The 72,089-nt window shown below is 37.3% G+C and overlaps 1 protein-coding gene across 1 annotated transcript; it reads right to left on the bottom strand.

Annotated features, from left to right (window-relative positions):
- Positions 1-39,953: 39,953 nt before the first annotated feature.
- LOC124107396 (E3 ubiquitin-protein ligase RLIM-like) lies at positions 39,954-52,414 on the bottom strand. Its single transcript, XM_046465339.1, has 4 exons — positions 52,183-52,414; positions 40,961-41,995; positions 40,409-40,873; positions 39,954-40,351 (listed from the first exon to the last, which is right to left on the bottom strand). The coding sequence occupies exons 1-4, from the start codon at positions 52,412-52,414 to the stop codon at positions 39,954-39,956; spliced, it is 2,130 nt and encodes a 709-aa protein (XP_046321295.1).
- Positions 52,415-72,089: the final 19,675 nt, after the last annotated feature.

The raw sequence follows: 72,089 nt of genomic DNA, 5'->3' as shown, positions 1-72,089 counted from the left end.
ACAGAATTAAACTAATGAAGTAGGTAAAGTACCTCTGCAATGGAAACTATAGAACACTGAAGAATGAAATTGAAGAAAACCCTAGAAGATGGAAATATCTCCCATGTTCTTTAATAGACAGAATTAATATCAAAATGGCATACTACCCAAAAAGCTACAGATTCAGTGCAATCCCCATCAAAATACCAAAGAAATTCTTCATAGAATTAGGAACAAAACAGTCCTAAAATTCGGAAGAAGAAGAGACCAAGAATACCAAAGAAGCACTAATCAAGAAGTCAAATGCTAGAAACATCACAATATAAGAACTCAAATTACTGGTAACAAAAACAGTATGGTATTGGTACCAAAACAGATATGAAGACCAATGGAGTAGAATAGAAATACAGAGATAAATCCACATAGACACAATCAGCTGACACTCTACAAAGGTTCCAGAAATATACATTGGAAAAAAGATATTCTTTTTAGAAAATGGTGCAAGGATAACTGGGATATCCATATGTACAATAATGAAACTTGATACCTATCTCTCACTCGTCACGAAAGTCAACTCAAAGTAGATCCAAGATCTAATAATTAGACCAGAACTCTGAAACTGCTAAGAAAAACCAAGGCTCAATACTCCAACATATTGTCACAGGAATTGACTTCCTTAACAAGTATCCTAAAGCATAAGAAATAAAACCAGAATCAATAAGTGGGATGGCATCAAATTAAAGATTTTGCACAACAAAGAAAACAAAGAGCATGAGGAGAGAGCCTAAAGAATGGGAGATTTTTGCCACGTGCTTCTAAGTTAGGGAATTAATCCAGAATATATGTGTATTCCATGCTTATACAATTATGTCAAAATGAACATTAATATTATATATAAATAAAATGAACTAATAAAATATATAAAACAAGAATTAGCTAAGGGTTGTCCTCATTTCAGTTATCATTTGCTTTCTGCTCACATGATGTTTCCAGGAGTCTGAAAATTAAGATATCATTGTATTGGATTTGGCATAAAGATGTAGAGTTCATAATTTTCTCATAATAATGAAAACATAAAAGCCAAAACAGAGCAAGGAGAATATGATCATTTTGATGGTTCATCATTTCAAATTTAGAACCTCATAAAATTATTTGTGATATGCTCCTATTCTAATGCAATGGTTCCAATGGTTTGTCCCAGATCAGAAACATTAGAATAACCCAGGAACTTCTAAGAATCACAAATTATCATAGCCATACACTTTAGCCATACACTTGCTGAATCCAAATCTTCTCTTCTGAGAGAGAAGTCTAGCAATCTGTGTTTTAACAATCCATACAAGGGATTGTGGTGCACATTTAAATTTGAGAACCACCATTAATGTAACCATGCCATGCTTCATAAGTATGTAGAATTTCAAGGTATTACAAACTAGTATCAAACTAAGAATTTGTACCCTTTGCTCTCATATTGGATCTCTATGACCATCTCCATGCAATTACACAATCTACGTTCTATATAAGAAGTAGTGATAAAATTGTTTCTTCAGCCTCACCAAAAAGTCTCCAGAGTGTATGAGTGAAGTATTGTTAACTTCAAACTTTACCATCAACATAATTACTTACAAAAGTTTTTGGCTATTTAATGACAAGAGTTGTATTTTTAAGGCACAAGCATAAAGAAATCTTTTCCATGTGATATGAACTTGGATTTATTCCACAAGGACCAAACATCCAGTAAGTACCAATAGAGAACCACCTTGAGAAAGAGATCCAGATGATAGGACATCATAGAGGATTCATTATTGTTTACCCTTCATCTTTATTTTTTTTCTCTAAAAAAAGACATATACTTAACCAAAAGGGTGAGGAATTTAGTACTCATCATAAGCTCTGCAGAAACCATGTACAAAAATATTCTTAGTTCTGGTAAAGAAATGTGTACATTAATACATTAGCTGTTTTATCCCTTATCTTTAGTTGGTAATATAACGTACTTATTCCTAACATGTGTGCAATATGTATTTATAATGTATGTCTTTTCTGTGAACTACATACCTAGAATCAAGTATAACCAAGCATGGAAACTTATTGTTAAGCTTCTTTGAAATTAATCATTTCTTTGTATTCTGTTTATATTTTCAGAAGTGTTCATATATTTCTTTCAACCCTAAAAAATAAATCCACTCAGTTTTTTTTAAATGAGGGATTAAACCCAGGATGCTTAACTACTGAGCAACATCCACAACCCTTTTTATATTTATTTTATTTTGAGACAGGCTCTGGCTAAATTGTTTAGGGCCTCATTGAATTACTGAAGTTGGCTTTGAATTTACTATCCTCCTGCTTTAGCCTCCTAAACTGCTGGGATTACAGTTTTGTACCACCAATCCTGGCTCCAATTTTCTTTTTACTTTTTTATTTTTTTAGATTGCATTCTAGAATAATTTGACAGTTTATTACAAGTGTGATTATTAGGTTGAAATACAACACAATGAGCACATCACACTTAGGAAAAATCAGAGTGAGAAAAATATGTGTTAATTCCATCTTCATGTAACTGAAAAAAGAAAAATAAGGTGATACAATTCTTACCCCTAGTTTCTTACCCCGATGAAAGACATTCTGTAGAAATTATTTTCCAGCACAGAGAATAAACCCTTGTGTAAAAATTATTCTCTGGAGTTGAAAACTTTAGGATAATTTCTGCCAGATCTCTGATATTCACATCCCTTGGCTTCTTAGAGTTGTTTTCATTTTTTTCTTATTTCTAAGGTACTTTAGGACATCAACTTGATTTTTGACCTTTGTTTTCACTTTTCTTCTCCCAGAGTGACTTGTGTAGCTCAATTTGTTTTGGTTCTGAATGCTGTTGTTGCTATTGGCACTCTGGTTAACTTTTAAACTTCAGAGTGTCCCTTTTGGGGGTTTCATTTTTGTTGCTTTTTAAGAGTAGAAAGAGAAGAAATCCAACAGAGAAGTGTGTTCACTAGTTTTTACAGGTTTCTTTCCCTTGAGCTTGCTTAATGTAAGCTCAGCACTCCTGTCTTCCTGCCTCATTTATTTTACTCTTTTGTTAAATGAAAACAAAAGAAAATGTGTACATATTTTTTCTATCTTCTTCATCATACATTCTCATTTTAACAAGTGAAATAAGTAATACAATTGTATTAAATCTCTAAGAAAGAAAATTGTAGTTACTATGGTCTCTATGAAATTCAAAATCTTTGTCTTGAAAAATGAATGGGATAAATGACTTGCAAGTGAAATTGAATATGTCATCTATGCAAAATAAAACAGATTTTTGCTTGATAGCCTTTAGCAGACTGAGTCTATACTAAAGGCACTTCCAAAGCAAAGACACATCCATATTAATAAAATGATACAGTATTTGATATGGTTTAAATGTTCAAATTAGTCATTATAGGAAAGGTTAGATATTTTTAGATAGTTGTAAATTTATTTTACGATGTAATTTTAAGAATTGCATAACATGTTGGCAGTGTGGGCTTCGAGCAGTTGGCAAATGATGGCTTTAATTTCATATACACTCAAATACATTAATCCACCTCTGAATAACATTGAACCAGGTATTATTCTGATTTAACTCTCTATATTCCATGAACTTATTTTCCAGATAAAAATAGAGTAAATAAATGAAGTATTCTATATTTAGAAACTAAAAATGGAAATACATTTTACAGTTTTCATAATGAATTTATACTTCTCAAAAACTGTGTTGATACAAAGGTATTTTACCATTACAGATTATTATTTTTAAAACACACCAGTATATGAATATGTTGCTTAACGTTTTGCCAAGTTTTTGAAATTTCCAGTTTGTGGGTTCATTTATGTATAGCTTTATTGTCATAATTGGATACACAGAGTTCTTGGAGACTGAAGTAATTAATTTACCTCAGACAAATTTCCAATAAAATAATGACAGTCATAATAGTTAATATTTATTGATTGCTTTCTATGGGCTAGTTATAAAAGTAAAAATTTTACTACAGCATCTTATTTGGCACTCAATGTAGTCCTATAGACTCAAGAAACCAGCATAAAGTGTTTACATAATGTATATAGTTAATATTTATATAATCTACATTTTTACCCATGTAAACTAAACTCAAGAGTCACAAATTTTAAGTATAGAATTTCTTTCAATGGATACTTATTTAAACACTCTATACTCAACATCCAAATACAAATATATTTGCTTTGTCTACTATTTTATTTGGCATTAACATCATAAAGGGGATTCCACAAGATAGTACTGTACATTCCTCAGAGTGCAAGGTGACCTCAATCCAGAAAGAAATTTAAGAAATCACCTCTATATAATCCTATAATATCTAATCCAAATATAACCTTAATGGTATATTGTATTGTTCAAAGAAAATTGGCAGTAATAAATATCTTGTTCTATGTACTATTCTTAAAATGTGAAGTTGACACTGTTTCATCAAGGGATGGAGCTTGTATTTCTCCCCATGAATCTAGGCCAAGTATTATAACTGCCTTGACCAACAGATTTTGTGAGAAATTGATGATATGTGCCACCCTTAACTCCATTCCTTGGAAGCACTGAACCAATATGTGAAAATTTCAGCTAACCTGAAACCACTATGCTACTAAGATCACCAGGAGAAATCACATACAGATGGGTTCTGTCAGAATTCATTTCTTGTTCCCAAGGTAACCAAGGGAAACAATTCTGGCCTAACATCAGTGTGAGAAACATAAATAGAAACAATTACACAAACTTGAATCCTTTGATAACTTTTTTCTGTAAAATATTTTGTTTAACTTTTTATTTATTCTAATTAATTATACATGATAGTAGAATGGATTTTGACATATCATACATATATGGAGTATAACTTCTCATTCTTCTGGTTGTACATGATGTATGCCAATTACATTGTTTGTGTATTCCTATATGAACATAGGAAAGTTATGTCTGATTCATTCTACTATCTTTCCTATTCCCTCTCCATTCCCTTCATTCCACTTTGTCTAATCCAAAGTACTTCTATTATTCCCTAACCCCCCTTATTGTGAGTTAGCATCTGCATATTAGAGAAAACATTTAGCGTTTGATTTTTGGGATTGGCTTATATCACTTAGCATGGTATTCTCCAGCTCCATCCATTTACTGGCAAATGACATAATTTCACTATTTTATGTGGCAAGTAATATCCCATTGTGTATATATACCATGTTTTCTTTATCCATTTATCTGTTGAAGGGCACCAAAGTTGTTTCCATAGTTTAACTACTGTGAATACAATGAATTGAGCTGTTATAAACACTGTTGTGGCTGTGTCACTGTAGTTTGCTAATTTTAATTCCTTTGGGTATAAACTGAGAGTGGGATAACTGGGTCAAATGGTGGTTCAATTCCAAGATTCTTTGATAAATTTTAATGCAAAATAATAAATTAATAGTAACTAAGTAGACTATACACACATTAGGAAATTGAAATCCAGAGATATTTAACTAAATTTGTTTGAGATGAAGTGGATCTGAACCCATATATCACAATTGGTTTTAAATTTCTGTGTTCTGACTCATAGCCTTAGAATTACCTTTGAGAGACTAGTTTAGTAGGTTGCCTTCCCAAGTTAACCTGAATACAGATTTAGGAATGAATCAAGCTAAATTTTTGAGTATAAGCTTAATGTTAGAAGCCAACTTAACAGGTGCAATGTCAAATCTAGATGGAAGACAGAGAATAATGTTTTTTTTTTGGAAAAACATACCTAAGATTCAGAAACTGAAACAGAGTAGAAATAGAGGATTGTACCATAATGACTTCATGTGTGTCGAGAGGGGGCAAAATTGTGACCTATGCAGTCAAGGAGGAGAAATAAAGAATGTCCACATGCTTCTGCCCTTTCCAATGCTTTATTCACTCAAATTACTCAGTACAATTTCACTCTATAGGTTCTTAATCAAGAAAACAACAATCCTTAATGCTAGGCACTTATAGACATAATCAATTCACAGCAAACAATTCTAGATTAATTCTAAGCACGGCAAACACACTTAATCATGATAGGCTAATGACAGACATTTCCTCTGCATTCTAAGCTCAAAAGTCTTAAGCATTAGGCTTTGTGTCCAGCAGATGCACCCTCACTCAGACTGTGGTGATCAGGTCTGGAACCAAGGCAGGCTTCTCCTGGTGTGGTGTGAATGACCGGTTGAGGAGAGGGTCATAGGGAGAAGTTGCAGATCTCACCAGGGTCCAGATGAGGTGGTAGAGTTTGAGAGCAGTGAGGATCACATAGAGGATCAGGAAAACGATGACAAGTGATGGGATGTCAGTCCAGGTCCTCATCAGGCTCTCCAGCTCGAGTGCATCCTTGTTTTGGCTGGCTGAATCCCTGTTCATTAGCTCTATTATTTATACTAAATTTTGGGGCTTTTGACCCCCCTTTCAATCCTTATCAGCTACCACCAGATTTCTCCATGATATCATTCACCCTGGGGTCAGAAACATCTGGTCTGGTGGTCTCCACCCTGATCTTCTTGCCTTTCCCTCTTATCAGGCGAGGACAGCCTGCCAGAGGCTTGACTCTATTTATCAGGGTGAGGGGAAGTGACTTGTCTGAGGCCATACTGGAGGGTTCCATTAGATGTACCTGCTGAGACTGCAGGTTTCAAACTGGAGTTTTTAAAATGGAGTTGCTTAGGCTCAGGCCTAAGGCCATCCCCGCAATGGAGTATACTGAGTTTATGTATACCTAAGGAGAAATATATCATTGTTTTTTTCCAATCAAGATGGTCAACCAAAGAGATAGGGGCTGGCTAGAGACCACCTTTCATAAATTGGAATTTTGACTAATCTTAAAATTCAGGACATAGAGGGTAGACTTTTTATTTTCAAATATTGTAGCATAGCTCTTTATATTTTATTATTTTCCATGTGTCTGAGTTAAAGTATCTCCCATGCATAGCTTAACCTTGAATAAGAAAGTATTTATACAGAACGACATGGCAACAATGGCAAGAACTTGAGAATAAACATTAAAATTCAGAATATGCATTTAGTATATGACCCAACAATTATATCCCTGAGCATTTATCTTACAGAAATGAAAAAACTGCTACATGACTGTTCATATAAGCTAGTTTTACAATTATAAAAATATAGGAATTATCAAAATGTACTACAATAGATATATTTTAACCAACTATGGTATATCTATGTTATGCTCGATTTCGGGACCCCCAAAAGAGACCAAGATTGATGTAAGCCGCAAAGAGGCATTTATTGCGAGCTATCTCAGTCCTCCATGCACACAGCAACTGGTGACACTGAGAGGCCCTGAGCCCAGGGTTTGTAGCCGTTTCTTGGGGGAAGGCAGGGACTTCACATACATCATAGCATCACTTAGCAAATCATCACACACCATGGGAAAATCAAACAACAACTCTTAACATTGATTAGTACATTCACTGGTGGGAACAAGTTGGGTAAGGGTGATTGGTTAGTATAAGAGGGGGATTCGTTTGAACTGATTGGTTTAAGCCACGAGGGGTCTATGTGCTGGACTACAGGGTTTCCCAACATGCTATCAACCACCATAAACTACTGGGAGGGTCATCTGGCATCCCAGGTATTTTCCCTGTCTCATGCTGATTGGTGGTTGCTAGGGGGTTGCTGTGGGTCCTCACCTAGCCTGACTGAGTCAGGGACACCTGGCTCCAAAGATCTCTCCTGTTATTTGTAGATAACTCAGCAGGGTGGGAAGGAGCCTAGGAGTGCTCTGAGGGTCTTTCCAAGGACAAGGGTCACGCCCCCTTCCTTGGACAGGCTTTGCTCTGAGGTAGAGGCTGGTTTTTCAGGGAAAGGCCTTGCTGGAGTGAGTATTTATCAATCCCTCTCTGCTTTTGGCAGGGTCTTTAGAGATGAAAAAATGCCAATGGATCACACATGGAAGGTCCATCTCCATTTTAATTTTCTTTCATGGCCTCTCACCCCATGGTGGAGGGAGGGCCTCACCCTGTAGTTTTTTGTATTCTAGGTTGAGGTAACTTCTCAGCATGATCTGATGACTTCAAGGCAGAGCCCAATGTGTGAGTGAGGTGCCCCTTTCTTTCTCTTTTTCTATGTGCCTTGTCTTCCTCCAGGAAAACGGAGCTGTCTCAGACACTTCCCATTGATAACTCGCCAGTTTATACTTTCTCAGACTATAGGAAAAGATGATCTTATTCTCTCAGGAAGAATAGTGAGTCCCTAGGTTTCTCTTTTTGCCAGTTTCCCTAGGAAAACCTCATGGCTCTCATTTTATTATTATTTTTTTACATTTTTAAAGTGTATTTTTTAGTTGTAGATGGACACAATACCTTTATTTTATTTATTTTTATGTGGTGTTGAGGACCGAATCCAGGAAAGCACTTTACCACTGAGCCACAGCCACAGCCCTGGCTCTCATTTTAATTACTGTAAGACATTTTGTCCACTCTCTCCCTGCTTACTAGGTTAAGAGTCAAATCTTGGGTCTATTATGGTGAGGACATCATTCCTGGTTGTACAAATTATATTACTTTTTACAACAACTAGGATAGGACTTTAGCTGCCCTAATTATGAGTAATGTGGCAAAAACAGATATTGGGGGGCTGGGTATATGGCTCAGTTGGTAGAGTGCTTGCCTAGCATACACAAGGCCCCGGGTTCAATTCCCCAGTACCACCAAAAAAAAAAAAAAAATCTTACTTGGGCTGGGGATGTGGCTCAGTGGTAGAGCCCTTGCCTTGCGGGTGTGAGGCACTGGGTTTGAGCCTCAGTAGCACATAAAAAATAAATTAATAAACAAAGATATTGTGTGTCCATCTGTTACCGCTGTTGACCGGTGACGAGTTCTTGCTTCCAAAATGTTGAAGAATAACACCAAAGAAGCACGCCGAGGCAAGGTCAGAGTAGAAATTAGAAGTTTATTAAAGGACAGCAGAAAAGACTTCTCCTGGAGGAAGAAGGGGACCCAAGAGGTGGAATCCGTGGAAGTGCGGTTGTTTCCCCTTTTTATAGTTTTGGTGGTGGAATGTAGGTTGGAAGGCCCGAGGGGTGGGACACAGGTGGGCCAAAGAAGTAATCTGGTCAGGAAGGACTTCTGAGTCAGCACCTTTTTGCCTGGGGCTGTTCATTAACATTTCTTTGAGGTGGACTTTGGCCTAGGGCCTTTTAGGGACTTCATTAACATTCCATGAGTTGTCCTGTGTTTTCCCTGAGTCATTCTCCGCATGGTCTCCATTTTAGATTTCACTGGATATTAGACCCGATTTACCTAACTGTTGAGAGCCACAGCCTAAGGGGCCCCAGCAAACTTCCAGCTGCCAGCAAACTTCCAGCTGCTGGCTGATGATTGGCTCACAGCGGCCCCAGCAACATCTAGCTGATTGGCTCCTCTGCGGTGATGCTCATTGGACTGTTTCCTTGCCCTTTCAGACCATGGAGCTGCTCATTGGGGGACTTTTTTGGCTCCGCCCACGTGACCCAGCCAATCGGCCTCAAGAGCAGGAGGATTGTGGGAGGTGGAGAGAAGCTTGTGTGGGAGAGAGAGGCTTGTAAAAAGCCGGTGGTGGCAGTTGAGGCTCTGAGGGTTTTTCCTGAGAGGCTATTTTGTTTGGCGTGTGTGGTTCTAAAAATAAAGTTAGTTTCTTTTGACAAGTGGCTCCTGATTGTGCCCAGCCAGACTGCGGCATTTGGTGGCTCGCACGGGGAGTGACTGAGGGTAAGTGAAACTGCTCGCCCCTGAGGGCAGGGCGAGAGGATGGGTAGCCATTTTAAGATTCCTCTTTTATTTTGCTTCACTTTTGTTTTAAGTTGCCTGTCCCTGGAGATGAGTGAGATGGAAGAAAAACCGCTCACATCTGAGGAAAAACTATTTACGTCTGAGGAACAGATAGGGAGAAAGGACGGATGCCCATGTCAGGAGGATAGAAAGGCTATAATGACTTTTTGTTGTTCCCTTTTTATTTCATTCTGTCTCGGTTTTGTTTGGCGTCATCTTGTTGGGATGTATTATAGTAGAAATATGGGATCAGAAATTAGTAAAAAACAAACTGAAAGAGTGTTAAGTAAATTGTTAGAGGAAGGAGGCATCCCAGTAAAATCAAGAGCAGTCAGGGCATACGTTGATACAATACAAAAATGTAGCCCATGGCTTTTTAAGGAGGAGTTGTTAAATATATCACAATGGAACCATCATGGTGAAGATTTAAAAAGAATAGAAAAGAAAAGCCCAGGGACTCTGCCAGTTGGCACATTGCCATTGTGGACATTCGTATCTTGTTTGCTTAGTCCAAAGCCTTCAGTTCAGACAATGGTAGAGGAAGGAGAAGACATAATGATTCAAGTAAAAGAGAAGGTCTCTCAAGTTAGTCAGACAGAGGAAAAGATTCAAGTAAAAGAGAAGGCCTCTCAAGCTAGTCAGACAGAGAAAGAAAGTGTAAAACAGAAAAAGCCATCAGGGGGAAAGTTACAACAGGAGACTGCTACTAACACCTTTCTATCACCAGAGGGCGTAAGTGTCCAACCAACAGCGCCACCTCCATATGCTGGGAGGCCCCCAACCCCCGCAGTTGATAGTTGGGATCCTGAGACAAGATCTCAAATATTAACATGCCCTGTATTTGAGGCAGGAGGGCAGCGATTTTACCAAGTTTTAAATTTCAAAACAGTGAAGCAGCTAAAAGAGGCTGTAACAACCTATGGTCCTCAAGCACCCTTCACTGTAAGCATGGTTGAATCCATTAACAACTTGAACATGACGCCAGCAGATTGGGCTAATATGTGTAAAGCTGTGCTAAATGGAGGACAATACCTGTTATGGAAGGTTGCCAATGAGGAATTTTGCAAGGAGACGGCTAGGCGAAATGCAGCAGCTGGTTATCCTCAGAGAAATCTAGATATGTTGTTAGGAAAGGGACCTTATGAGGATCAGCAGCAACAAATTGCATATGATCCTGGCGTATATGCACAAATTGCTGCAGATGCAATTAAGGCATGGAAGACTTTACAAGGACATGGAGGTTTACAAGGTCAATTATCTAAGGTAATACAAGGAGCTAATGAACCTTATGCTGAATTTGTAGATAGGCTTATTCAAACAGCTACCAGAGTTTTTGGGAATACAGAACAAGCAATGCCATTACTAAAACACCTGGCTTATGAGCAAGCGAATCGTTGGTGCAGAGATATCATTAGACCATGGAAACATGAAGATTTAAACACATATATTAAATTATGTAGAGACATTAATGAACAAGAGCAAGTCGTGGCAGCTGCAGTAAAACAGGCTTTAGATGCCAGAGACATTAATGAACAAGGGCAAATTGTGGCAGCTGCAGTAAAACAGGCTTTAGATGCCAGGCCAAGAACATGCTACAATTGTGAACAAACAGGACATTTTAAAAGGAATTGCCCCATTGGAGGAGGGTTTAACAAAACTAGGTATCAAAGGAGTAGAATACCAGGTATTTGCCCACGGTGCCGTAGAGGGAGACATTGGGCTAATGAATGCCGTTCTCAAACCACCATAGAGGGTACTCCATTATCAAAAAACGAACAAGGACCAGGTGTTTATCCACGATATCATGGAGAAAGGCATCGGGCTCCATTGCCAAAAAATGGACAGGGGGGCCCAATGCTCCGGGGCCCCAAACCACAAATATACGGAGCACTGGAGGAACCCAGCAACCCCATCAGGGTAGTGCCCGGGACACATTGTCCATCAGATCTCTCATCAGACAAACCAGAGGGAGCGCAGGGTTGGACATCTGCGCCTCCGCCAGAGCAGTACTAACTCCAGAGATGGGAGTTCAAATCATTCCCACAGGGGTGAAAGGACCTCTTCCCAAAGGAACAGTAGACTTATTATTGGGACGCAGCTCTTCTACTCTAAAAGGACTTATGATAAGTCCTGGGGTAATTGATCCCGATTATGAAGGTGAAATAAAAATTATAGCCAGTTCTCCAAAGGGTATATCAGTAATTTCACCAGGAGATAGAATAGCACAGTTACTAGTAATACCCAGCCTACATGATAAATTTTCCAGTCGTACTGTAGAAAGAGGTTCCAAGGGATTAGGCTCCACAGGTGTAGATTGGGCTATGCTTTCTTTAAATTTAGATTCTTGCCCCATGCTAAAACTAAATATTCAAGTACATGAATTTAATGGGCTACTGGATACAGGTGCAGACCTTAGCATCATCTCTCGTCAAGAATGGCCAAAACATTGGCCATTACAACAAGCCACTCAAACGCTTCGAGGCCTAGGAGTGGCGACTAATCCCCATAGAAGTGCAATGGTATTAGATTGGAAGGATCCTGAAGGATGTGAAGGAACTATACAGCCATATGTATTGGATCATCTTCCCGTAAATTTATGGGGACGAGATGTCCTAGATCAATTAGGTTTGACATTAACAAATAACATCAACCAAAATGCACCCACTATTATGACTAGACAAGGTTTTAGGAAAGGAAAAAGATTAGAAAAACAAGAACAAGGTATAGCAGCACCAATACAAATAGATCAAGGAACAGACAGACATGGGTTGGATTTTCAGAAAGGGCCACTGAGACAATAAAAATTACTTGGAAATCAGAAAGACCAGTATGGGTTCCTCAGTGGCCCCTGACTAAAGAAAAGATACAAGCAGCCCATGACCTGGTCAAACAACAATTAGCAGAAGGACATATACAACCTTCTGTATCTCCCCAAAATACTCCCATTTTTGTCATCAAAAAGAAATCTGGTAAATGGAGATTATTGCAAGATTTAAGAGCCATTAATAATGAGATGGTTATTATGGGACCTGCTCAATCAGGGATTCCTCAGTTGTCTGCTTTGCCAAAAACCTGGTATGTTTTAGTTATAGATATTAAAGATTGTTTTTTTTTCAATTCCAATTCATCCTGAGGATAGTCCACGTTTTGCATTTACTATCCCTGCACTGAATCATGAAGGTCCTGATCAGAGATATGAATGGAAAGTACTCCCTCAAGGGATGGCTAACAGCCCAACTATGTGTCAAATTTATGTTAACAAAGTAATCCAGCCACTTAGAAATCAAAATCCTGAACTACAAATATTTCACTATATGGATGATGTATTATTAGCACACAAAGATAAAAACACATTGCTAGAATGTTATGCCACACTTACAAACTTATTAAAAAATTATAATCTAGAGATAGCAATAGATAAAATACAATTAAATTTTCCAATTAATTATTTAGGAGTTCTATTATCCTCAACCATGGTCCGTCCACCAAAAATTCAAATACGAGTAGATCAACTCAAATCACTTAATGACTTTCAAAAGTTATTAGGAGACATAAATTGGATAAGGCCTTATTTAGGTATACCAACAGGAGAGTTGGGACCTTTATTTGATATCCTAAAAGGTCCATCAGATCCAAATTCACCCCGAATGTTAACGCCTGAAGCAAGAAAGGCATTAAAAATCATTGAAACATATATGGAAAATATGCATTTGGATAGAATTGATATAAGTTTGCCTTTATTATTTATTGTACTACCAACAAAAAATATTCCTACAGGAGTATTTTGGCAAGAAGGTCCATTATTATGGATACATTTATCTTATTCTCCTAACACTATTCTTACTAGGTATCCTGAGGCTGTAGGACAATTAATACTCAAAGGAATAAAAGCAGCAAAGGGAGTGTTTGGAATTTCTCCCAATAAAATTATTACTCCATATACTATGAATCAAATTGATGAGTTAGCTAATGAGTTAAATACTTGGGCAATAATCATGTGCAAATCTAATGTTTCATTTGATAACCACTTACCGTCTAATCCTTTATTGTCTTTTTGGTCATTGCATCCTGTAATTTTTCCAAAAATGACAAGAAAAACACCTATCATGAATGCTCCAAATATATTCACTGATGGGTCAAATAATGGTACAGCAGCAGTAGTTACCCCTAATCAAACTTTTACATTTTTAGTACCCAAACAATCAGCTCAAAAGGTAGAGCTTAATGCAGTTTTACAAGCTTTTGTGATGTTTAAAGATTCTGTATTTAATTTATTTTCTGATAGTCAGTATGTAGTTAATGCTATAGTATCTCTTGAAGATGCTGGTAGGATTTCCCCTTCTTCTACTGTTTTCTCTTTGCTTTCCACTATACAAAGTCTAATCTGGGACAGAAAAGATCCATTCTTTATAGGACATATCAGGGCACATACAGGATTGCCTGGAGCCCTTAGTTTGGGCATTGATTTAGCAGATAAAACTACACATGACATACATATTTTCTCTACACTAGAAGAAGCTATAAATTTTCATTAAAAAGTTCCATGTCAATGCTAATACTTTACAAACGCATTTTAAAATAACTAAGGAACAAGCTAGACAAATAATAAAACAATGTCAAAATTGTGTGACCTTTTTACCACAAGTTAATCTTGGAGTCAATCCTAGAGGATTGAAACCTAACCATATTTGGCAGATGGACGTCACACACTTGCCAGAATTTGGAAAATTAAAATATTTGCATGTTACAGTTGATACTTCTTCTGGATTTTTGATGGGCTCCCTTCATGCCGGAGAAAAAACTAAAGATGTTATAGCTCATTGCTTACAAAATTTTGCCACTGTGGGTGTTCCAAAACAGTTAAAAACAGATAATGCCCCTGGTTATACTTCTACCTCCTTTAAACAATTTTGCTCAACATTTGGCATTACTCATATAACAGGAATCCCATACAATCCACAGGGACAAGGCATAGTTGAAAGAGCTCATCAAACTATTAAAATGTACTTATTAAAGCAAAAAGAAGGAATTGGGAAGGGGTATATATTCCCCAAAGATAAACTTAAAATAACCCTTTTTACTCTAAACTTTTTAAATTTGGATTCATCAGGACTTAGTGCTGCGGAAAGGCATATGTGTCCAAAAAATGTACATAAGCCCAAGGTACTTTGGAAGGATATTCTAACAGGACAATGGAAAGGTCCTGACCCAGTAATTGTCTGGAGTCGGGGGTCTGTTTGTGTGTTTCCACAGGGAGAACAGCAGCCGATTTGGATTCCAGAGAGATTAACCAAGATCCTGACCCAGTGATTGTCTGGAGTCGGGGGTCTGTTTATGTGTTTCCACAGGGAGAACAGCAGCTGATTTGGATTCCAGAAAGATTAACTAAAGCGATTTCTACAGACCAAAAAGAAGATGATTTGGCTCAAATCCATAACAACTGATATCCAAAACTCCAGTTTGGCTATTCTTACATCTGCAACAGAACCAGGATGCTTTTTTCAATATCTATTTTATTATTGCCCTTTGCCATATCATGAAGTTCTATTTTGTTTTTTGAGCTCATACAGACCTAGGTTAATGTTTTGCTGATCAGTTCTATTTTTTGACTATAGAGTTTTTAAACATTGCAATGGAGATTTCACCTGTAAAAAGTTATAAGGCCTTTACTATAATGTTATGTGTTGTATGTATTATATTATGTGTGCACACTTGTGTTTTGTGTTATATGTTTGAATGTACGTATGTCCATATATCATATATGATGAGCGCTCATGATAAAATGGATCCAAATATTTTTTTTTCACGTAATTTATATGGTTTAATTTAAATTGGGTAAACAACTGTTGAGGATTGTTTTAATATGTAAACAAAAAAGAAGGTTAACAGATCTGTTTGTTTATTTTCACCTTTCCTTTTCATTATATTTAATAATTCTCTTAAAGATAATGTAAATTGTTAAGAAAATTGTTTTCTTTTAGTGCCTTCTGTAGTGTTACATAATTTTTTCTTTAGCCATTATTGCCAGAATTCCTATCTTCATCCCAGTGCCAGTGAAGACAATGTAAATTGTTAAGAAAATTGTTTTCTTTTAGTGCCTTCTGTAATGTTACATAATTTTTTCTTTAGCCATTATTGCCAGAATTCCTATCTTCATCCCAGTGCTGGTGAAGTCAAAGATAAAACCAATCTACAGCTTCTACAATAGCCATCACTGAACTGCTTGCAGAACTTGCCTGGACACATTGTGAGCTCACCTGTATGCATTGTGAACTATCTGTTGGTGCAGCGACTTGTGGTAGTGTTGGGGTACTTTTGCTGATGATGTCACCGGTGGTACAATTTTTCAAAGGAGCCCTCAATTGGCTTAATGTCATGGCATTTTGCATCCTCCTCTACTAGTGATGGTCTAAAATTTGGGGGCCAACAGAGGTGAGGCAAAGAACCTCACCCCCCCACAGGTGCAAAGGCCTATCCACAAGTATGGCTGTATGCTGGACCGGTAGTCAGTGACGGGTATGATCCAATTGCAGTGGTACCAACCTAAGACAGGAGGCTGACGCCTAGAGGTCAGTTCATCCGATGACGGGTAAGGACCATATGTTGAATTGGACTGCCTAACAGGCACGGTCCCTAAGCCACATGCTTGTTGTTTAAACAGAGAGGGGGAGATGTTGAGAGCCACAGCCTAAGGGGCCCCAGCAAACTTCCAGCTGCCAGCAAACTTCCAGCTGCTGGCTGATGATTGGCTCACAGCGGCCCCAGCAACTTCTAGCTGATTGGCTCCTCGGCCCCAGCAACATCTAGCTGATTGGCTCCTCTGCGGTGATGCTCATTGGACTGTTTCCCTGCCCTTTCAGACCATGGAGCTGCTCATTGGGGGACTTTTTTGGCTCCGCCCACGTGACCCAGCCAATCGGCCTCAAGAGCAGGAGGATTGTGGGAGGTGGAGAGAAGCTTGTGTGGGAAAGAGAGGCTTGTAAAAAGCCGGTGGTGGCAGTTGAGGCTCTGAGGGTTTTTCCTGAGAGGCTATTTTGTTTGGCGTGTTTGGTTCTAAAAATAAAGTTAGTTTCTTTTGACAAGTGGCTCCTGATTGTGCTCAGCCAGACTGCGGCACCTAACTACACTGACTACCTAACTTTAAATCTGGCTTCACATCTACAATATATATATATATATATATATATATATATATATATATATATATATATATATATCAGACATTAGGAAAAATTCAAAACTTGTCCAGGAAACATGGATTTCAGGAACGTGTTTAGTACAACACGCACAAAAGCTATTGGCTTTTCCCCTCTGGAATGCTCAATGCAGTCGAATATACTTCCATAAATGGGGATAAACATAGTACAAAAATTAAGTTTTCTCCATTTAAGAGGGAAAGCAGGGATTTTGGGCCTGTGATGGTAAGAAATGACTAAATCCATCCTTCCCAAATCCCAGTCATGCTCAATACATGGTCACTAGTTTTTTGAGGATCTTAGGAGATAATGGAAACTTTAAGTGAGGGAATTTTTGAGGAATGTGCCAGTAAGGGGAAACTAATCTGACCCACTCTAGACTCTTAGTCAGGCCTCAAGAAGTAGTTGCCAATGACTTTGAGGTCAAGGGTCACCTTCTTTCTCCTGTCCTTCAGATGGCTAACACTCCATATGGCACAAGCATTCATACACTGTGTTGAGAGGGAGCAAAATTGCGACTTATGCAGTCGAGGGGGAGAAATAAGGAATGTCCACACGCTCCTGCCTCTTTCAGTGCTTTATTCACTCAAATTACTCAATATAATTTCACTCTATAGATTCTTAATCAATAAAATGACAATCCTTAATGCTAGGCACTGCAATAGACATAATCAGTTCACAGCAAACAATTCTAGATTAATTCTAAGCACTGCAAACACACTTAATCAAGACGGGCTAATGACAGACATTTCCTCTGCATGCTAAGCTCAAAAGTCTTAAGCCTTAGGCTTGACATCCAGCAGACGCACCCTCACTCAGACCGTGGTGATCAGGTCCGGAACCAAGGTAGGCTTCTCCTGGCGTGGAGTGGATGACTGGTTGAGGAGAGGGTCATAGGGATAAGTTGCAACTCTCACCAGGGTCCAGATGAGGCGGTAGAGTTTGAGAGCAGTGAGGATCATGCAGAGGTCCAGGAAAATGATGACAAGTGAAGGGATGCTATTCCAGGCTCTCCAGCTCAAGTGCATCCTTGTTTCGGCTGGCTGAATCCCCATTCATTAGCTCTATTATTTATACTAAATTTTGGGGCTTTTGACCCCCCTTTCAATCCTTATCAGCTACCACCAGATTTCTCCATGACATCATTTACCCTGGGATCAGAAACATCTGGTCTGGTGGTCTCCACCCTGATTTTCTTGCCTTTCCCTCTTATCAGGCGAGGACAGCCTGCCAGAGGCTTGACTCTGTTTATCAGGGTGAGGGGAAGTGACTTGTCTGAGGCCATACTGAAGGGTTCCATTAGATGTGCCTGCTGAGACTGCAGGTTTCAAACTGGAGTTTTTAAAATGGAGTTGCTTAGGCTCAGGCCTAAGGCCATCCTCACACACTGGAATTCCTTTGACCTTCAAACACTGGGGGGAAATGTCTAATTTTTTCTCTACTCAAGCTTTGCTCAAAGAAATACTAGCTAGGGGCCAGAAGGAGATAGCTCTTGAAGGAAGCATAAACAATAACTCCATCTTACAGCTACACTTGCATGAGCAATTGCCCAAAGCAGTTCAAGACCACAGGAAAAAGTGTCACTTTTAAATTTAAACAGGTATGGCATTTTCTTATACTCTGGGTTTCTGCTCTCTCATTAAGTTACAAAAAGGGATCTAGAAAAGCCAACTGCTCTGGGTCCCAAACCTTTTGAGGACAATTATGAGGCTACTTTGGAGACGGTGCAGCTAGGACCCAGTTTCAGAAAGCTAACAAGACAGACCCAAGAATATCAAGGGAAACCCTAATTCTTGTTGTATTTTCTCTTTTCTCCAGATTGGGAACAGGGAAAGAAAACGAAAAAATCCCATATATATAAGTTTTCTTTGTTCTTAAAAAAAAGAAAAGAAAAGAAAAACTTTTCCTGAGAATTTCACAAATTTCCACATTCTTTCAATATCTGAGCTAACTCTAATCTGATCCAAAAAGTTCACTCTAGTCTGATGAAGATGTTCTTTGTGCTTCTTTACTGTAATTGTGCCATTTTATTTTTGGGGAAAAATATTTTTTGAACTTGATTTTTTTTACAGGTGAAATCACCTGTGGTTTTGTGCAACTAAATTTGTAGGACAATCCCCTTTCCCAAATCGGTCTTGTTTTATCTAACTAGAGGTTTTTGGGCTTTTTTCCAACTTTTTTTGTTGTTGTTGAGGGACACACAATATCTTTGTTTATTAATTTATTTTTTATGTGGTGCTGAGGATTGAACCAGTGCCTCACACATGCTAGGCAAGTACTCTGCCACTGCACTACAGCCCCAGCCCCCTAACTAGAGGCTTTTTAATTATGCTTTTTTTCCCCCTGCTCTCTTTTATTGAGAGGCTAAGTTTTCAAGGATTGGCTCTCAAATCCATTGGAAAAAAACTACTTTTACAGACACTAAAGGAAAGTATAAGTGTGGTGATGATGGGAGTAAATGTGATCCTAACAGTGGTCCACTTTATGCTTTGAACACAGCCCTTGATGCTCTGTCACTGCAACTTATTTTTAAAAGGCCATGTTTCTTTTACTTCCTTTCTCCTTGTTCCTCCCTAATCTCTCCCCCTCCCTAATCACAGGGGAAATAGTGTTGCCTCTCTTCCCTATCCAAGGCAGAGTTATCTGTCCTTGAGCACACACCCAGCACAGGAACAAAGTCTTTCAGAGCTTGGGGAAGGCACCATAAGATCTCAGAAATGACTATCTCTCAAAGTAACTAGTGAATTGCAACTCTGACAGAGAATTCTTGGAATGTAGCCTTCCAATCCTCTCTTTAAAAGCCCTCTGTTCCCTAGGATTGAGGAGAATCACAGGATCTGGGACAGGAGTCCCTTGTGTTTCTGCTTTGCTAGCAAAGCATTAAACATTCTTTTTTTCTTTTCCTCAAAACCATGTCCTTGTTACTGGATTGGCATTCGGGACAAGGACTAAACTTTTGCTAACAAACTTGGTACCATAAATGGAACCAGAGATCAGCTCTCCTTCCAGCTTTCTTGAACAGGCCTGGCTCTCCAAGGAACCCTACTTCCATGCTGAGGATGCAAAGTAGCTGGGGAACTTGTTGACAGCTAACTGCTGGAGAGTTAGAAGATGGGTGAGTTTGTTGTCAGTCAAACCAGAGGAGTTATTCCTGTGAGTAAAGGGAGGGACTGAGGAACTATTCCACCAGATGCCTAAGTCCCTTTTGCTTTGGGGAACTCTTGCCTTCTCTCCATGAATGGTACAGCTTCCTCCATCTTGGTCCATTTTTTAGAAGAAGGAAACTGGACTCAGTAAATTCAAGACACTCTTGGCCATCTGGTAAGTCCCCTGGTGTCCAGGCCGAGACTCTTGATGCCACATATCTGGTTCTGCTTCATGTGAACATCTGTGGCAGCACTGGTATGGGAGTCATGGTTAAGAAGGACTGGAGAACCTAGGGATATTTACTCCCTTCTGGTCTGTTCTAGGTTTTCATCTGTTTGTTGGCCTTGGATTTGGGAACTCCCTCTAGTTGTCTGTGGGTTTTTTTGTTGTTGTTTGTTTGTTTGTTTGTATCTGTTACTGCCCCTGTTAAGAGATGGGCAATAATGTGTTGATTCTATAGAAAGATCTTGCCTGGTCTGTTTTAAAGGTTCCCATCTGTTGACCAAGTATTTGGGAATCCTCTTTGGTTTTCTGTCTCTGTGTTTATTTTTTGTACAATCTTGTAGTTGGAATTGGTCTGTCAAGGGTAAGATAAGTGGGAGAAAGGGCCATGTATAGGTCTAAGCCTGACTAAGAAAAAGATAATGTTTTACTATAAGGCTGTGGTCTTTGAATAGTTTTTCTGGATTATTATACAATCTTGCAATTGGAGTTGGTCTGTCTGGGTAATGTAAGTAGAACAAATTCTGTATAGGCAGGTTTGTCTGTTTTAAAGGTTTCCACCTGTCAGCCATGGGTTCAAGGGTTCTCTCTGGTTGTCTGTTTCTTTTTTCTTTTTTGTATCAGTTACTGACCCTTTAATACATGGGGCATGCTACATTGATCTTACCCATGGTCTCTTGGGAAGAAAGATCTTGGCAGAATGGGTCACTTATAGGGATAAACCTGACTAAGAGAAAGATGTAGCCTTTAAATGGTTTTTATGGATTATTACAGTCTTGAGATTGGAATTGGTCTGTCAAGAGGTAAAGTAAATGGAAGAGATTCTCTATGTACAGGCATAGAAAGCAGGGTAGTATCTATTTTTTTTTTTTTTTTTTTGCATTTGCTAAGGCTTGCTTTGTGGTATAAAATATGGTCTATTTTAGAGAAGGATCCATGTGCTGCTGAGAAAAAAGTGTATTCACTTGTTGATTGAATGAGATATTCTATATATGTCTGTTAAGTCTAAATTATTGATTGTATTATTGAGTTCTATGGTTTCTTTGTTTAGTTTTTGTTTGGAAGATCTGTCCAGTGGTGATAGAGGTATGTTAAAGTCACCCAGTATTATTATGTCATGGTCTATTTGATTCTTGAAATTGAGAAGGGTTTGTTGGATATACATGGATGCTCCATTGTTTGGGGCATAGATATTTATGATGGTTATATCTTGTTGATATATGATTCCCTTAAGCAGTATGAGATGACCTATATTGAATTAAATGATACATCATTAACATTAATTTTGCTATTTTTCTTCTTTTACTACTGCAAGTAGAAATTTTCAGTTGAATATATGGCTCATGTCCAACTACTGGTCAGTGATGTATACTGGCAGTGGCTCTGAAATTCTAATCTTTTAATCATGGTTTTCTCTCCTGCGGCCAGCCCCTACCCACCAGCCACTAGTCATCTCTATAGTATATAAAGACATTTTTATCACTCTGGAGATTCCAAGGGTTTTAGGAGCTGTGTTCCAAGAACTGGGGATAAAATAAATATATATTGATCAAATTCACCATATATAATCCCTTTAATGTGTTGTTGAATTTTGCTTGCTAGCTGTATTTTAGTCTATCTTTGCATGTTCCAGTTTGTTCTTGATCTCCCCACTTCAAATCATCTCCCCTTCCTGACTACCAACCCTGTTAGCTTCAGTGCCAGCATGTAATAAGCTAAAAAATCTAAAACTCTGGAAGAAATGGATTGTCTTCCAGTAAAATATTGATTTAATTGATTGAACCAGAATTAATTCAAGAAGAGAGTGAAAACCAAAACACAATCATTATTCATTGGAGGCAATAGATATGTCTTAATATTATGCGATGTTAATTAGGGAAGATCTGAGGATCAGTACATATATTTTAGAATCAATAGAGAGTTAATATATACTAAAAATAAAAACAAACATGACTTTTTCTGGTTTCCAGATAAGGAATTAACTTTTAGGAATATGAGATGAGGGAAACAATGGAAACACTGATAGATTTAACACTGTACTATATTATTCATAACTATTGTGCAAACTAAGTGGAAACTGTTTTTTTTTTTTTTTTTTTTGTACCAGGGATTGAACTCTGGGGCACTGGACCACTGAGCCACATCCCCAGCCATATTTTGTATTTTTATTAGAGACAGGGTCTCACTGAGTTGCTTAGTGCCTTGCTGTTGCTGAGGCTGGCTTTGAACTTGTGATCCTCCTGCCTCAGCCTCCCCAGCCTCTGGGATTACAGTCATGTGCCAATGTGCCCTGCTCTAAGTGGAAACTTTTTGACAGCTAGAACAATAAACGCATATTATCTATGAGTCTGTAGATGCATAATGTATAGATATATGTTTAAGATTGAGGGCTGGGGATATATTTAATTTTTTTTTTTGAATTTTTAACGTTTATTTTTTAGTTTTCGGTAGACACATCATCTTTGTTTGTATGTGGTGCTGAGGATCGAACCCAGGCCGCACGCATGCCAGCAAGCGCGCTACCGCTTGAGCCACTTCCCCAGCCCCGAGGGCTGGGGATATAGCTTAGTTGGTAGAGTGCTTGCCTTACATGCACAAGGACCTGGGTTCAACCCCCAGTACTACACACACACACACACACACCCCAAAAAGATTGATATATCATACAAAATAAGAAAAGCCATCACACCATATGAAAAGGCGGCAAATAACAACCAGGCAATTCACCGACTCCAATAGTGATATGACAAACTAATTTAGCCTCGTTGCTAATCAAATAGATTAAAATTAAAGCAATAAATATCTTTGCCTATCATTTTGACCAAGGGCTATTTCTTTTTTGATAATGAATTATTTTGAGGGTTTTTGTTTGTGATACTAAAAGGCATTGTTGGTAATAATATACTTGGTAATGCTGGCCAATTGTTAGAATATAAATCACCACATTTCTTGACATTTTGTCTTTGTAAATCAACAAACTTAAAATGATTTATAGGCTTTAACTGGGGGATTTTTATATCTATAAATTTATTTTAAGAGTTTATGTAGATATATCCACAAAATTTTTCGATGTTACTAAAGATAACAAAAGTAGGCAAACATGAAATGTTCACAGTATTCTAATTTCTAATAAATTATGTTTAATAGCCGTATGCAATGCTGGAATGAGGCTTTTATTAAAAATCTTTTTAAATAGAGGTTTTGAACTTTTACAATATAACTCTTTATACTACAGAAATTTCTTTAAATGAATCTAACCATGGTCTTCTGGAAATATTCTCTTACTGGCTTTTATGATACCACATTTTGTGACTTTTTGTTTTTTTAGTTGTAGTTGGACAGATTACATTTATTTTGTTTATTTATTTTTTTATGTGGTGCTGAGGATTGAACCCAGGCCCTCGTATGCATGTGATAGGCGCTGCTCTATCGCTGAGCTGCAACCCCAGCCCCTTTTGACTAATTTTTTACCACTTTTTTTTCCTCTGCCTTGGTTATCTTTGCCCTCTCCTCTCCTTCTTTCCACGTTGTCATAGCTCTGGTTCTCAGGGGTTCTATCTATTTCCTTCCTATTGCCATACTTTTATAGGTAATATCTTGTACTTCTTTGACTTCAATTATCATTTCTGTTATAATTTTAGGAACTTACTTGATATTTCATGATAACTAGATAGACATTGCCACTAACAGAGATCCCAAGTGAATTATAATCTACCTGTCTACTGTGACAAGACAGATATACTGCATTTTGTTTTTATCAATGAAGCCTCCACCATCTACTCAGTCACCAAACCATCAATTTCAGATTGTCTTTAAATCATCCCAAGCAGTCACCAAATTTGTTTCTGCTCCTTTAATATTTCTTGAAGCTGTATATATACCCATATCAACTGCCCTAGCCTTATATTTTTTTCATCCATGTAATGACACAATTCTGTAATTTTGACAGTTAGCTTTGCTATTATGCACATTGCTGGTAGTATGGTGATTTTAAATATATTTTTTTCATTATTTCTATTACTAACATATATTGACTGTACTTTGCTTAGATGATATAATTCAACTCATTTTTTTCTCCCTTGCAGTGCTAAGGATCAAATCTGAGTCCTTGCTCATGCTAGGCTAGCACTTTTCCAAGCTAAATTCCCGTGTCCCCAGTTGAACTCATCAGTATGATAGTTAAGGCCACTTTTTACTGCTCTTTATCTTATACTAAAGTACTCTGGTCTTCTCTCCTACTACAGAGCATGACTCAGTTAAATTCAGTTTCAGTTTTCAATTAAATAACAATTCAGTTAAAATATTGCTTATTAAATATTTCTAAATTTTCTATGCTTTTATACACCTCTACTGTTGCATATGTTGCTTACTTGGCTTGGAATGACATCATTCCCTTGGCTTGTTGCTGCTAGTCCTGCAAGATAGAATTTACATGTCACTTAGCTTTAGAGAGTTTAACTTTTTATTATCTTGCATTGCTTCCCCTAGATTGTTCCATAATACCATGTGTCTGAATCTCTATTAGAACATCTGTCTCAGAGATAGTTGTCATGTTTATGACAACTACTCTCTTTACAATTCAGTGCATTTTGCAATGGTAAGTACTGCACTTTTTCTTTTCTTTTTAAATTTTTTTAGTTGATGATGGATGTTTATTTTATTCATTTATTTATATGTGGTGCTGAGGATTGAACCCAGTGCCTCACACATGTGAGGCAGGCGCTCCACCTCTGAGCCAAAGCCCTTGCCCAGCACTGCACTTCTTAACTCTAACAGGAGTACCCAACACAGACCTGGCACATTACAGTTTAGTACATATGTGTTTAAATGCACAAATTAATAGTTTGGAAAAGATAGCCATGTTCAAATTAAGTTTTCTTTGGAGAATAAAGGATGAAAAATAAGGATATATGCTGACATCAGCCCAAATTCTGAAACAGAGCCAAGAACTTTCTAGTAAATTTGTTGTTCATTTGATGTTTTAATTGAGTATATACTATATATCAGAAACTGTGTTAGTCTTTAGAATTGTAGTACAAGTTGAGTATCCTTTATTCAAAATTGTCAGGACTAGATGTGTTTCACATTAATGTGTGTGTGTGTGTGTGTGTGTGTGTTTATTTTGGAATATTTTTATGTATCTTGGGCAATGGACTCAAATCTAAAGATAAAATTCATTTATACTTTACACATACAGCTTAACGGTAATTTTTTTTTTGATACTGATAACTGAATCCAGGGCCTCTTAACTACTGAGCACATCCTCAGCCCTTTTATATATTTTATTAGAAACAAGGTCTCACTGAGTTTCTTATGGCTTCACTAAGTTGCTGAGGCTGGCTTTGAACTCACAATCCTCCTTCCTTAGCTTCCTGAGCTGCTGGGCTTACAGAAGTGCTCCACTGCTCTTGGCTCTAAAGGTAATTATTTTTTAAATATTTTTAAGTTGTAGATGGACACATACATTTAATTAATTTATTTATTTTTATGTGGTGCTGAGGATCAAACCCCGTGCCTCACACATGCTAGGTAAGTACTCTGCCATTGAGCCCCAACCCTGAAGGTAATTTTATGGGATATTTTTTGTATACCTGCATTTTGACTGTGACCCATAACATGATATCAAGTGTAGAATTTTTCATTTTCATAAGCACATTTCATGCTGTGGATTTAAATTGATATACTGTCATAAAAAGAAAGATCAGGGGGCTCTGGGTAGGTGGTGGAGCACTTGCCTGGCATGTGTGGGGCACTGGGTTCGATCCTCAGCACCACATAAAAGTGAATAAGTAAGGTAAAGGTGTTGTGTCTATCTACAAATAAAAAAAATTAAAAAGAAAAAAAAAGAAAGATCAGGTGGTACTTGGAAGGTTCAGATACGAATATTCCTAAATTTGATATTTGGAAGGACACATATACAGGAATCTGACTTGGGAGATCATAATACCCTGCAATTACTTTGATACAAAAGATCATGGATATAAAATTTGAAAGCCAGGATATTAGATTTAGTTCATGATACAAGGAGCATACACTGATATAATGATGTGAAGTTAGAGAGGTAATATATTAGTGGAATTTAAGACAGGAAGGATATATTTTTGTTGGAATGTCAATACTAGGATTTAGGTAGGAATTTGTTCTAGGGGGAGATGGTACTCAAAGGTCAAGAATTGCATTTTCTGCAGTACCAAGAATGTAATAAGGTCGTAGAAAACCTACAACCTAGACATTCAACCATTTGCTCATCTAGTATACATTATAATACTTAGCTGGACACAGGATAGATCCTAGATGGAGAAGTCTTATTAGTTGTATTAGTTTTTCATAGGTGCATAAGAAATTACCACAAATTTAGTGGCTTAAAATGACATCCATTTATGAGTTCACAGTTCTATAGGTCAGACTAGGTTTTCTCTTCAAGGTCTAAATTATAGGCCTGGAATCAGCTTGTGTGGGAGGTGGGGAGAAGCTTGTGTGGGAGAGAGAGGCTTGTGGAAAGCCGGTGGTGGCAGTTGAGGCTCTGAGGGTTTTTCCTGAGAGACTATTTTGTTTGTCGTGTGTGGTTCTAAAAATAAAGTTAGTTTCTTTTGACAAGTGGCTCCTGATTGTGCCCAGCCAGACTGCGGCATTTGGTGGCTCGCACGGGGAGCGACTGAGGGTAAGTGAACTGCTTGCCCCTGAGGGCAGGGCGAGAGGATGGGTAGCCATTTTAAGATTCTTCTTTTGTTATTTTGTTTCACTTTTGTTTTAAGTTGCCTGTCCCTGGAGATGAGTGAGACGGAAGAAAAACCGCTCACATCTGAGGAAAAACTATTTACATCTGAGGAACAGATAGGGAGAAAGGACGGATGCCCATGTCAGGAGGATAGAAAGGCTATAATGACTTTTTGTTGTTCCCTTTTTATTTCATTCTGTCTCGGTTTTGTTTGGCGTCATCTTGTTGGGTTGTATTATAGTAGAAATATGGGATCAGAAATTAGTAAAAAACAAACTGAAAGAGTGTTAAGTAAATTATTAGAGGAAGGAGGCATCTCAGTAAAATCAAGAACAATCAGGGCATACGTTGATACAATACAAAAATGTAGCCCATGGCTTTTTAAGGAGGAGTTGTTAAATATATCACAATGGAACCATCATGGTGAAGATTTAAAAAGAATAGAAAAGAAAAGCCCAGGGACTCTGCCAGTTGGCACATTGCCATTGTGGACGTTCATATCTTGTTTGCTTAGTCCAAAGCCTTCAGTTCAGACAATGGTAGAGGAAGGAGAAGACATAATGATTCAAGTAAAAGAGAAGGTCTCTCAAGTTAGTCAGACAGAGAAAGAAAGTGTAAAACAGAAAAAGCCATCAGGGGGAAAGGTACAACAGGAGACTGCTACTAACACCTTTCTATCACCAGAGGGTGTAAGTGTCCAACCAACAGCACCACCTCTACAGGAGACTGCTACTAACACCTTTCTATCACCAGAGGGCGTAAGTGTCCAACTAACAGCGCCACCTCCATATGCTGGGAGGCCCCCAACCCCCGCAGTTGATAATTGAGATCCTGAGACAAGGTCTCAAATATTAACATGCCCTGTATTTGAGGCAGGAGGGCAGCGATTTTACCAAGTTTTAAATTTCAAAACAGTGAAGCAGCTAAAAGAGGCTGTAACAACCTATGGTCCTCAAGCACCCTTCACTGTAAGCATGGTCGAATCCATTAACAACTTGAATATGACGCCAGCAGATTGGGTTAATATGTGTAAAGCTGTGCTAAATGGAGGACAATACCTGTTATGGAAGGTTGCCAATGAGGAATTTTGCAAGGAGACGGCTAGGCGAAATGCAGCAGCTGGTTATCCTCAGAGAAATCTAGATATGTTGTTAGGAAAGGGACCTTATGAGGATCAGCAGCAACAAATTGCATATGATCCTGGCGTATACGCACAAATTGCTGCAGATGCAATTAAGGCATGGAAGACTTTACAAGGACATGGAGGTTTACAAGGTCAATTATCTAAGGTAATACAAGGAGCTAATGAACCTTATGCTGAATTTGTAGATAGGCTTATTCAAACAGCTACCAGAGTTTTTGGGAATACAGAACAAGCAATGCCATTACTAAAACACCTGGCTTATGAGCAAGCGAATCGTTGGTGCAGAGATATCATTAGACCATGGAAACATGAAGATTTAAACACATATATTAAATTATGTAGAGACATTAATGAGCAAGAGCAAGTCGTGGCAGCTGCAGTAAAACAGGCTTTAGATGCCAGAGACATTAATGAACAAGGGCAAATTGTGGCAGCTGCAGTAAAACAGGCTTTAGATGCCAGGCCAAGAACATGCTACAATTGTGAACAAACAGGACATTTTAAAAGGAATTGCCCCATTGGAGGAGGGTTTAACAAAACTAGGTATCAAAGGAGTAGAATACCAGGTATTTGCCCACGATGCCGTAGAGGGAGACATTGGGCTAATGAATGCCGTTCTCAAACCACCATAGAGGGTACTCCATTATCAAAAAACGAACAAGGACCAGGTGTTTATCCACGATATCATGGAGAAAGGCATCGGGCTCCATTGCCAAAAAATGGACAGGGGGGCCCAATGCTCCGGGGCCCCAAACCACAAATATACGGAGCACTGGAGGAACCCAGCAACCCCATCAGGGTAGTGCCCAGGACACATTGTCCATCAGATCCCTCATCAGACAAACCAGAGGGAGCGCAGGGTTGGACATCTGCGCCTCCGCCAGAGCAGTACTAACTCCAGAGATGGGAGTTCAAATCATTCCCACAGGGGTGAAAGGACCTCTTCCCAAAGGAACAGTAGGCTTATTATTGGGACGCAGCTCTTCTACTCTAAAAGGACTTATGATAAGTCCTGGGGTAATTGATCCCGATTATGAAGGTGAAATAAAAATTATAGCCAGTTCTCCAAAGGGTATATCAGTAATTTCACCAGGAGATAGAATAGCACAGTTACTAATAATACCCAGCCTACATGATAAATTTTCCAGTCGTACTGTAGAAAGAGGTTCCAAGGGATTAGGCTCCACAGGTGTAGATTGGGCTATGCTTTCTTTAAATTTAGATTCTTGCCCCATGCTAAAACTAAATATTCAAGGACATGAATTTAATGGGCTACTGGATACAGGTGCAGACCTTAGCATCATCTCTCATCAAGAATGGCCAAAACATTGGCCATTACAACAAGCCACTCAAACGCTTCGAGGCCTAGGAGTGGCGACTAATCCCCATAGAAGTGCAATGGTATTAGATTGGAAGGATCCTGAAGGATGTGAAGGAACTATACAGCCATATGTATTGGATCATCTTCCCGTAAATTTATGGGGACGAGATGTCCTAGATCAATTAGGTTTGACATTAACAAATAACATCAACCAAAATGCACCCACTATTATGACTAGACAAGGTTTTAGGAAAGGAAAAAGATTAGAAAAACAAGAACAAGGTATAGCAGCACCAATACAAATAGATCAAGGAACAGACAGACATGGGTTGGATTTTCAGAAAGGGCCACTGAGACAATAAAAATTACTTGGAAATCAGAAAGACCAGTATGGGTTCCTCAGTGGCCCCTGACTAAAGAAAAGATACAAGCAGCCCATGACCTGGTCAAACAACAATTAGCAGAAGGACATATACAACCTTCTGTATCTCCCCATAATACTCCCATTTTTGTCATCAAAAAGAAATCTGGTAAATGGAGATTACTGCAAGATTTAAGAGCCATTAATAATGAGATGGTTATTATGGGACCTGCTCAATCAGGGATTCCTCAGTTGTCTGCTTTGCCAAAAACCTGGTATGTTTTAGTTATAGATATTAAAGATTGTTTTTTTTTCAATTCCAATTCATCCTGAGGATAGTCCACGTTTTGCATTTACTATCCCTGCACTGAATCATGAAGGTCCTGATCAGAGATATGAATGGAAAGTACTCCCTCAAGGGATGGCTAACAGCCCAACTATGTGTCAAATTTATGTTAACAAAGTAATCCAGCCACTTAGAAATCAAAATCCTGAACTACAAATATTTCACTATATGGATGATGTATTATTAGCACACAAAGATAAAAACACATTGCTAGAATGTTATGCCACACTTACAAACTTATTAAAAAATTATAATCTAGAGATAGCAATAGATAAAATACAATTAAATTTTCCAATTAATTATTTAGGAGTTCTATTATCCTCAACCATGGTCCGTCCACCAAAAATTCAAATACGAGTAGATCAACTCAAATCACTTAATGACTTTCAAAAGTTATTAGGAGACATAAATTGGATAAGGCCTTATTTAGGTATACCAACAGGAGAGTTGGGACCTTTATTTGATATCCTAAAAGGTCCATCAGATCCAAATTCACCCCGAATGTTAACGCCTGAAGCAAGAAAGGCATTAAAAATCATTGAAACATATATGGAAAATATGCATTTGGATAGAATTGATATAAGTTTGCCTTTATTATTTATTGTACTACCAACAAAAAATATTCCTACAGGAGTATTTTGGCAAGAAGGTCCATTATTATGGATACATTTATCTTATTCTCCTAACACTATTCTTACTAGGTATCCTGAGGCTGTAGGACAATTAATACTCAAAGGAATAAAAGCAGCAAAGGGAGTGTTTGGAATTTCTCCCAATAAAATTATTACTCCATATACTATGAATCAAATTGATGAGTTAGCTAATGAGTTAAATACTTGGGCAATAATCATGTGCAAATCTAATGTTTCATTTGATAACTACTTACCATCTAATCCTTTATTGTCTTTTAGGTCATTGCATCCTGTAATTTTTCCAAAAATGACAAGAAAAACACCTATCATGAATGCTCCAAATATATTCACTGATGGGTCAAATAATGGTACAGCAGCAGTAGTTACCCCTGATCAAACTTTTACATTTTTAGTACCCAAACAATCAGCTCAAAAGGTAGAGCTTAATGCAGTTTTACAAGCTTTTGTGATGTTTAAAGATTCTGTATTTAATTTATTTTCTGATAGTCAGTATGTAGTTAATGCTATAGTATCTCTTGAAGATGCTGGTAGGATTTCCCCTTCTTCTACTGTTTTCTCTTTGCTTTCCACTATACAAAGTCTAATCTGGGACAGAAAAGATCCATTCTTTATAGGACATATCAGGGCACATACAGGATTGCCTGGAGCCCTTAGTTTGGGCAATGATTTAGCAGATAAAACTACACATGACATACATATTTTCTCTACACTAGAAGAAGCTATAAATTTTCATAAAAAGTTCCATGTCAATGCTAATACTTTACAAAAGCGTTTTAATATAACTAAGGAACAAGCTAGACAAATAATAAAAGAATGTCAAAATTGTGTGACCTTTTTACCACAAGTTAATCTTGGAGTCAATCCTAGAGGATTGATACCTAACCATATTTGGCAGATGGACGTCACACACTTGCCAGAATTTGGAAAATTAAAATATTTGCATGTTACAGTTGATACTTCTTCTGGATTTTTGATGGGCTCCCTTCATGCCGGAGAAAAAACTAAAGATGTTATAGCTCATTGCTTACAAAATTTTGCCACTGTGGGTGTTCCAAAACAGTTAAAAACAGATAATGCCCCTGGTTATACTTCTACCTCTTTTAAACAATTTTGCTCAACATTTGGCATTACTCATATAACAGGAATCCCATACAATCCACAGGGACAAGGCATAGTTGAAAGAGCTCATCAAACTATTAAAATGTACTTATTAAAGCAAAAAGAAGGAATTGGGAAGGGGTATATATTCCCCAAAGATAAACTTAAAATAACCCTTTTTACTCTAAACTTTTTAAATTTGGATTCATCAGGACTTAGTGCTGCGGAAAGGCATATGTGTCCAAAAAATGTACATAAGCCCAAGGTACTTTGGAAGGATATTCTAACAGGACAATGGAAAGGTCCTGACCCAGTAATTGTCTGGAGTCGGGGGTCTGTTTGTGTGTTTCCACAGGGAGAACAGCAGCCGATTTGGATTCCAGAAAGATTAACTAAAGCGATTTCTACAGACCAAAAAGAAGATGATTTGGCTCAAATCCATAACAACTGATATCCAAAACTCCAGTTTGGCTATTCTTACATCTGCAACAGAACCAGGATGCTTTTTTCAATATCTATTTTATTATTGCCCTTTGCCATATCATGAAGTTCTATTTTGTTTTTTGAGCTCATACAGACCTAGGTTAATGTTTTGCTGATCAGTTCTATTTTTTGACTATAGAGTTTTTAAGCATTGCAATGGAGATTTCACCTGTAAAAAGTTATAAGGCCTTTACTATAATGTTATGTGTTGTATGTATTATATTATGTGTGCACACTTGTGTTTTGTGTTATATGTTTGAATGTACGTATGTCCATATATCATATATGATGAGCGCTCATGATAAAATGGATCCAAATATTTTTTTTTCACGTGATTTATATGGTTTAATTTAAATTGGGTAAACAACTGTTGAGGATTGTTTTAATATGTAAACAAAAAAGAAGGTTAACAGATCTGTTTGTTTATTTTCACCTTTCCTTTTCATTATATTTAATAATTCTCTTAAAGACAATGTAAATTGTTAAGAAAATTGTTTTCTTTTAGTGCCTTCTGGAATGTTACATAATTTTTTCTTTAGCCATTATTGCCAGAATTCCTATCTTCATCCCAGTGCTGGTGAAGTGAAAGATAAAACCAATCTACAGCTTCTACAATAGCCATCACTGAACTGCTTGCAGAACTTGCCTGGACACATTGTGAGCTCACCTGTATGCATTGTCAACTATCTGTTGGTACAGCCAATTGTGGTAGTGCTGGAGTATTTTTGCTGATGGTGTCACCGGTGGTACAATTTTTCAAAGGAGCCCTCAATTGGCTTAATGTCATGCATCCTCCTCTACTAGTGATGGTCTAAAATTTGGGGGCCAACAGAGGTGAGGCAAAGAACCTCACCCCCCCACAGGTGCAAAGGCCTATCCACAAGTATGGCTGTATGCTGGACCGGTAGTCAGTGACGGGTATGATCCAATTGCAGTGGTACCAACCTAAGACAGGAGGCTGACGCCTAGAGGTCAGTTCATCCGATGACGGGTAAGGACCATATGTTGAATTGGACTGCCTAACAGGCACGGTCCCTAAGCCACATGCTTGTTGTTTAAACAGAGAGGGGGAGATGTTGAGAGCCACAGCCTGAGGGGCCCCAGCAAACTTCCAGCTGCCAGCAAACTTCCAGCTGCTGGCTGATGATTGGCTCACAGCGGCCCCAGCAACATCTAGCTGATTGGCTCCTCGGCCCCAGCAACATCTAGCTGATTGGCTCCTCTGCGGTGATGCTCATTGGACTGTTTCCCTGCCCTTTCAGACCACGGAGCTGCTCATTGGGGGACTTTTTTGGCTCCGCCCACGTGACCTAGCCAATCGGCCTCAAGAGCAGGAGGATTGTGGGAGGTGGGGAGAAGCTTGTGTGGGAGGTGGGGAGAAGCTTGTGTGGGAGAGAGAGGCTTGTGGAAAGCCGGTGGTGGCAGTTGAGGCTCTGAGGGTTTTTCCTGAGAGACTATTTTGTTTGTCGTGTGTGGTTCTAAAAATAAAGTTAGTTTCTTTTGACAAGTGGCTCCTGATTGTGCCCAGCCAGACTGCGGCACTTATGTGCAGGAATATCTAAGGAAATATCTGCCTCCAAGCTCATTTCCATAAGTGGTAGAATTCAGCTCTTTGCAGTGATAGAACCAAGGTCCCTGTTGGTAGAGTTTGCTCTCAGCTCCCAAAGTCTACTCTCAATCTTTGTTGTGCAGCACCCATCATCAAAGGCAGCAGTGATTCTCACGTTGAATCTCTCTTGCCTTTCAAATCTCTTTTCCAAAAGGATGTCTTCTTTTTTTTTAATTACACTTTTTTAGGGGAGATAAATATGAATTCATAGGCAATTGTAAGAACAAATGAAGAGACATCTTGTTTATTCTTTATGAGATCTACCTAAATGGTAAAATCTTGCAAAATCATAGTATCATAGCAGGATATTTACATTGTTACAGTTTTTGAGAAATTGATCCATTTATTTTAAGTTAATGATTTATGATGGAATTTTTTTTTTGGTACGGAGGATTGAATCCAGGAATACTTTACCACTGTGCTACATCCTCAGCTTTGAGACAGGGTCTCACAAGTTGCTGAGTCTGGCCTCAAACTTATGATCCTCCTACCTCAGCCTCCTGAATCATGGGATTGCAGACTTGTACCACAACACCTAGCAAGTGCAACTGTTTTTTTTTTGTTGTTGTTGTTGTTCGAGTATTTCTTTATATGTATTTTCTATTTTGTCAGTTTTGTTAGTTTATCAACTTTATTAATTTTTTCATAACCAGATTTTTGTTTTTTTTTCTTTTAGATATCAGTGATTTATTTATTTAATTTTTTAGAGAATTTTAATATTTATTTTTTAGTTTTTGGCGGACACAACATCTTTGTTTGTATGTGGTGCTGAGGATCTAACCCGGGCCGCACGCGTACCAGGCGAGCGCGCTACCGCTTGAGCCACATCCCCAGCCCTAGATATCAGTGATTTATTATCTTTGTTTCTTCTGTTGTGCTTGCTTTATTTTGCTCATTTTTTTCCTAAGGAAGTAAGAAACTAAGATTATTGATTTGAAACCTTTCCTTTTTCTAATATAAAGATTTCATCCAATAAAATTTCTGATAAAATTGCTATAGCTGCATTACATAGACTATGGTACTTTGGAGTTTCATTTTCATTCAGTTCTCTATAGCTTTTAACTTAATGTGTAATTTTTTTTTCTTTGTCCTAGAGATTACTTAGGTGAGTGCTATTTAATGTTTCATCTCTGGAAATTTTCCTTCTGTCTTTCTGTTGATTTCTAGTTTGATTCAATTATGGTCAGATAATGTATGCATTCAGTTAGTTTATGGTTGTTGAGATTTGCTTATGATCAAAGATACATTCTGTCTTGGTGATGTTCCATGGATGCTCGAGAAAAATGTGTATTCTACTCTTGGGTTCAAGTATTCTACATGTATTTTAGATTATGTTGTTTGTACTGTCCTTGGTGATTTTCTGCCTAGTTGTTCTATCATCTTGAAAAGAGTATTTATGACCTGAATACAGCTTTGTCTATTTCTATATTCACTATTAGTTTTGCTGCAAATATTTCAAGACCCTGTTATTTGGCGCATATACTTAAGATTTTATGTTTTTAGTGTCTTCCTAGTGGTATGATCTCTTTATTTTTATGTATTGTCTTCCTCTGGTAATATTTTTTTTGCTCTGATATTTATGTTGATATTTCTATAGTCATTCTTGATTGTGTTCTCAAATTGTTTTTATTAAAAACTCCACTGTGTATCCTTTTATGTCTTTTTACATCCAACTTACCTATGCTATTAAATTTCAAGTGAGATTCTTATAAATGGAATATATTACGGTTATTTTTTATCCACTCTGCACATTTCTTTCTGTCTTTTAATTTCGAATTAAGCTATATGTTGACATTTTAGTACTAAGTATTTTTATTTACTTATTCTTCTAGTTTCAGCTTTGGTTTCTCTGTTTCTTTGTTTTCTTCTTTTGCCTTCCTATCCATTCTTGAACATGTTTAGCACTACTTTATTTCTGTTGTTTTTGGGTATATTATTTGGTTTTTATTCTTTACTAGTTTCTTTGAATATTACAATATGTATATGTGACTTAACACTGTGTAATGGGATCGTTTTCTTTACCACTTTGAAATATGGAAACCTTGTTTCCATGTAGGGATCTTTACTGTCTTAACTTTTAAATATTTGATTGAATACACTGAATACCACTTGGTATTTTAACATATGATTTACAAAACTTATGAGGAAAACATTTTTCTTTGTCTGAATCTAAGATACTTTTCCTTTGCCTTTTGTTTTTAGAATTTAATTATGGTATGTATTGCTGAGGATTTCTTAGGGTGTATTCTATTTAGGGTTTGCTTACCTTTTTTAATCTGTTGAGATTCAGTCTTTTGCCACAGTTGGGAAGTTTCAGCCATTTTTCTTCTCTCTTCTGGTACTCTCTACAGATTTTATGTTTTCTGATACTTAATATTTCTGAGGCTCTTGTTTATTTCATTTTTTCAGTTTATTGTCTCTCTGTTGTTTGCATTAGGTAAATTCTAATGATGTGTCTGTCCTCAAGTTCATTGTTCTAGCCTCTGTCATCACTATTCTACTATTGAGCTTATCCAGTGAGTCACTTAGTTATATGTTTTCTTCATTCTACAATTCCTATTTGATTTTTTATAACCTCCATTTCTTTTCTACTACACAGGTCTTTTAGGATAAATGAAATAACAAATATACTTCATCTTTAGAAGTAATGAGAAGGTGACAAACCCTTAGAACTCATTTCAAAGACTTTCTTTTCACAAGAGAGTTCCCAAGGAAGATACTAGGATAGGTCTTCCTAGGGAATTATATTTCTAGAACTCATTTCCCTATGTTTAACCTTCAAGACAATTAGAGTCCCTGAACCCATGGTTCAAGTGGATCCCAAACCAGCTCTTGCTGTTAACGAAACTTGGCATTGTTCACATTATGCTGTTATGATGTTGCAGGTATGCAGAATGCCAGAGTTATGGGGTCATATAGGAGGATTCCAGTGAGATTTCAAAGGAATGCCTGGAAAGCCAAGCAATATGTGACAGGATTGTGGTCCCTGCAAGTAGTTCCTGAGTGGGTAATGTATGAAGCTATGAGAGTGAAGCCAAAGCTGCAGTGTAGAACTCAAGAATTTAAAGGTGCCAGAAACATGGAATGCCTGCCTAGGGAAGCTGTAGGCGGTGAGTAGAGGCAGTCCAGGAGAGTTGTCAAGTGGGCTGCCACCAATGAGGTCATACAGGTGGGACTGTCCAAGTCCTTTGTAGCTCATATTATGCCAGTGTCTGTGCCAGATGCTGTAATTGGAGATACAGGAATTAATGTTTGCTTTGCTGAGCTTCAGTTTTTGTTTCAATATCTCCTTATTATTTTCCCATTATTCAATTTTGGAATGGGGATATTTAACCTGTGCTGATTTAATGTTTGCCCTGCTGGGTTTTAGTCTTTCTTTGGTTCATTCCTCCTTATTATTTTCCTGTTATTCCATTTTGGAATGGGAATTACTCTGTGCCATTGGATTTTGTAAAAATGTAACTTGTTTTTTGGGTTTTACAGGGGCATACAGCTGAGTTTGCCTTGAGTCTCAAAGAATACTTTGTAGTTGGACTTTTCAGCAATGCTGGAACAGATAAGACTTTGGGAACTGTTGAATTGATTAAATGCATTCATATTATGAGGTGGATATTAGTTCTTGGGACTGGGGAATGGAATACTGTAGTTTAGATCTTCAGTGTCCCTGAAAGGTTCATGTATTAAAAGTTGGTCTTCAACCCATGGTGCTTTGGGGAGGTGGTGGACCCTTTAGCATGTGGAATCTAGTGGAAATAAGTTATATCATTGGAGGTGTGTCCTTGAAGGGATATTGGAATCTTTATTCCCGCCTCTCTTTACTTCCTGGTGCATAGACCTCCTTTGCCAAATGCGCTCACCGTGATGAACTATGCTGCCACAGGTCCAAAACAACAGGGCCAAACAGCCATGGACTGAAACCTCTGAAACCTTCAGTTAAAGAAAACATTTCCCTCAAGTTGATTATCTCAGGTATTTAATCACAGTAATGGGAAGCTAGAGTAGGAACTATCAACAGAAGATCAGAAGGCATGAGGAAATTAAAAAGTCAAGACATAAATATTTCTCCAGTCTCACACTTTCAATCTTTAGATTGATGATGGCTGATTTGTTTATCTAAAGGCATCTATCTAAGCTCTTGTTGGGTGACTCTCTACTACATATACTAGACATTGAGTTAGGAGAAAACTGCCTCTCTCTGTCCCTTTAAGTCTGGTGAATAACACTGGTTTCTTACATTTGCTACCCTCAGGGTACCTCATCATGTCTTCATTCTTTATACGTTTTACTAAGTATTCCCTTGATTAAATGCCATTCTATCACTGTTTTCAAGTGTGATGTCTATTTCTGGCTAGGGCCCTAACTGAAACAGAGGTAGCAGGGAGTAGGAAAAACTTTAAGGTTGTGAGAGGGAGTGGGATTAACTGCTGAGTATAAAGGAAGTGAAGGGTTTTGAGGCTTTTTAAATCATGCTATTAATGCACTTTCACTTCTTTATGTCAGTATGCCAGTGACTACAACAGATGCTTACATTGCTTCTTAATTATTTTGGTTTAGTTGTTATTTGTTTGCATGCAGAAGGATAGGGCCATGAGGTGTTTGGGATTCATATGATTAGATAAGACTGTTGGGATTTGTTTGGAACTTATCATGGTAAGACACTTCTCTCTTGAAATCAGAAATAGCCCAACTCACTGAACTTGCTAAGATTCTATTGAAATTGAATGATTTACCATGTTGTGGAATTGTTCTTTATTGTCGGGTAAGACACCTGTGTTAGTGATATTTTCCTAACAGTGATCTTTTAAGATATCTGGCCTGAACAACTTTAAAGAGGAAAGATTTATCTTGGCTCACAGTTTCAGAGGTTTCAATTCATGGTGAGATGGCTCCAGTGCTTTCGGCCTGAGGTGAGGCAGAATATCATGGCAGAAGGGCATGGTGGAGGGAAACTACTCAGCTCATGGCAGCTAGAAAGCAGGAAGGGTGGGAAACAACGAGTTTGGGACAAGATATATCTCTAAAGGCATACTCCCATTCACCTGCTTCCTCCAACCATGTTCCACCTGCCTACAGTTGCCACCACCTTACTGTAGTCCAGCTATCAATGGATTATTCCACCAAATAGGTCAGAAAACTCAGTACCCAATTACTTCCCCAAAGCTCCACCTCTGAGAATTGCTGTATCAGTGACTAAACTTTCAATACATGAGTTTTGGGGACATATTCTGTCCCTGGCACATCAAAACTCATGCCCATCTCACAGTGCAAAATTCAGTCTACCTCTTAAAGAGTCCTCATAGTCTTAACAGTTCCTGCATTGCTCAAAAGTCCAAATCCAAAGTCTATCCTGAGACTCAAGGCAACTATTAGCTGTGAGCCCTCGTCAAAATTGAAAAAATAATTTATATGCTTCCAAAGTACAATGGTACATAGCAAACATTCCCATAACTTACTCCTTCCAACCATATCCTGCCTGCCTATAGTTTCCACTACTTCCTAGTAGTACATTGTTATCAGTGGATTAATCCATTGAACAGAACATTCAGTTATCAATAGATTAATCCATTGAAGAGGTCAGAGCCTTCAGGATCTGATTACTTCATAAAAGCACCACCTCTGGACATTGCTGCATTCGGCACCAGGCTTTCAACATATGCACTTCTGGGAGACAGGTACAAATCATAGTACTGCCTGCTTCAAGTTGTTAATGTTTTCTTTTATTCTCAAACAGAGAGAGTGGAAAGCAAATTGTTCCTTACAGAACCAAAGATTCAATTTAGGTGGTTATTTTAAACATTGCTCCAAAAGTGAAAATGAAACTAGTGACTGTCCATCACTTTAACAGTTTATATAGCTGAATATTCAGATCTCAACTAGAATTTTTTCTGCCATCAGAATCTGTTAGTTCTCTGCGACAAACAGGACAAGTAGAGTACTCAGACAGCCAGCGATCGATGCAGAGGATATGATATTCGTGGGAGCAAGGTAGTATGCGGATCTTGTTGTTTTCTCTAAATTCTGTAAGGCAAATACTACAGGCTTTTAATGTATCATCCTTTTCAATGTTTCTTACTGCCAAGTCGTCAATCTGTTGTTTGGTAAGTCCTGTAGGCTGGTTATGATCTTCATTTAAGATGAAAAACTGAGCTAGGAAGGGCCAAGAGTCACTTTTATCAGATGTTGCTGGTGTTGTCCGTTGACTTTCTTGCCTGGGTTGTGATGGTGAACTTGATGATACATTTATCTCATTATTGCCTTCAAATATCACTGAGATAATTTCTGAATCATCATTACTGGAGCTGGAACTGGATGTAAGAAAGGGACTAGAACTAGACAAGTAGCTGCTGCTTGAACTGGAAATTGCTGGGGAACTTGAACGAGAATCCCAGCTAGGATCTGAGTTAGAACTAGAAATAATACTGTCACAAGAATCATCTCTTTCATTCTGTGACTCTTCCTTTTCCATGTGTTGACTTAGGAGTAAGCTGCTAGGCTCTAATTGATTGTCACTGTCCAAGAGGTCACTTGATTCATCAAATTCTGTCATATGCCATAATGTTGTCTCATTTGCAATAGGTGCAGGTATTCTAATGGTATTAACAGAAGATCTCATACTTTCCTGCTCAGAATGTGAAAACCTACTTCTGAATTCTTCCTGATAATTTTCTAAAGTGACAGTGTTGTTTGGTGTCTCAGGTATTAACTGAATTCTACTAGCTATGCTATCTCTCAGCAAAAATTCTCTAGGATGATCATCAAAAAGTGTGGATGGATTTCTTGGTCTGAATCCTTCAGATTAATTGTCACTGGATGTGTCTGAAGAATTTTCTTCTAGAAAGGCATTCCTTATTGCAGAAGCAGAAAAAAGATCCTGACTTTGCAATTCAGGTCTGGTTATTTGCCCTCTCAATGCCCCATTCTGCTGAATTCTAGCATATATCTCTCGCTCATTTATCTGAATACACTCATTAATCTCAGTTGATGTACAATAATGAAATCTCATCAACATTTCATGCTGTCTATTTGGGGGTGAACTACTTTCAATTCTTGGTCTGGTTCTCCGAGTTTCTGGGTTTCTGCTTCTTGATCTTCTCTGACCTCTGGTAGATGGGATTTCCACGAATGTTTCAGTTGCACTTCCATCTGATATAGAAGCCCTTGTAACTATTGAGTCAGGTGGATTTTCCACTTCACTCTCTCTGTTTTCTAGTGTGATTGGATTTCTTGGTCTGAATCCCTCAGACTCATTGTCATTGGTTGTATTTGGAGAATAGTCTTCTGCAAAGGCATTCCCTGTTGCAGAAGTTGAAGGAAGATCCTGACTTTGCAATTCAGGTCTGGTTATTTGCCCTCTCAATGCCCCATTCTGCTGAATTCTAGCATATATCTCTGGCTCATTTACCTGAATACACTCAAAAATCTCAAGTGATGTACAGTAATGTAATATCATTACCATTTCATGCTGTCTATTTTGGGATAAACTACTTTCAATTCTTGGTCTGGTTCTCCGAGTTTCTGGGCTTCTGCTTCTTGATCTTCTCTGACCTCTGGTAGGTGGGACCTCCATAAAGGCTTCAGTTGCATTTTCTTTGGATCCAGATGAACTTGTTTCTGTTGACTCTGATAGTGGATTTTCCCCTTGCCTCTGACTGTTTTCTGTATATTCTCTTTCAAGAAGTCGTACAAAGGTTAAATGTCCAGTCTCTTGATCTGGGCTTCTATTAAGAAGGTTAAAGTTCATTCCTCCACTACATCCAAAATCACTATTGCTTGAATTATTTGAACTTGTTGATGTCCAAGATTGATTATCTCCTTGCTCCCTTTCTGTCATATTTTCAGTTTGTCTAAAAGTGGTAATCCACCCTACTGTAGGATCATCACTAGATGCATTCTCTGAAGAGTTTCCTTCACCTGTTACCATAAAAAGGGGAGGAAGTCAGAAAGGAACTACTAAAATTGAAATCATCATAAAATAGTACCCTGAAACTTTGTTTCAGAAAAATAACAAAAAAAAATGAGAGCTTAAAGATTCAGATATTAGGGGCTGGCGATATAATTCAGTTGGTAGAGTGCTTGCCTCACATGCACAAGGCTCTGAGTTCAATCCCCAGCACCACACAAAAAAATTCATATTTAGAGAGTTAATACTTTTAAACACAATATAGTCTAGATTTATAATAAAGGCAAGTTAGTCTCAATTACATTTGAAACAACTGAGGTAATCCTAGATAAATTCAGGTATTTTTTAAAGGGATCTGAGGATATCTATTTTTGATATCATCATATACAGAGCCTCACATTGCACTGTGAAGAGTATAGAACAACACATTGTCTTCAGTCCTCTGTCAAGATAATAATACAATCAAACAAGATAAATACCAGTGAAGAAGATTCAGTGATAATATTAGATCAAATTATGTTATTGTCCAATTTTCATTAGTCTAAAACACTACTTCTTCTAGACTCTTGAAGTGCTTTTTATAACATAGATTTTTTTAAAGTGTAAGACGATGATAGGCAATGGCAAAATTAAACAAGGTTTATATGTTTAAAATAATTTCAATAATTCTTAATTTTCCTATGATATAGAATTGCCATGAAATTGAAAGCTGGGCTTGGTGGCACAAGCCTGCAATCCCAGAGGCTCAGAATGTTGACGCAGGAGGATCCCAAGTTCAAAGACAGCCTCAACAATTTAGTGAAGCTCTAAGCAACTCAGTGAGACCTGTTCTCTAAATAAAATATAAAAAAGGGTGGGGATGTGGCACAGTAGTTAAGCACCCCTGGGTTCAATCTCTGTTTTTTTTTTTTTTTTTTTTTAATAGATGGAACCTAACACAAAACATGTAAAGTCATGCTCAAGAATCAAACCATTATTGTAGACTCTTCATTGAGTACATATAAAGCTATGTTTGAGAAGTAAACTATTATAGTGTCTCTTTTTTAGATAGTAAAATTCCCTGTTTCATATTTGGGAAGAAATGAGTCCTGAGGATATAGCCAGGTTTTTCAACCTTGACATTTGGAGCTGGTTGACTGTTTCAAGGAGCTGTCCTGTGTATTTCAGAGGTTATTGGCCAGCATTCCTGGCCGCTCCCCAATTGTTGAAAGTAATGTCCCCCTTCCTATTTCCAGTTGTGACAACCAACAAATTTTCTCAGAAATTTCCAAATGTCCTCTGGAGAGGGGCAAAATTTAGAGATGTGACATTATTTTTTGCTAGTTAAGAAATCACATCTGGGAGGGAAGATGGCGGCGAGGGGAGTGCATTACCCCCGTGTGCTGCTTCACTGTGTGGGAGTATGACAAGTCAGGACGGCTAAAGGATATCTTGTTAGGAATTTCCAGCAATAGTGGGGTGCGCCGGAACCTGGAGGAAGGATTTCCATCGCATGAGGATCGGCTACGGGGACTCAAACGCGAGAGGTTTGTCGCACGGAGGGTAAAACTGCTTATTCAGCAAATCGCCCCGCGGCTAGAGTCTGCAAGGCGCGCTGGGATAGAGACGCAGGGTTACAGCGCTGCAGTTTCTGCCAGACGCGCAAGCACCGCACTCAGGGCTGAATTCTGGGTTCGAGACGGGGAAGGAAGCGGTCCATCTCGGTTCTCCACACCGGTCAGACCACAGAGGAGGCCAGCAGCCACCATGTTGGTAAACTGACGTCACCACACCTGTTTTTGACTGACCGCAGCTCATTCAGCCATAGAACAGGTAATTTCAGGCTGCAATTCGCCTGCGGCTTGCAGTCAGATTGCTAGGGTTCAGCGCCTGGGGGCTTCTTAGAACCTGATCTTATCGGAGTGAACACGGAGCGCGGGGCGGCCGAGTCCCAGCTCCCGGAACCGTCCCGGAACCGCCCTGGCTCCGGGCTGCGGAGCCTGCGGAGGCTGCTTCTTGGACCCTGCTAATATCAGAGCAAACACGAAACACCAAGAAGCCGAATTCCAGCTCCCGGAACTGAGCCCGCGGGGACTGCTTCTTGGAGCTTACACTTATAGGAGCTTACACCGAGCACAGAGCGGCCGAGTTCCGGCTCCCGGAACCGTCCCGGAACCGCCCTGGCTCAGGGCTGCGGAGCCCGCGGAGGCTGCTTCTTGGACCCTGCTACTATCAGAGCATACACCAAACACTAAGCGGCCGAATTCCGGCTCCCGGAACTGAGCCCGCGGGGGCTGCTTCTTGGAGCCTACACTTATAGGAGCTTACACCGAGCACGGAGCGGCCGAGTTCCGGCTCCCGGAACTTCCCTGGACCGGGGCTAGGAGCCCGCGGAAACTGTGTCTCGGTCCGGGTCCTGCTGAGGGCAGGTCAGGACTCACCCATTGCTTGGGTTGCCTGGCAAGGGGAACGAAATGCTGCCATTCGCATAGGATACCAACATGGCAGAGATCTGATGTCAGCAGAAAGCGGTGGAGGAGAGATCTTCATCAATACCAGCGGTGACATAAGCAGTTGGTCTCCTGGTAAGGGGGGTGAGGCTCAGTCACCCGAGTCTCCTCAATTTGTCCTCGAGCCAGAGGGAAGGAGCCGGGCCGCCGCCAGCCCCCGGAGCAGGCCCAGCGGATCGCCAGCGTGGTGACCGCGTGACCCCAATTGGAGAGGGGGCGGAGCGGAGCCGCCACCCACACCCGCCAGGTGGGCAGACCCACGACCCAGTAGTACATGGGCGTGGTAGGAGGGGCAGGGCAGAGCCGCCCTTCGCGCTTGCAAGGTAAACAGACCTGTGACAGCCTGGCGGGTCAGGCCCAGTGGCCTGCCAGTGTGGTACACACATCACCCCAACTCGAGTAGGGGCAGAGCAGATCCTTCTCCCACGCCCGGATCAGGCCCTGCCGGTGTGGTGGTCACGTGACCCCAATTGGAGTGGGGGTGGAGCGGAACCGCCACCCGTGCCCGCAGGGGGAGCAGACCAGTGATCAACCTGCAGATCAGGCCCAGGGGTCCGCAGGCATGGTAGGAGGGGCAGGGCAGATCTGCCGCCCGCGCCTTCAAGGTAGGCAGACCTACAACAGACCGGCGGATCAGGCCCAGGAGCCTGCCGGCGGGGTACAAACACCACCCTAATTGGAGTAGTGACAGAGCAGAGTCGCCTCCCTTGCCAGGAACAGACCCAGCATCCTGCAGGCGGGGTAGTCACGACACCCCAATTGGAGTAGGGGCAAAGCAGAGCCTCCACTCGTGCCCGAAAGGTGGGCAGATCTGCGACCGACCAGCAGGACAGGCCCAGTGGCCTGCTGGTACGACAGACACGTCACCCCAATTGGAGTAGGGGCAGAACAGAGCCGCCACCAGCTCCCAGAACAGGCCCAGTGACCTGCCGGCGTGGTAGCCACGACACCCCAATTGGAATAAGGAGAGAGCAGAGCCGCCGCCCGCACCTGCAGGAAAGATACGCAAGCAGTATGAAAAGACAAGGAAAGAAAGGACCACAAGCAATGCAGGTCAACGCAACTTTAGAAGAGGTAACAGCTGCAGCAGATGGAATGTCAGATAAAGAATTCAGGATATACATGCTTCAGATGATCTGGAGTATCAAGGAAGACATTAAACAGCAAAATCAGACAATGAAAGATCACTTCGACAACGAATTACGCAAACAAATCCAGGAAGCAAAGGATCAACTATACAGGGAGATAGAGGTTATAAAAAACAAGCAATCAGAAATCCTAGAAATGCAGGAAGCAATAAACCAACTTAAAAACTCAATGGAGAATACTACCAACAGAGTAGAACACTTAGAAGATAGAACATCAGACAATGAAGACAAAGTATTTCAACTGGAAAAGAACATAGACAGCTCAGCAAGACTGTTAAGAAACCATGAGCAGAACATCCAAGAAATATGGGATAACATTAAGAGACCAAACTTAAGAGTCATTGGGATACAGGAAGGTACAGAGCTCCAAACCAAAGGAATGAGCTGTCTATTCAATGAAATAATACAAGAAAACTTCCCAGACTTGAAGAATGAGACAGAATCCCAAATCCTAGAAGCCTACAGGACGCCGAATGTGCAAAATCATAAGAGATCCACACCTAGACACATTATAATGAAGATGCCCAACATACAGAATAAGGAGAGAATTTTAAAAGCTACAAGAGAAAGGAAGCAGATTACATTTAGGGGCAAGCCAATCAGGATAACAGCTGATCTTTCAACACAGACTCTGAAAGCTAGAAGATCCTGGAATAACATATTTCAAACACTGAAAGATAATGGGTTCCAACCAAGAATTGTGTATCCAGCGAAATTAAGCTTCAGGATGGAGAATGAAATTAAAACCTTCCACGATAAACAAAAGTTTAAAGAATTCGCAGCTAGAAAACCATCTCTTCAAAACATCCTAGCCAAAGTATTACAGGAAGAGGAAATGGAAAATAACAATGAAAACCAACAGTGGGAGGTAGGACAGTAAAGGGGGGGGGGAAACAATCAAAGAGGAAAACAAACAATGTTTAGTAACAGAAATAAACAAATATGGCTGGAAGAACAACCCATATCTCAATAATAACCCTAAATGTTAATGGCGTAAACTCACCAATTAAGAGACACAGGCTAGTAGAATGGATCACAAAACAAGACCCAACAATATGCTGCCTACAGGAGACGCATTTGATAGGAAAAGACATACATAGGCTGAAGGTGAAAGGTTGGGAAAAATCATATCACTCATATGGACTTCGGAAACAAGCAGGCGTGTCCATACTCATATCAAATAAAATAGATTTCAAGCCAAAGTTAATCAAAAGAGATAAAGAGGGACACTACATACTGCTTAAGGGAACCATACACCAACAAGACATAACAATCATAAATATTTATGCCCCAAACAATGGTGCAGCTATGTTCGTCAAACAAACTCTTCTCAAGTTCAAGAGTCTAATAGACCACCACACCATAATCATGGGAGACTTCAACACACCTCTCTCGCCACTGGACAGATCTTCCAAACAAAAGTTGAATAAGGAAACTATAGAACTCAATAACACTATTAATAACCTAGACCTAATTGACATATATAGAGTATACCACCCAACATCAAGCAGTTACACTTTTTTCTCAGCAGCACATGGATCCTTCTCAAAAATAGATCATATATTATGTCACAGGGCAACTCTTAGACAATATAAAGAAGTAGAGATAATACCATGCATCTTATCTGATCATAATGGAATGAAACTGAAAATCAACGATAAAAGAAGGAAGGAAAAAGCATACATCAATTGGAGAATGAACAATAGGTTACTGAATGATCAATGGGTTATAGAAGACATCAAGGAGGAAATTAAAAAATTCTTAGAGATAAATGAAAACACAGACACAACATATCGGAATCTATGGGACACATTGAAAGCAGTTCTAAGAGGAAAATTCATTGCTTGGAGTTCATTCCTTAAAAAAAGAAAAAACCAACAAATAAATGATCTCATACTTCATCTCAAAATCCTTGAAAAAGAAGAGCAAAACAACAGCAAAAGAAGTAGAAGGCAAGAAATAATTAAAATCAGAGCTGAAATTAATGAAATCGAAACAAAAGAAACAATTGAAAAAATTGACAAAACTAAAAGTTGGTTCTTTGAAAAAATAAACAAAATCGACAGACCCTTAGCGATGCTAGTGAAGAGAAGAAGAGAGAGAACTCAAATTACTAGCATACGGGATGAAAAAGGCAATATCACAACAGACACTTCAGAAATACAGAAGATAATCAAAAACTATTTTGAATCCTTATACTCCAATAAATTAGAAGATAGTGAAGGCATAGATAAATTTCTTAAGTCATATGATCTGCCCAGATTGAGTCAGGAGGATATAGAAAACCTAAACAGACCAATATCAATTGAGGAGATAGAAGAAACCATCAAAAGACTACCAACTAAGAGAAGCCCAGGTCCCGATGGGTATACAGCAGAATTTTACAAAACCTTTAAAGAAGAACTAATACCAATACTTTTCAAGCTACTTCAGGAAATAGAAAAGGAGGGAGAACTTCCAAATTCATTCTATGAGGCCAACATCACCCTGATACCTAAACCAGACAAAGACACTTCAAAGAAAGAAAACTACAGACCAATATCTCTAATGAACCTAGATGCAAAAATCCTCAATAAAATTCTGGCGAATCGGATACAAAAACATATCAAAAAAATTGTACACCATGATCAAGTAGGATTCATCCCTGGGATGCAAGGCTGGTTCAATATACGGAAATCAATAAATGTTATTCACCACATCAATAGACTTAAAAATAAGAACCATATGATCATCTCGATAGATGCGGAAAAAGCATTTGACAAAGTACAGCATCCCTTTATGTTCAAAACTCTAGAAAAACTAGGGATAACAGGAACATACCTCAATATTGTAAAAGCAATCTATGCTAAGCCTCAGGCTAGCATTATTCTGAATGGAGAAAAACTGAAGGCATTCCCTCTAAAATCTGGAACAAGACAGGGATGCCCTCTCTCTCCACTTCTCTTCAACATAGTTCTCGAAACACTGGCCAGAGCAATTAGACAGACGAAAGAAATTAAAGGCATAAAAATAGGAAAAGAAGAAATTAAATTATCACTATTTGCAGATGATATGATTCTATATCTAGCAGACCCAAAAGGCTCTACAAAGAAACTATTAGAGCTAATAAATGAATTCAGCAAAGTGGCAGGATTTAAAATCAACACGCATAAATCAAAGGCATTCCTGTATATCAGCGACAAATCCTCTGAAATGGAAATGAGGACAACCACTCCATTCAAAATATCTTCAAAAAAAATAAAATACTTGGGAATCAACCTAACAAAAGAGGTGAAAGACTTATACAATGAAAACTACAGAACCCTAAAGAGAGAAATAGAAGAAGATCTTAGAAGATGGAAAAATATACCCTGTTCATGGATAGGCAGAACTAACATCATCAAAATGGCGATATTACCAAAAGTTCTCTATAGGTTTAATGCAATGCCAATCAAAATCCCAATGGCATTTCTTGTAGAAATAGAGAAAGCAATCATGAAATTCATATGGAAAAATAAAAGACCCAGAATAGCAAAAACAATGCTAAGCAAGAAGTGTGAATCAGGCGGTATAGCGATACCAGACTTCAAACTATACTACAGAGCAATAGTAACAAAAACAGCATGGTACTGGTACCAAAACAGGCGTGTGGACCAATGGTACAGAATAGAGGACACAGAAACCAATCCACAAAACTACAACTATCTTATATTTGATAAAGGGGCTAAAAGCATGCAATGGAGGAAGGATAGCATCTTCAACAAATGGTGCTGGGAAAACTGGAAATCCATATGCAACAAAATGAAACTGAATCCCTTTCTCTCGCCATGCACAAAAGTGAATTCAAAATGGATCAAGGAACTTGATATCAAATCAGAGACGCGCCGTCTGATAGAAGAAAAAGTTGGCTACGATCTACAGTCGTTGGGGTCGGGCTTCAAATTCCTCAATAGGACACCCATAGCACAAAAGTTAATAACTAGAATCAACAAATGGGACTTACTCAAACTAAGAAGTTTTTTCTCAGCAAAAGAAACAATAAGAGAGGTAAATAGGGAGCCTACATCCTGGGAACAAATCTTTACTCCTCACACTTCAGATAGAGCCCTAATATCCAGAGTATACAAAGAACTTAAAAAATTAGACAATAAGAGAACAAACAACCCAATCAACAAATGGGCCAAGGACCTGAACAGACACTTCACAGAGGAGGACATACAGTCAATCAACAAGTACATGAAAAAATGCTCAACATCTCTAGCTGTCAGAGAAATGCAAATCAAAACCACCCTAAGATACCATCTCACTCCAGTAAGATTGGCAGCCATTAGGAAGTCAAACAACAACAAGTGCTGGCGAGGATGTGGGGAAAAGGGTACACTTGTACATTGCTGGTGGGACTGCAGATTGGTGCAGCCAATTTGGAAAGCAGTATGGAGATTTCTTGGAAAGCTGGGAATGGAGCCACCATTTGACCCAGCTATTCCCCTTCTTGGTCTATTCCCTAAAGACCTAAAAAGAGCATGCTACAGGGACACTGCTACATCGATGTTCATAGCAGCACAGTTCACAATAGCAAGACTGTGGAACCAACCTAGATGCCCTTCAATAGACGAATGGATAAAAAAAATGTGGCATTTATACACAATGGAGTATTACTCTGCATTAAAAAATGACAAAATCATAGAATTTACAGGGAAATGGATGGCATTAGAGCAGATTATGCTAAGTGAAGCTAGCCAATCCCTAAAAAACAAATGCCAAATGTCTTCTTTGATATAAGGAAAGTAACTAAGAACAGAGTAGGGACGAAGAACAGGAGAAGAAGATTAACATTTAACAGGGATGAGAGGTGGGAGGGAAAGGGAGAGAGAAGGGAAATTGCACGGTAATGGAAGGAGACCCTCAGGGTTATACAGTGGAGGGGGTAGAGAGAGAGGAGGGGAGGGGAGGGGAGAGGTGGGGAGGGGGGAGGGTGGATGAGGGGAAAGGCAGCGGAGCACAACAGACACTAGTATGGCAATTTGTAAATCAATGGATGTGTAACTGATGTGAATCTGCAATCTGTGTATGGGGTGAAGGTGGGAGTTCATAACCCACTAGAATCAAAGTGTGGAAGATGATATGTCAAGAAATTTGTAATGTTTTGAACAACCCACAATAAAAAATTAAAAAAAAAAAAAAAAAAAAAAAAGAAATCACATCTGGGGCTGGGGTTGTGGCTCAATGATGGAGCACTCGCCTAGCACACGCGAGGCCCTGGGTTGGATTCTCAGCACCACATACAAATAAATAAAATAAAGGAATTGTGTCCAACTAGACTAAGAAATAAATATTAAAAAAAAGAAATCACATCTGACTTCTCAAAATGAGAAATACAAATGGCCAATATATGAAAAAGATACAATAGCATTAGTCATCAGGGAAATGCAAATCAAAACTACAATGAGATATCTCACCCCAATTAGAATGGCTATTATCAAAATATAAATGCTGGTGAGTATGTAGAGACAGAGGAACTCCTATACAGTGTTGGTGGGAATGTGAATTAAGGATAGTCATTATGAAGGAGAGTATGAAGATTCCTTAAAAATATGAAAATACTTTGACCATAAGAGCCAGCTATCTCATTTCTAAGTATATATCTAAAAGAAATAAAATGAGCATGCCAAAGAGATAGTTGCATTCCCATATTAACTGTAGCACTATTAACAATAGCTAAGATATAGAATCATCCTATTTTCACATCAACAATTGGGTATAAAAGAATGTGGTGTATAACCCAATGGAGTCTTTTCACCCATAAAGAAGAATGGAATCCTTCATTCATACTAGAATGGATGGAACTGGAGGACATTATGTTAAGAGAAATAAGCCAGATACAGAACAAGTACCACAAGTACCATATGTAGAAGCTATAAAAGGTTGACCTGAATGTAGACAGTGATTAATAGAGTTTTGCAAGATGTATGTGCAAGAGGGTGGCCAATGGTTGTTGGATCTGATCAGTGTACTTACTATGTATGCATGTGTGAAACTATCACACTGAACACAATTAGTAAAATTAATACAGTTAAGCAAAAGAAAAAAACATACGTCTCTATAGAATAATTAAGAAGAATAAAGCATTTTACACGGAGGGAGAGTGAAAACCAAGAAAAAATTCATAGGGTATTTCTCACATTGTCTAATTAAAAACTTCCCCAAAGTGAATTGGAATATATTATATTCTATCAGCGAGTTGCATGCCCAGCTCCTTTTATTTTTACCTTGAGGCAGGGTCTCGAAAAATTGCAGAGGCTGGCTCCGAGCTTGAGATTCTCCTGCCTCAGTCTCATGAGAGACGCTGGGATTTGCCACTGCACCTTTTTATGTGTAGTCACTTAGCACCACATTAATCTGACAAGGACATCTGACCGAATTTACTGTTATGAAGTTCCTTATCAGGATGGGGATGAAGCTCAGTGGCGGAGGACTTGCCTAGCACGTGCTAGGTAGGTCCTGGTTGGATTCCTAACCGCACAACCAGTTTCATATCCATCCCATCCTATTATCCCCGAAGCAAAATCTGCCCCTATTTACCCAATTCCTGTGGTGGAGCCTCTTTAATTTGTTGTAGTCTTCTCATCAGTTCTTCTTCTGTACTTTCACCTATGGTGGCTAGCAAATTGTTATCCCTCATAAGATTGTAATCTTCTTCACTCAGGTTATTCACAAATCGATAGAATGCTTCTTCTCGAGCCAATTGATCTATCTGACTTCTGCGTTGGGCCGAAGACCTATCTTCTTCTTCCTGTGAATTCGAGTTTCCCATCTTGATCTCACTAATTAAGAATTTTCTATTAAGTCACAGTTAAATTTCAAGGACCAGAATTCTGCTTCCTTTATTTCATGGTTCAGTTGCAAACCCCAGGATCCCACGCTTCAGTTCTATCCAGCATAAGCTTCTTCCCCAGGCATCTCTCTCTGTCCTTCTCAGCCTCTGTAGAGATTGTGCTTTAGACCTGCCCCCAGCCTAGCTACTAAGGTTGGTTGCCTAGGCGTCCATTATCTTTCCCATTATTACATAGCGGGGACTCTATACATGTTAGGTTTCATTTCATTGTAAACTCGCCCATGTTGCCAAGTGTTCCTGATACACCAAGCGCTTGAGCCTTGTCTCAGATGTTCCAGAGGCTTTTTCCAGTTCTGATAGGTCCCACTATTTTGAGAGTTAAATGACAGAGCCTGAATGAGACCAAGTTCATTACACAGTTGGCCCTTTTCCAAATGTCATGCCAAAGTTGTCTTAGTTAAATACAGTACAGTGATTCTCATTTTCAGATGCCCAAGAACTTCTCTGTTTTCTAATTGTGAATTCTTAATGTCATAGATGCTGATTAAAGCATCACAATATTTGGCAAATATTCAGCAAATCACCAGGGCCACAGCTCAATCTCTTCAATTGGGGCCTCTTGCTTTTCACTCTTAATAGCTTCAATTTTTGTTTAAAATACTCTGGCAGCATGTTAGGGAGTGTATCTCAGTTGTAGAGTGCATGTCCATGGCAAGGCGATGGGTGATGGGTTTGATCTCCAACCTGGGGATATGGGGAAGATTCTGGCAGGGTTGCTGCTAACCCAGACCGGTGACGAGTTCTTGCTTCCCCAATGTTGAAGAATAACACCAAAGAAGCACGCCGAGGCAAGGTCAGAGTAGAAATTAGAAGTTTATTAAAGGACAGCAGAAAAGACTTCTCCCGGAGGAAGAAGGGGACCCAAGAGGTGGAATCCGTGGAAGTGCGGTTGTTTCCCCTTTTTATAGTTTTGGTGGTGGAATGTAGGTTGGAAGGCCTGAGGGGTGGGACACAGGTGGGCCAAAGAAGTAATCTGGTCTGGAAGGACTTCTGAGTCAGCACCTTTTTGCTGGGGGCTGTTCATTAACATTTCTTTGAGGTGGACTTTGGCCTAGGGCCTTTTAGGGACTTCATTAACATTCCATGAGTTGTCCTGTGTTTTCCCTGAGTCATTCTCCGCATGGTCTCCATTTTAGATTTCACTGGATATTAGACCCGATTTACCTAACTACACTGACTACCTAACTTTAAATCTGGCTTCACATCTACAATATATATATATATATATATATATATATATATATATATATATATATATATATATATAAGACATTAGGAAAAATTCAAAACTTGTCCAGGAAACATGGATTTCAGGAACGTGTTTAGTACAACACGCACAAAAGCTATTGGCTTTTCCCCTCTGGAATGCTCAATGCAGTCAAATATACTTCCATAAATGGGGATAAACATAGTACAAAAATTAAGTTTTCTCCATTTAAGAGGGAAAGCAGGGATTTGGGGCCTGGGGCAGCAGATCTCTCCTGTTATTTGTAGATAAACAACTCAGCAGTGTGGGTATGTGCCTAGGAGTGCTCTGTGGGTCTTCCCAAGGACAAAGATCACGCCCCCTTCCTTGGATGGCTTTGCTCTGAGGTAGAGGCTGGTTTTTCATCTACACCATAGGATACTAGTAAGTAACAAAAAGAAATTAAATATTTACATACACACTTGGTTGGATTTCAAGGGAGTTATACTGAGTAGGAAAAAACAATCTTTAAAGGTCATATACTATATGTACTGTTTACATAACAATTTAGAAGTGGCATAATTATGGAGATGGAAAATAGATTAGAGGTTTACAATCTGTTGATAGATTAGAGTTTGTTGTAGGGTCTTCCTTAAACAAAAGTGGTAATGACAGGAGAGAGAAACATAATTGTTTTTTCTTCCCTGAAATCAGTAATTATGGATGATGGAGTGGAGGGTGAAAGAGGTGATTATAAAGGGCTAGCATGATGGTGTTGCTTGGTGTAATGGAATCGTTCTGTATCTTGATCATGGTGGTATTTACAAATTTTACCCATAACAGAACAGTGAAGAACTATACACACACATTGTACCAAGTTGACTTCCTGACTTTCATTTTGTTCTATAGTTAAGAAAGATGAAACCATTAGAGGCAACTAGGTGGATGGTATATAAGAATTTCTCTGCATTTGCAACTTCCTGTGACTATAATTATTTCAAATAAAATGTTTAGAAGCACTTGTGACAAATACAACATGGATTATGTAAGAGTGCAGAGTTGCTAATGTAAAGTTAATTCTTTAGAGGACTAAAGGCAGATGACTATAAGGCAGTGTGATTGTGTATGTTTATAGCTATTTCTTAATATACTGAGTTTCAGAAGAATAATACCAAGTGATAATAAATAGCTGGATAGAAAAGTAATAGATATATAAGAAATAAGGGACTAGAATACCATTTTCATCTTTCATAAGTAGTAATATCAACTTTGCAAGTATGACTAACACATTAGTGTGTTTAAAACCTGGAATTAGACAAAGGGATTTTGGGCCTGTGATGGTAAGAAATGACTAAATCCATCCTTCCCAAATCCCAGTCATGCTCAATACATGGTCACTAGGTTTTTGAGGATCTTAGGAGATAATGGAAACTTTAAGTGAGGGAATTTTTGAGGAATGTGCCAGTAAGGTGAACCTAATCTGACCCACTCTAGAGTCTTAGTCAGGCCTCAAGAAGTAGTTGCCAATGACTTTGAGGTCAAGGGTCACCTTCTTTCTCCTGTCCTTCAGATGGCTAACACTCCATATGACACAAGCATTCATACACTGTGTTGAGAGGGAGCAAAATTGCGACTTATGCAGTCGAGGGGGAGAAATAAGGAATGTCCACGCGCTCCAATGCCAAAATAATTCTTATTTTCATTAGATACACATAATGCCCACAAGGAATCTCAATAGCTTGTAACTTTTGTGGATACAGTTTTAAATTATTTTTTAAAAATTAGTCTTTCATAAGCATTGATTTAAACTTTCATTCTCCTCTAAGTTTACCATCCAAAGCATCAATTTGTAAAAACTTATTCACTTATTATTTTTACTGATGATAGAAGATCAAAAAATCTCAACGAATCAAAACATTTTATGCTTTTAGGATTACTTTTTACCTTTGGGATTTTTGTTTGTTTGTTTGTTTTTCTTTTGTCTGAAGCAGCTTAGAAATAAAAGTGCTCTTCAATCAATTTACCAATAAATACAAAGAGGTGACTTTGAAGCAAAAAGATTTCCACACTAACATTGCAACTAGGATTCCTCAAACATCCAGACACCTGTTATGATTCTTAACAGAGTGCTGTAAAGATAATCAATTTTGATGTTACACATGGTTAGACACAGATTGGCAAAGTTATATAGACAGAGTACATGGCTTAGTTATATTTATATTATAATTCTAAGAATTATTTATGTTGAATTGGATTAATTATATTTATTAGTTCTACTCCAGTCTTTTCTGTAATTTTTATTCACATTTTTCTTCTACTTAAATTTATACTACCATTTTGTCTTTCTAGTCTACACCCAACCCATAGATAGCATATGTTTGAATAGTCATGTATCACAGAAGAATATATAAGGTTTATTGCTTCATTTAACAATAATGTTTAATGTGACCTAATGTAATTTTTTTCACTATATCTAACTTCAATTAATTTTTTTGTCCTTCCCTAAAGGGAACATTTAACTTTCATATTATACCTTCAATGTAGTGCTGGGAGCCATTAGCCAAGTAGGTATGACAATTTCCTTGCCAGCGTACCCCATGTTGCTGACATTTTGCAGTGACATTGAATGTAGGTGACCTTGCTCAAGGACCAGGGCGGATTAGGGTGTTCCGGGTTTAAGATAATCGGGTTTAGGCATTCCCAGTTTAGGTTCCAGGTTTAAGGTTTAAGATTATTCCTGCTGGGAATAGGGCATATCCTGCTGCCTGAGTTCCCCTTGAGTTCTCACGGGATTCAGACAGTATTTTTTGGAGACAGAAGCCCAGTGGATGTGGATTTGGGCAGAGAGGTGGATTTGGGCAGAGAACGTGGATTTCCCCAGAACGTGATTGTAGACGGCTGGTGTGAGTTCGGGAATAAAGAGTGGCTGTTTGAATCTACAAGCTGTGTGGTGGCTCCTGATTGTGTGCCCAGCCAGACTGCGGCAATGTAGTATAATGAACATAGCACATGTCTCTATATTGACACTTGCTCTAATTTTTGATACATTTAGGATGCGATTGATGTGATGTATTTGGTGACAATGTCTCCTGGTTTATCCAGAACAGTCCCAATTTATCCCAATTATCATAGGATATTTATGAAGTATCAGATTGTATGACAAATTTTAACATCATTCTAGATAGGGGGTGAGTGTATGTTTAATTTAACTAAGTACTTCCAAAATGTTCTACATATTATATCTAACACTGCATACATCTTGCAGAACATGAGGATTTCTATTTCAACACATTCTATCAAGATTTAGCATTAGCTGACTTTCAGATTTTTCCAACTCTGATGGCTATAAGTGGTCCCTCTGCTATTTTAATTTGCATTTTTCTAATTGCTACTGAGATTTGATTGCACTTTTATTTATTTAGTTTAAGCATTTTAGGATTCTCTAGGTTGAATTAACTGTTTATTGCCTATGCCCTTTTAATATTGGTGTTTTTTTAAATACCCAAATAATTAATTAACCATCTGTCTACCATGGATAGTATAAATATAATTTCTTAGTCTGCTATACATTTATTAATATTGTGTATGATGTTCTTTGTTGAATAAAAATCTATAATTTTTGATGCATTAGACCTGTCAAAACTTTGATGTTTTCTCCTTTTTGAAATATTATTTAAGAAGTTCATTCATATTCCAAGTTTGTAAAGTCATTTTCCTATAATTTAGCTATTATTAATCTTAATATTTCTGTAATTCACATCAATATCACATTGTTTTGTGTTTCTGGTAAGTTAACATTACAATGTGAGGTCTTTTATGCCTCAAATGGCATGATCAACAAATGTTTGGAAGAAATGAAAAAATTATAAAATAAATTATATTCTTTCCCTTTGGGAAAGAGTCTTATGACCACAGATGCTCTATATAGGTAGATTTCTGTGGAGAGGGGGTTAATTATTTAAAGGAATTTTGGAATACTATGCCATGGGATGTAATTTTTGTAAGAGTATCTATTCTTTAGTGTCTGCCTTACCTTGAGATGTTGCATGCCAGGATGGAGCTACCTATGGTTATAAAAACCTGTAATCTCATAAACTCAGGAGACTAAGTCAGGAAGATCACAAATTCAAGGCCAACCTCTGCAAATTAGTGAGACCTTGTCTCAAAATGAAAAATAAAAAAGGGCTGTGGATATAGTTCTGTGTTAAAGTACCCCTGGGTTCAATCCCTAATATAGGAAAAAAAAAAAAAAAACCACCAGGATAATTTTTTACTGTTTTAATAATTTTTTTAATGAAAATCAAAGGAGGGAATAAGCATTATTGAGAACTTAGAAGTTTTGGAATGCTTAAAAAAAACACAAGATGCTATGGAGTCCAAGCCCAAATATATTATAACTAAATAAAATACTGAATTCTATTTTTATGTACAGATACATTTGAACATTTTTGTCTTCATAGTTCTTCAAAATCACACACACACACACACACACACACACACACACACATATATATATATTATTTGTGTAAAGGTAGTCTGTTTCCATTATGCTGTTGCAAATAATGTTGAGACAGATGACTTTATTCATAAATCCTTGGCACTGGTTTTATTATTTTCTTAGGAGATGTTTTTAAAGCTAAAAGTAGTATTAAAGTGTATGTGTTGTTTTGTAGGCTTTTGATAAATCAAAACAAGAAACTCTTTGCTCTTCTATGCAAATTATAGGAAATAATAATCAAATATAGCATTTAAGGTTTATTCAACCTAGATATCTACTAAGAATTCTGCTTAACACGTAGCCCCTTATGAAACTATTCTGGTAGGGAAGTTGCCACTGTTGGGTAGATGTGAAAGTTCATCATTCATACCCCAAGCATTTGTGCATGAACTGGGGAACAATATTTTCTCAAAGAATGGGTTGTCCAGAGACGAAAGTCCAAAACACTTTTATCAGTAGAGTATTTTTGTAAAATTGATAGCTTAAAGTGAAAATGCTGATAATGATTTTTCATCTCATTTTCCCTCCCCCCCCCATTTTTATTGGTGAATTGTATTTGTACATAATGATGGGCTTCACTGTTGTATATTCTTACATCCACACAATATAACAATATAATTTGGCCAATATCATTCCTCCACACTTCCCCTTCATCTCCTATGTCCCACCCCTTAGTTCCTTCCTTTAATGATCTCCCTTTGATTTTCATGAAATTCTCCCGCACCTTTCTTTTCCTTTTCTCTGTCTAGCTTCCACATATGAGAGAAAACAAACAATCCTTGACCTTCTGAGTTTGACTTATATTGCTCAACATAATGGTCTCTGGTTGCATCGATTTTCCTGAAAATAACATAATTTCCTTTTTATTATATCCAAATAAAACTCATTTGTGTATATACACCACATTTTCTTTATCTATTCATCTGTTGATGGGCACCTAGGATGGTTCCATAGTTTGGCTATTGTGAATTGTGCTGCTATATACATGGATATGTATGTATCACTATAGTATGATGGCTTTAATTCTTCAGGATAAATTAGAAGTGGTATAGCTGTGTTCTATGGTTATTCCAGTTCTAGTCTTTTGAGGCATTCCATACTGATTTCCATAGTGGAAATGTGTAAATTTATAATTCTACAAACAGGATAAAAGTGTTACTTTTTTGCCACATCCTGTACAGCATTTATTATTATTTGTATTCTTGACGACTGTCATTTTGATTGGTGTGAGATGAAATTTCATTGTAGCTTTTATTTGCATTTCCCTAATTTCTAGTGATGTTGAGCTTTTTTTTTCAGATGCTTGTTGTTCATTTGTATTTTTTCTTTAAGAAATATATGTTTAATTCATTTCCCCATTTGTTAATTATGGTTATTTTAGTATAAAGTTTTCTGAGTTCATTATATATTCTAGATATTAATCCTAGATTAGCAAAGATTTTCTACCATTCTATAGATTCTCTCTTCACATCCTGTGCAGAAGCTTTTTAATTTTCATCTCAAAATTTGATAGATTCTTTAAATTTGTATCCCCCTAAATGCTTTATTCATTTATTTACATCTCAATCAATAATGTGAAAGAGTTTATGCTACTCCATACCCTTTATGTGCATGCTTAATCCTTAAAATTGTGCCAATCTATTGGATAAAATCAACATGGTTTTGTTGTTTAAATTTTAATTTTTCTGATTATACATAATATTAAACATAGGGTTATACTTTTTTACTTCTGTATAATTTTAATTTTGCTATTTCTATTTTTATGCCTGTAATAATTATTTTATAAAGAATTTATCAAAGATCCCAAACAGAGTTTTTTAAAAATTCACTTCATTCACTTTAGAAAAATAGTTTTAGTGATATGTTCTTCATCTAAATCTTATAGAAAACGTTAATTTCTCTGTGACTTTGTTATTTTTTTTTTCCCTTTTCTTTGTTCATCCTTGAGTAAGGAGATGTTTTTGATTTTTCATTAGAGTAAAATATATATTGATACCATGAGTCCCATTTTTCTTCAAGTTTTCCATGCAAAGAAGAAAAATTTATTGTTTCTGGGACCATGATATTTAATTTAATTTGATAATTTTAAAGAGTTGTCTGAAAACTGATATCAAATATATTCAACTTTATAGTTATGATCTGGTAGAAAATTCTCCCAGTCCTCTAGGTTTCATGTATGGTCATTTAGGAGTCAACAGTGTGCTGGAAGGCTGAAGCAGAAGGATTGCAAGTTCAAAGCCAGCTTGAGAAATTTAGCAAGGCCCTTAGCAACTTAGTGAGTAGCAAGACCCTGTCTCTAAATAAAATATAAAAAAGGGCTGTGGATGTTGCTCAGTGGTTAAGGGCCCCCGGGTTCAACCCCCCAGCCAAAAAAAAAAGATACCCAGGATGAGGAATTTCTAGCCAAAGTATCCTAAAATAGTTCTTGCTACAGACAGGCCAGGGTTACTAAAGGTACTAAATGTCACCTGGGAGATGTTGGAAGATGAAGAACCCAATCAGCTACCAAGTGAATCTAATTTAGCAAAATTCTTGATAAAACTGAGCATTCACTTATGGTCATTAACAATGGTGTATAGTATGTACATCTTAAAGTAAAATTAAAGTGCAGTATTTATTAGTGTTTCTGTCCAATGGAATTGATTCTTATTTAAGAATAATCATGAGTTCAACAAGTACTTGAAATAATTAGTTAAAAAATAGCCAATTCTCTGCTGGTGGAATCAGGGAAAGCATAAACATTTTCTATTAGAGAAGAAGAGAATGAGTCATACTTTGTCTTCTTGTCTTTCTACTGTCTGGAACATCAAAAGCAATTAAGAAGGAATAATTTAATACACTGCATCTTGAAAAAAAAGGCAATTCTTATTCTTTTTAGTGCAAGGTTAATGAGGTCCTGGTACTTCATTTGTGAAAAAATAATAAGCTTTGCATGTTGAAAAAAATAACTTTCTGTAGCTTGTGGTAGTGCAATGATTCTACTAGCTATATATTTTTTAAATACATATGTCTGTATGCATGTGACCTGTGTTGTTAATAAATAATATAAATAATACAAACCTTAGAGAAGAAAGCAAGGATGTAATATTTCATTCCATGGTTATGATATTTGAAGTGGATTCCATTCAAATGTATTAAATAGCACAGCAGAACTAAACAAAATAAAATGGTAAACAAAGAGAGATTTAGCATTTTATTCTCTCTAGCCATTGTTTTTTGTTAATTCCACATTTCACAAGGCATGTGATTTTCTTTCAGTCAGAAGGGAACTATAAAGAAATTAGCCAACCAGAAAGTGTCTATAAAAGTACAGGAGGAAATTCTTTACCTTGCAAACCATAGGGAAATAATCTTTTATAAAATTATGCCAAGAATTTGACAGAAAACACTTTTATATTGACAATTTAGTTGGAATAACTTTGTTACAGGAACTCTGATATTACATTTATACTATTATCTCTTATTATAAATTCTGGAATTCACATGAAAATGCAGGCTAAAATCTCATAATAAAGAACCTACTAGATACTCATATTATTTTCATTTAATAGTTCATTGGTATGGGAACATTAATGCTAGTTCAAAAACTATAGAGTATGTTAAATGCAAATCAACACTATTCTAAGATTCCATCTCATTCTAGTCAGAACAGCAGCTATTAAGAATACAAACAAAAATAAGTGTTGGTGAGGGGCGAAGGCACACTTATACATACTGCAAATTGGAGCAACCAATATGGAAAGCAGTATGGAAATTCCTTAGAATATTTGGAATAGAACCACCATTTTCTCCAGCTATCCCACTCCTTGGTCTACACCCAAAGGACTTAAAATCAGCATACTACAGTAATAAAGTCACATCAAAGTTTATAGCAGCTCAATTCACAATAGCTAAACTTGGGAAGCAACCTAGATGCTCTTCAACAGATGAATGGATAAAGAAACTGTGGTATATATACACAATGGAATATTACTCAGCATTAAAAGAGAGTAAAATTATGATATTTGCAGGTAAATGGATGGAGCTGAAGAATGTCATGCTAAGCAAAGTAAGCTAATCCCCAAAACCAAAGTCTAAATGTTCTCTCTGATAAGTAAATACTGATCCATAATGGGGGGGGGGAATGCATGGGTAAAATGGAGGAACTTTGATTGGTCAAAGGGGAGAGAGGTGTAGGGACATGGGGGCAAGAAAAATAGTGGAATGAGATGGACATCATTACCCTAGGTACATGTATGACTGCACATAGGGTAAAACACTACATCCTATACAACCAGAGAAATGAAAAGTTGTGCTACAATTGTGTACAATGAATCAAATTGCATTCTGCTGTCATATATACCTAATTAGAATAAATACATAAAATTTTTAAAAAGATTACAAAAGAGAAATACAAACTTGAAGAATAGTTGCTGAAATTAAATCAATTACTTTTCGCATATGAAAAAAAAAGCTAGAGTATATCAGCTCAACTTTTTGCTGATTAGAACTGATAGAAATAAAGTATCAACATTTTGTTAGTGGGGGCAAAAAACACTTGACCTATAAAAGTTCCTAATGTTATGAATTCATAATTTATTCATGAATTTTCGCTTGAAATGATCATAAAATATTAGTTGAATTGAGAAAGGAATGCCAATGCAATACTTTGAGGATTAGTTCTAGGAAACTGGAGAAATAGGTTTATAAGGATGTCTATTAGGAGTCATTTATTATGCCATACGTCACACCAGTCTACAGCTTAATTTAAATAAACTTGGAAAACTTCAACTTTGACCACAAAGACTTTTATATTTAACATTCTGTAATGCATATTTGTTTCTTGAGGCCAAGTTTTCAAAATCCAAATCCATAGAAAAACTTGCAATAAATAGTAGATTTCAATTTCATTGCTAGACCTTCGTCAGTCAGACTCAGAAATTTTAATAACCATAGGTTTTGAAAGCTTCTTGTTACTTAAAAATGAAATTTATTATTCTGTCAGTGACAAACAAAAGAGCCTTATTAAAATTCAGCATCAAAAAACACTATTAGAGTTTAGAATAGGAATGTATGATATATAAAAAAATCACATTTTGTAACTCTGGATAAAGTGGAATATTTTTTCACAATCAAGTGTATTCCATATGTAATTGCACACAAATATATGTAAATACATAATACATGATACATGTATCACATGTTTAGTAAATGTCAAAATCTATATACTCATGAATTAAACTTTCACATCCTTAAGGTAAGTATGATACATCAGCATGTAAACTTCTGATTAATTCTTTAAAAAAAATTTTTTTAGTTGTAGATGGACAAAATGCCTTTATTTTATTTGTTTACTTTCATGTAGTGCTGAGGATCAAACCCAATGCCTCATGCATGCTAGGCAAGTGCTTTGCTGCTGAGCTACAGCCCCAGCCCCTGATTAATTCTTTTTGTTGCATTCTAATTTCCTACTCAAACATTTCATGTTTATGTATTATTTAATGAATATCTGTAGAAGATTCTCTAACTTAGAAGAATCTTCTAAATGACACTTTGAAGATTGATGTATGAAAATAGTTATTTGAAATTTATCCAAAATTTCTGATGATTAAAAGGATGCCAAATTTCCTTACTTCTTGAGTAAACAGAGCTATCCTTGTGAATTTTAGATTATTTTGTTATAGACAAAATTATAAATTTGAAATTTTTCTTTCAGGAGAAAACATTCTTCTTTTTATTTAATTTGTGAGAAGATTGTTACAAAATTTAAAATTGGAGAAAAATAGCCTGGTGTATGTTATCACCTTGGTAACAAGCAGGATAGATCTATGAAGATGATTTCAGCCTTTGAAAGAATCAAAAATTAGATTTAGTAAGCATGCCAAATTATGAAAACTGTATCTATACAAAATCTGTGAAATATTACCATCCTTTAATTTAAAAATAGTGTATGGAAGGGGCAAAAGTGGAAAAAAAAATCTGAAGATTCCATATTTAACTAAGAAAATTATTATTAAAGAAAGGAGAATCCGTCAAACTCAAGACAAGCTTTTATATTTAATTTCCTTTTCCAAAAGGCCTCTACAAGTATCAGAAGATCATAAATTAAGTATGAGTAAATTTAAGGATATTGTAAACTAACTATCTCATATATCATTAAACTCTAATTTTGTACATTACTAGTACAACATTCTTTCTTATATTAAATCAGTATCAGGATACTATGTTTCTGCTCACTGCTTTCACTTCCACCCTTATTAAACATATTACTTTGTTTCCAGTCACTATATAGGTAGCTCACCTTGACATGTCCTCAAATTGTGCATTTTCCTCTAAAAATTTGGCACACAGTTTTAGCTCAGGAAATAATTGGGTTGATGAGGGAAAAATCCTCTGTGAGTTCAGTTTTTATTTTTTAATGATAGTACAAAATATATCTGTAAAAGTTTTGTGGCTGTTTTCATTTTTTTCATGTTTACCTAAACAAAATCTTGATGAAAAAAGAACACAACCTAATTATATATAATTTTTTGAGGAATGAACTAAAATAAAGTAAATTTTGAAATTAGAAGTTAGATTTACTGAATGACTATGAATATTCAAGGTAGCCATTTGCATATTCTTAAAATTTGTTTCATGTTTTAAAAAATGTTCTAGATTATCATTTCTGTAAGTATCTTTCCAGGATAATTTGCTAATATGAAGGAACTTTGAGATGTTGCAAGGAATAGTGCAATTACAAAACATAAGTGTTAATAATGAAGAGTTACTGGAAATTATTATCAAATATTAGCACATTTAAACATTACATTAAATTATGATTAAGCTCAGTGAAAAATTGTCATTTAAATGATTGGAAAATTTTATAAACATATCAATATTTATGATCTTTCAGAAAATACAGCACATTATTATTAGCATGAATGAACTCTTATTGTACTGCACTGAATAATCATCACTGACTTTATCCTTTTCTTCCTTTTTTTTTTTTTTGCAAAAAAGTAGGATGGAACCATTATGTGAAATTTAAAAATAAATCCTGCCAGTATTGCTTAAAAATCATTTATTACTAAACCTTCTTTGGTACAAGACTAGGATGCATGGAATACTCATGAATATGGGTGAGATTTGAATAGTTCAAATAGATGCACATCATTTCTTTTTGACGGTAGACATTTTTCCAGTCTGACAAATAGTTAACACATTACTTGCTATTTATTTGTGCATTATTGTTGAAATATAACACTGGAGATAATTTACATAGTGTTGTACAGTATAGACTTAAAAAATGTAATCTTCTGTGTCCAATGATTCTGCACTTCTATCATTGGTTTGTTTTCTGACACGCCATCCTCAGTACCACTCTACTTTTTATTTTTAAATTTTTGTTGTTTTTAATTATGCATGATAGTAGAGTATAATTTGACATATTAATACAAACATGGAGTACATCTTATTTTATTAGGATCCCAGACTTGTGATTGTACATGATGTAGAGATTCACTGGGGTGTATTTATATATTTACAAAGGAAAGTTATGTCAGATTAATTCCACTGTCTTTCCTATTCCGTCCCCCTCCTTTCCCTTCATTCCCTTTTGTCTGATCAACTGGACATCTATTCTCCCCTGTCCCCATCCTTGTTTTGTGTTAGCATTTGCATATCAGAACATTCAACCTTTGGTTTTGGGAGATTGGCTTATTTTACTTAGCATAATAATGTCCAGATCCATCCATTTACCAGCAAATGTCATAAAGTCATTCTTTCTATGGCTAATATTTCATTGTGTATATATACCACATTTTCAGTACCACTCTAATAAGATTTGTTTACCATTACTACTGCAGCACTCTAACCAAATCAGTTTAAGTGAGAATTCTGGTCTGCAATTGGCAATACATGAAAAGACAATTGCACATCCATATGCCACTGGTGAATACACTGCTGCTCTGTTTACATTTTAAGTTGTGGGATGAACAGAATTATACAATGCAAAAATTATGCAATGAAAGGTTACAAGTCAAATTTTGGACTGACAAAACCAGGGTGCCATGATTATGCATTGGTGATAATTATGTGGTGAATTATAGTAAATTGAAAGTAATCTATTTTAAAAGATCTAATTTGAGATTTTATTTTATTTAGATTATTTTAGAGGAGGAAGTTTATTTGGCTTATGGTTTCAGAGATGCAGCCCATGATAGGCTGACTCCATTGCTCTGCCCTGAAGTGAGGCAGAACATCATGGTGGAAGGCTGGCAAAGAAAAGCTGGAAGGCTGCACTCCTAGTTGCTCTGTGACTTGGGATTCAAGCAGCTGAAGTACTGCTTCCCAGCAAGGATATAATGTAAAAATTGGCATATTTGCACAGAAAGCCTGTCTTTAATGTTTCCAGAATTACAATAAGTGAATGAGAACAAGGAGCCTCAGGGTTCTGTACTGCAGTTTTCTCCCGAGGAATAAATAAGAACAGGGGCCGATCTTTCCTAAAGCTCTATAAGCTGAAGCTATGTGGCTAGATACAAATTTTGAGGGGCAAACTTTATGTCTGAAACTTGACCAAACTATCCAATGCCATAGCCAGAGAAATTTGAACTAATTAGAGATTTTAAAGGAAAACAATTTTACTAGCTGCTGATTTTACCTCCCCCCCCAAAAAAAGTTACTATACAATTTGTATAATTTCGTATTTTAGAACCATGAAGTCTGCTCAATTTATCAGTGCTAATTTTGTAGTATTTTGTAAGTCCTTTCCTTCTTTTTAAATCTTTTGACTCTCTTAAACTGTAGCAATGTTTATCAATGTATAAAATCATTATGTATACTTAGGTCTAACAGGCAAAATGACAAATTCGACTTAGAATGGCCCAAAGTAAAGGATCAGTTGAAGTATCATAATAGACCCAATACCCAAAATGGAAACAGAGAAAGTCACAAAACATGTTTTCTGAAAGAGAAACTCAATATCTTATGAAATTCCAATTTTAGTAAGGGATAGTGACACAGAGAAATGAATGTGATTAAAGAAATTTTATATCAAAAAAGCATAGATATTTGATGTTTGGGAAAACACTAATAAATATTACCTGACAATTACAAGGCAATTACAAACACACACACACACACACACACACACACACACATTTGATATTCATCTGATAATTTAAACATGTTTCTTATTTTATCTTGTGCCGCAGTCTGGCTGGGCACAATTCAGGAGCCACTTGTCAAAAGAAACTAACTTTATTTTTAGAACCACACATGCCAAACAATAGAGCTCCTCAGGAAAAACCCTCAAAGCCCAGCTGCCACCACTGGCTTCCCACAAGCCTCTCAACCTCCGCCCCTCCTCCTGCTCTTGAGGCAGATTGGCTGGGTCGTGTGGGCGGAGCCAAAAAAGTCCCCCAATGAGCAGCTCTGTGGTCTGAAAGGGCAGGGAAACAGCCCAATGAGCATCACCGCAGAGGAGCCAATCAGCTAGAAGTTGCTGGGGCTGCTGTGAGCCAATCATCAGCTGGCAGTCTGAAAGTTTGCTGGGGCCCCTTGGCTGTGGCTCTCAACAATTTTGTTTAAACATTTTCCTTAAAAAATTTCCCTTAAATTTTATCTGCAAAATGTCAATGTGGTGTGTGCATGTAAATATACATACATACAAACATACATACAAACACATTCTTTGTTTCTCTCACACATTTTTTTCAGGTGAAATTTTTCAATTTGTATGTTTTTATTAGTGCATTATAGCTATACATAATATTGAGGTTCATTTTGACCTGATCACATGTGCATGAAATTAATTTGCAGCAGTTCAGTCTCCAATATTTTCTTTGCCTCCTCTTCTCCCTCTTATAACTCCCCATCCTCTGTTCTTCTTATCTTCCTTCTATTCATTTATAGTTTTTATTTTAAATTGTTGTTTTATAGATATACATAAAGGCAAAATTCCCTGTGGTATATTCATATATGTACATAGCATAATTCGGTGAATTTCATTCCACCATTTGCCTCATTTCCTGTCCCTGCTCCATCCCCCTGTATCACCTTCCTCTACTCTATGAATCTTCTTTCTAATTTCATGGGATTCCTCCCCCTCCATTTTTTTCCTTATTTTGGTCTAGCTTCTACATATGAGAGAAAACATTTGTCCATTAACTTTCTGAATTTGGCTTGTTTCATTTTCCCTGATGTTCTCCATTTCCATCCACTTATCAGCAAATGCCATAATTTCAATCTTCTTCATGGCTGAGTAAAACTTCATTGTCTATATCCATTTATCTGTCTATGGGCAGTTGGGCTGGTTTCATAACTTGGCTATTGCTAATTGCACTACTATAAACATTGATGTGCCTGTATTACCATAGTATGCTGATTTTAGATTTTTAGTGTAAATGCCAAGGAATGAGATAGCTGGGCCATATTATGGTTCCATTCCTAGCTTTTGAGGAATTTCCATACTGCTTTCCAAAGCAGTTGTACTAATTTGCAGTTCCACCAGCAATGTATGAGTATACTTTTCTACCTGCATTCTCACAAGCATTTATTATTATTTGATTCTTTATGATTGCAATTCTAACTGAAGTGAGATAAAATCTCATTTTAGTTTTGATTTACATTTCACTAATTACTAGGGATATTGAACATTTTTTCATTTGTGTCTGTTTATTTCTTTTGCCTATTTATTGATTAGGTTATGTTTTAGTGGTTTTTTTTTTTTTTTTTTTTTTTTTTTTTTTTTTTTGTGTGTGTGTGTGTGTGTTTTCAGTTCTTTATATAATCTGGATGACAATCCCCTGTTGGATCACAATACCTGATCTCAAATTATAGTACAGAGCTACAGTTACAAAAATAGCATGTTATTAGCATCAAAACAGATATGATGACCAAGAGAATAGAATAGGCACAGACACAAACTCACACAGATACAGTCATTTGATAGTTGACAAAGATATCAAAAACATAAGTTAGAGAAAAGAGATCCTTACCAACAAATGGTACAGGGAAAACCGGATATCTACATGCAGAAGAATAAAAGTAGATCCATGTATTTCATCCTGCACAAAAATCAATTCACAGTGGATCAAAGACCTATGAATTAGACCAGAAACTTTACAACTGCTGAAAGAAAACATAGACTTAATACTCCAACATATTGGCACAGAAACCAACTTTCTTACCAAGACCCCTACAGCTCAGGAAATAAAACCAAGAATCAATAAGTGGAACACATCAATTTTAAAAGCTTTTGTACTGCAAAGGAAACAGGAAGGTAAAGAGATAGCATGGGTGATCTTTCAAACACATTTCTTTAAAGTCTCAACTTTATAAGCTAATTTTCAACATATAGAGCTGGCCATGAAAACCTAGCATCCAGACCAGCACTTTTCAGTAGAACTTTCTATTACATACACATCAGAATTGCTAAAATAAAAACATAACACCTACAACTGTAGGAAAGAATTTACTGCAAGCTGAACTCTTATATATGGTTGGTAGGTATATAAAATGGTAAAGCAATTTGAAAAATCACTCTAGCAGTTTGTCATAAGATTAAAAATGCACCTACATTATGATGGAGAAATTCCACATTTACATGTTTATCCAAGAGAAATTTAAGCATATGTCTACAAAAATATATGGTTAAGAATGTTCAGATCTATTTTCAAAATCTGTATTGTCTTTTTAGACACAGGCTTGATAAAATTCTCAAAAACCCATTGTTTGTCAGTTTAATAAGAGGAGTAATCAAAGTTTACATCTTTATTGTTTTTTACTTCCCATGAGATTATAATTACCTCTTTTTCTTATAATAGGATGTCTAATGATAAGGTTCCCTAGCACTAATTATATAAAGAAATAAAGTACTGGTGTATGACTAACTGACATTGATTCTGTCTCATTACATGATGACTATGTCCCTGGAAAGTTGTAGCTGTATTGATGCCTAAGTTAATAATCAGTAACACAGGAAATTTTCACAGGGGAAACCCAGGAGTAAAAAAAAAAAAACATCAGGAAACAAAAATAAGTTAATAAAACTTTAGATTCATGTGAGTAGTATATAGTATGCCCTTATATACCAAAAAGCACTAATTTGTTAGAAATAGACTGTTTAATAGGCCTTTTTGGCAATAACATTTAGTGTTTAAAATAGAAATGCATTGGTTTTACATTGTTTCACTTGGAGTAGTTTTAATGTAAAGTGTGAAGAGTATTCATTCATTGCCAAAGTTTTATGTGACCATTATTATGACACATGAATTCACAAAACTATTGTATGCACAAAACCGTTCTAATATTGTATACTATTCATTATTTCATTTGTATTCCAAGACTCTAGGAAAGTATCATGAAATGCCATATTAGACTTGGTGACATATCTGTGCCTCTGATACTTGAGAAAGTAGCAATCATTTAACAATCATTAAGAGTATTAAGGTGATTAATGATAGGCAGAGAAGCTCATTGGATGGAGATAAAAATGCTTACTATACTAACAGCTGTTAAAGAATAAATGTAAATTAGGGCCCAAAGAGAAGTCTTTATGTAGATGTCATAAGTTCTAGTGTTTTACACCACAGTAGAAGGATTATATTTCACAATCAACTAATACAATTTCATGAATAGCAGTAGGAGAGGGACTTGAAGGAAATAGCAACATTAATTTTTCAGATTTGATCAGTACATATCCCATGAACATATTGAATATCACACTATAATCCATAAAAATACAACATTATTATTTTTAAAAAAGTTTTAAAAATGTTTAGGAATGTGGAAATGTTAACTACCCTGACTTGGTCATTACTCACTAGATACTATAATTTTTAAATAATAATTTAAATATGTAAATGTAGGGCTGGGGTTGTGGCTCAGTGGTAGAGCTCTTGCCTAGCATATGTGAGGTACTGGGTTAGAGTCTCAGCACCATATATAAAAAAAATTTAAAAAATAAAGATCCATTGACAACTAAAAAATATTTTAAAAAATTAAATGTAATTTGTAATTGTCTTTACAGATTAAGGCTGTTTATTTGTTATTAAAATAATTACACAAGTCTGGATGTTAATGAAGAAATACTTTTTTGGGAGAATTATTACTATAGAGAACTATTCAAAGGAAAGTCAGAAATTTCTGAGAGAAGGACTGCATCAGCACAACTTTTATAACCAGATACTGAGTGTGAAAGAGGAAAGAGTGGGGGCTACTAAAAACTACTGGGGGTATGTCTTAAAACTTAACAAACTGTGTCAGATATTGTAGTAAAGAGAAAGTTGAGGTTCATGGGACAGGAGTTTGGACCTTAAATGGAACAAACAAATTACAGTGCAGGAGTTCACATGAAAAGTTTGAGGACAAGATGTCCTAGTCAATCCAGCCACCCTAAATTTATGTCAACACAACATTTTATCAATCTTATAAATATTTTCTCATGTTCAAAACATGCTCAGAGACACATTCCTTGAAAAATTCAGGGATAAGGGAAATCTGAAGTAGAGGATGATTGAAATAGTCATCAGGGTCAGAATTTTCTTGGTAGTGTTATTCCTGGAGAACCAGTTGTACCCTCTTTTAGGGCATGCTTCTTGACTGATAGTTGTCAGGTGATTCCATTAAGGAGAATTTTTTTTGAGAGCAAAAAATTTATTTTGGCTTACAGTTTCAGAGAAAGCAGTTCATGGTCAACTGGTTCCATTGCTTTGGGTTGAAGGTGAAGTAGAACATCATGGTGGAAAGACAGAACAGGAAATTTGCCTCCTAGTTGCAGCTAGGAAGTAATGTTGGGAGAAGGGAGAGGGATATGTGTAGTCCATAAGGCCACATCCTCAGTGACTTACTTCCTCCATCCATGGGCCACCCTTCTATAGCTTTCACCACCTCTCATCTCAGTAAGTCCATTTGAATTGTTAATCCATCAAGTTGATTAATCCACT

Source organism: Marmota monax, unplaced genomic scaffold (assembly GCF_021218885.2).
Source record: "Marmota monax isolate L192 unplaced genomic scaffold, Marmota_monax_Labrador192_F-V1.1 WCK01_AAM20220418_F8-fsc01052, whole genome shotgun sequence".
Lineage (NCBI taxonomy): Eukaryota > Metazoa > Chordata > Mammalia > Rodentia > Sciuridae > Marmota > Marmota monax.
Note: the sequence above shows the minus strand (reverse complement) of the source record. Positions and strands in the feature narration are given on the sequence as shown.

What these genes read in the sequence shown, in the direction of transcription:
- LOC124107396 (XM_046465339.1), bottom strand. Translation starts at nt 52,414, where the DNA reads ATGGGAAACTCGAATTCACAGGAAGAAGAAGATAGGTCTTCGGCCCAA. An exon ending in GGCTCCACCACAGGAATTGG is followed by an intron (nt 41,996 to 52,182) that starts GTAAATAGGGGC and finishes TTATGGTAACAG; the next exon opens with GTGAAGGAAACTCTTCAGAG. An exon ending in AACCAGACCTGAATTGCAAA is followed by an intron (nt 40,874 to 40,960) that starts GTCAGGATCTTT and finishes ATTAATCTGAAG; the next exon opens with GATTCAGACCAAGAAATCCA.